Source organism: Andrographis paniculata, unplaced genomic scaffold, assembly GCF_009805555.1.
Source record: "Andrographis paniculata isolate CXL003 unplaced genomic scaffold, ASM980555v1 Contig37END, whole genome shotgun sequence".
NCBI lineage: Eukaryota > Viridiplantae > Streptophyta > Magnoliopsida > Lamiales > Acanthaceae > Andrographis > Andrographis paniculata.
The window spans coordinates 3,962,592-4,034,680 of NW_026137570.1; the positions used below are offsets into that span (position 1 = coordinate 3,962,592).

The 72,089-nt window shown below is 35.9% G+C and overlaps 1 protein-coding gene across 1 annotated transcript; it reads right to left on the minus strand.

The window, feature by feature from the left end:
• Positions 1-29,666: 29,666 nt before the first annotated feature.
• On the minus strand, positions 29,667-34,162 carry LOC127250591 (calcium-dependent lipid-binding protein-like). Its single transcript, XM_051273953.1, has 12 exons — positions 34,058-34,162; positions 33,729-33,830; positions 33,141-33,191; positions 32,794-32,914; positions 32,063-32,184; positions 31,809-31,907; positions 31,587-31,667; positions 31,398-31,483; positions 31,063-31,288; positions 30,757-30,921; positions 30,175-30,296; positions 29,667-30,096 (listed from the first exon to the last, which is right to left on the minus strand). The coding sequence occupies exons 1-12, from the start codon at positions 34,160-34,162 to the stop codon at positions 29,820-29,822; spliced, it is 1,557 nt and encodes a 518-aa protein (XP_051129910.1). The 3' UTR covers positions 29,667-29,819.
• Positions 34,163-72,089: the final 37,927 nt, after the last annotated feature.

A 72,089-nucleotide genomic window follows, 5' to 3' on the forward strand; every position in this document is an offset into this window, starting at 1 on the left:
CCATAAAAGCGCAATATTATATAACAAAATCAGATTTATGAATATGTACAAACACGCTCCTAAACAAGAGGTTTTTCCGGTTAAAAATTTACATATAATACAATAGATGTAAGTTCCATCACTCAACCCGTCTTTCTATATCTCGAGACGTCCCCAGTCTCGGAAGTGCCATGCATCCCTGAAACAAATATTTTTCATAAAAGCAGTCTAGATTTAAATCCATTTTAAGAACTAACGTGAAATATGTCATTTCATACGTTTTTAAAATAAAGTCTAATTTCCGTCAATCATAAAATACGTGTCATGTCATGCCAATAGTGAAATGATGCAACAAAGATATCAAACTCGACAACAATGCACATCCACATATATATATATATATACATCCGCCGAAGTGAGCAGCCGGAATAACCTCGGCTCCATAATCATAGGTTCACTACATCTGTCTAAGTGAGCAGCCGGAATACCCTCGGCCCCGTAATAACAAGCTCACTAGACCATCATCAATACATAGCCGGAAAATCCTCGGCTCAAGGAAGGACCTGATAAATCCATAATAATATAACGGTCATCCGGTCACTCCCCTTTACCCACCATACGACTCTCACAATCAATACATGGATAGCCGAACGTTGTCGCCATTAACCACAAGACGCCCCATAGTCTGTGATAGCGAAGATAGGACCCCCACTGACTGGCCCTATCCGGTGTAATGTAGTAGAATCCATGCAACCTGGAATCACCCAAAGGAAATCCGGAAACTCTACTCCTCCTCGCGCGCCCTAACGGGATCACGTTTGAAGTTTGGCATATGATCCTAAACTACCGGTAGACCTCACCAGGTGCAAATCTAATGAGTGGAACAACACCGAACACGAATGATTAGACCAAATACGTCTCAACTACAATGGGTCTAATCCCTAAATGACCTTGCGACTAAGTCACCCAGTTGTCCGACTACTATCGTCCACTATCGCCAAAGTGTTACGGTACATCGGGGTCGAATATCCTAACCCCAGATGATGCCCTCGCCTAGCACTACCGCACACGGCGACTAAACGATAGATCCATAAAACATATCCGATAAACCATGCAATATGTGTGCAACATGTCAAATAAGTGAATTTATTGAAAAGGGCTGGTGAGATAGCTCACCTATCCTCCTTTTCATAAATTCACCCACGCGATCAAATACGTATATCAAGTATCATAAACAGTGGAGTCTCCCACATACATACGCACACATATATATATAAATATATACATGCACTGACAAAATGATTCACATGATATCACATTAACATATTAATCAGAATCGCATGCAACATGCATACCTAATTTCTTAAAATTAGATTTAATTTCTTACTGCTTACCTCTTATCGACACTCCCTAGCTTTCGCAACCTCACCCAAATCTCTTCCAACGTACACCTGCCCCATTATTTACTCAAATCAGCTGAGCTATATGCTTATTCAAAGCTAATTTCTATAATTAGCTCTTTGGGTTTCAAACTTTTATATTTAGTAGACTATGATATTCTAGCTATAAAACTCTTATACCTCATAATATTTATATCGCCTGATTATTAAATAAAAAATACTTAAAGATATAAATAAACAGGCAGGTGCAGTACACTGCCTTTTTCAATTCGGCTCGGATCGATACGAAATTTTCATAATATAATGCTACGACTTTGAATAGGCTATTAACTAAAGAAATTCATTGATTAAATAGCCAAATAGCCAATTATAAATTTTTGAAGAATTACTAATTTAGTATCCCCAATATCGAAATTCATATTAAATTCATAATTAAATTCTACATATAAAAAGAATACAATACCGAAATCAGAATCGAAATCGAACGGCAAAATCTTTTTCTTTTTTCTTTTCTTTTTCTTTCCTTTCCTTCCTGGACGTCTGTTTCCTTTCCTTCGAAAATAGGTTTGCTCGTTTGTTTTCTTACATATATATAATTATATTATTATTATTATTATTATTAGCAACGTTATTATTATTATCATCCTTATCTATATATTGTTATTTTTATCATCATGTATTTATCTTTATATTTTATTATATATTATATATTATATTTTATATTTAACCTTATCGATATTTATCTGTTTAACTGTCTTTATAATTATAACCAATATACAAAATAGGAGTAAAATTTATCCCATAATATTAATTTCTTGATCCCAAAATATTATAAAAATATTTATTTGCTATAATAATATTATTTTATACACTCCAAAATCGGGGCATTACAATTCACTCCCCCTTAAAAGATTTCGTCCGTGAAATTTAAACTCAAACGCATAACAACACTACTTAATTAAACAAATGTGGGTATGCTTTGAACATCTTTTGTTCTATTTCCCACGTGGCCTCTTCCATTCCATGCCGGAACCACATTACCTTCACCATAGAATATCTCGGTTCCTCATAGTTCAAACGTTTGTGTCCATGATCCAAAGAGGCATTTCCTCATACGAAAGATCCTCATTTAGCTCTTACTTATCCGGAGATAAAATATGAGAAGGATCTGCGACATACCTACGAAGCTCGGATACATGGAACACATTATGAATTCATTCCATGGAATTAGGAAGTGTTAACCGATAAGCCTAATCCCCAACTCGATCGAGGATTTCATAGGGTCCAACATAACGCGGACTCAATTTTCCTTTAATTCCAAATGTTCTAATACCTTTCATTGGAGATACTTTTACCAGGACGAAATCTTCACTTTGAAATTGACCTTCACGTCGGGCTTTATTGGCATAACTCTTTTGGCGATCTTGAGCTATCTTCATCTTCTCCCTGATAACTCAAATCTTATTTTTTGATTCTTCGATCATTTCTGGACCTAATATCAATCGATCACTCATGTCATCCCAACTTAAAGGAGTCCTGCATCTTCGTCCATAAAGAGCTTCAAAAGGAGCCATTCCAATACTTGTTTGATAACTATTATTATATGAAAATTCCACTAAATCCAAGTGGTCCTCCCAGCTTCCTTGAAATTCTATTGCACAAGCTCTTAGCATATCTTCCAGAATACGGATAGTTCTCTCTGATTGACCATCAGTCATTGGATGGAATGCAGTACTCATATGCAACTCAGTACCAAAGGCTTCTTGCAATTTTTTCCAAAATCGAGATTGAAAACGTGGATCACGATCCGATATGATTACCTCAGGAATACCGTGTCGTTTAACCACATGAAGAACATATAATTTGGCCAACTTTTGCATACTCTAAGTCATACGTACTGGGATGAACACTGCTGACTTGGTCAATCTATCTATAATCACCCAAATTGCATATGTTCCCGACTTCGCCCTTGAAAGTCCTGTCACAAAATCCATTGCAATAGAATTCCATTTCCTGAGCGGAACTTCTAAAGGTTGTAGCAACCCCATTGGTCTATGATGTTCTTCTTTCACCTTTTGACAATTTAAACATTGTGCAATGAATTTGGCTACATCCTTCTTCATGCCCTTCCACCAAAAATGTTGGCGTAAGTCTTGATACATTTTAATCCCTCATGGATGCACTGAATATGGTGTATTATGAGCCTCACTCATAATTTTCTTCTTCAAATCGCTTCGGTCCTTTGGGATACACCACCTCCCATGGAATCGAAGACTCTCATCTGAAGCAATATTTAAGTTTTGAGTCTGACCGCACTGAACTTTTATAGCCAGCTCGACCATCTTATTATCTTCCATTTGAGCCGCTCTAATATGATCATAAATTTCAGACTCAACTTGCATCATTTGCAAATATCCCCGTGTCATGCCCCGTCCAAGTACTTCAATTTCCATCCGTGCTAAATCTTGACACAGTTCATCGGCAACTAACATAGAACCCAATTTATGCCTTGGTTTTCGACTCAAGGCATCAGCTACAACATTTGCTTTGCCTTCATGATATACAATCTCGAGATCATAATCCTTCACCAATTCTAACCATCTTCTTTGTCTTAAATTTAATTCTTTTTGGGTGAAGATATATTTCAGACTCTGATGATCAGTAAACATTCTACAATGGGCACCATAAAGATAATGCCTCCAAATCTTCAAAGCAAACACAACTGCTGCCATCTCCAAGTCATGTGTAGGATAATTCTCTTCATGAGGATTTAGTTGTCGTGACGCATAAGCAATAACTCTTTGATTCTGTATTAAGACGCATCCCAATCCCCTTTTCGAAACATCACTATAAACTTCAAAATCCTCACTCTCTACTGGTAAAGCCAAGACTGGTGCTGAAATTAATCGATGTTTCAATTCTAAGAAAGAGGACTCACACTCATTATCCCAATTAATCATTGTGTCCTTCTTTATCAAATTAGTTAATGGCTTGGCAACCTTTGAAAAATCAAAAATGAATATTCGGTAATACCCTACCAAACCCAAAAAGCTTCTTACTTCTGATTGATTGGTAGGTCTCGGCCAATCCGAGATTGCCGCAACTGTAGAAGGATCTACTGAGATACCCTTACCAGAAACTACATGCCTCAAGAAAGCAACCTTTTTCAACCAAAACTCACATTTGGATAACTTGGCATATAGCTTCCTCGCACGCAGTGTATTTAGTGTCACACACAAATGTTTTGCATGTGTCTTTTTATCTGAAGAATATACCAAGATATCATTGATAAATATCACCACAAACTGATCGAGGTATGGTTGAAAAATTCGATTCATCAATTCCATAAACGCAGCCGGGGCGTTGGTCAAGCCAAAGGACATAACCGTAAATTTATAATGACCATATCTACTATGAAACGTTTTCTTAGGAATATCATGCTCTGCAACCCTTAGTTGATAATATCCAGACCTCAAGTCAATCTTGGAGAATATACTTGCACCTCTCAGTTGATCAAATAGATCATCAATCCTAGGAAGAGGATATTTGTTCTTTACCGCGACTTTATTCAGCCCACGGTAGTCAATACACAACCTCAAGCTTCCATCTTTCTTTTTCACAAATAAAACTGGAGCTTACATCGAAGGTAAATACTTGGATAAATATATTCATTGTCTAACGATTTATGAAATGACAAGTTAACCATGGGGAGCTTAAGGATACCATATGATGTGGGGTTCTTATCACTTCACCATACTTAAAACATATCAATGAAACTTTATCAAAACGGATACCTGAATGACTTGTTCCATAACATCGACAAACAACCCCCGATTGTTGAAACCTCTCTTGACTCGGTGCTTTAATCGAAATCACTTTATACGATGGCCCAAACCTAAATATTTGCCACAATTTATTTTTACCCTTTGGTTCGTCCTCCACCTTAGCTTTTTCTTTATCTCGAAACTGATAATGATACCCCATTTCCTTCTCACTGTCCTTCTGCATGACTTCTTGCTTTTGATAGAATCGAGCAACACACTCGTAAGCCTTATACAACGAACTGATATCCAACACAGCAAAAGCTTCTTGAATCCTCTGCTGCAACCCATCTACAAAATGATCAACTCTATCTCGCTTACAGGAAAAGTAGTCAGGAACATACATCTCCAGCTCATTGAACTTTACAAAATAGTCCTAGACTGACATCGAACCCTGCTTCAAGTCCAGCAGCTCTTGCTTCTTTACTTTTCGAACATGTGATGGTATAAACCTAGCTTTTAATTTTGCTTGGAACTCATCCCAAGTCATATCCACTTGGTCCACTCCCGCAGCTTTCTCACCTAACCACCACCGATTTGCTCGACCTTCCAAGAAATAAGCCCCGATATTGGCTCGTTGATTTGGTGGAACCTGAACAACACGAAATATTTTTACTTTTCGAACATGTGATGGTATAAACCTAGCTTTTAATTTTGCTTTGAACTCATCCCAAGTCATATCCACTTGGTCCACTCCCGCAGCTTTCTCACCTAACCACCACCGATTTGCTCGACCTTGCAAGAAATAAGCCCCGATATTGGCTCGTTGATTTGGTGGAACCTGAACAACACGAAATATTTTTTCTATCTTCTCAACCCAGAACTCAAGAAATCTAGGCTCTACGGAACCAGAATATGTTGGTGGGTTATGCCGCATCACAACATTAATAAAACTCCTCTGTTGAGGCATCATCGCAGTTTATGGCTGCCGTAAGAAATCTTGACTAGGTGTCTTTATTGGTACATACTTTAGCACAAGATACTGTGAATCAATAGACAAAAGATCTATCTCTGGGCAACAAATAGCTCTACATAAACCATCACCTCGAGGATTCGACATACTGCCCCCGACTTCCCTGATTCAATATCAACTCAGCAACACAACTAAACCAGGTATAACATTAAAATATAAACCACATTAACATGAATGCACCCACAAAACCCAAACCTCGCCAAACCAATTAAATATCATCATTATTTTCAAAACATTTTTAATTCAAAGAGCCAAAATCTACCAAACCTATCCTCTGATACCAGCTTGTAACACCCCCAGTTGGCTCATACTGGAAATGCTATCGCCACACTGCATCATGAGGTCGTCACCTCCTACTTCGGGCCCCACAATACAATGTTAAGGCTAAAATTAACCATAAAAGCGCATTATTATATAACAAAATCTGATTTATGAATATTTACAAAACACACTCCTAAACAAGAGGTTTTTCTGGTTAAAAATTTACATATAATACAATAGATGAAAGTTCACTCACTCAGCCCGTCTTTCTATATCCCGAGACGTCTCCTGTCTCGGATGTGCCATGCATACCTGAAACAAATATTTTTAGAAGTCTAGAATTAAATCCATTTTAAGAACTAACGTGAAATATGTCATTTCATACCTTTTTAAAATAAAGTTTAATTCCCGCCAGTCATAAAATACGTGTCATGTCATGCCAATAGTGAAATGATGCAACAAAGATATCAAACTCGACAACAATGCACATCCACATATATATACATCCTCCGAAGTGAGCAGCCGGAATAAGCTCGGCTCCATAATCATAGGCTCACTACATCTGTCTAAGTGAGCAGCCGGAATACCTTCGGCTCCGTAATAACAAGCTCACTAAACCATCATTAATAAATAGCCGAAAAATCCTCGGCTAAGGGAAGGACCTGATAAACCCATAATAATATAACGGTCATCCGGTCACTCCCATATACCCACCATACAACTCCCACAATCAATACATGGATAGCCGAACGTTGTCACCATTAACCACAAGACGCTCCATAGTTTGTGATAGCAAAGATAGGACCCCCACTGACTAGCCCTATCCCGTGTAATGTAGTAGAATCCGTGCAACTTGGAATCACCCAAGGGAAACCTGGAAACTCTACTCCCCCTCGCGCGCCCTAACGGGATCACGTTTGGAGTTTGGCATATGATCCTAAACTACCGGTAGACCTCACCAGTGATCAGTCCAATGAATGGAACAACACCGAACATGAATGATTAGACCAAATACGTCTCAACTACAATGGGTCTAATCCCTGAATGACCGTGCGACTAAGTCACCCAGTTGTCCGACTACTATCGTCCACTATCGCCAAAGTGTTATGGTACATCGGGGTCGAATATCCTAACCCCAGATGATGCCCTCGCCTAGCACTACAGCACCCGGCGACTAGAGGATAGATCCATAAATCATATCCGATAAACCGTGCAATATATGTGCAGCATGTCAAATAAGTGAATTTAACGAAAAGGGCTGGTGAGACAGCTCACCTATCCTCATTTTCATAAATTCACCCACGCGATCAAATATGTATATCAAATATCATAAACCGTGAAGTCTCTCACATGCATACGCACACATACATATATATATAAATATATACATGCACTGACAAAATGATTCACATAATATCACATTAGCATATTAATCAGAATAGCATGCAACATGCATACCTAATTTCTTAAAATTAGATTTAATTTCTTACTGTTTACCTCTTTTCAACACTCCTTATCTTTTGCAATCTCACCTGAATCTCCTCCAGCGTACACTTGTCCCATTATTTACTCAAATCAGTTGAACTATATGCTTATTCATAGGAGCTACATTCTTATTCAAAAGCTAATTTCTATAATTAGCTCGTTGGGTTTCAAACTTTTGTATTTAGTAGACTACGATATTCTAGCTATAAAACTCTTATACCTCACAATATTTATATCACCCGATTATTAAATAAAAATACTTAAAGATATGAATAAACAGGCAGGTGCAGTACACTGCCGTTTTCAATTTAACTCGAACCGATACGAAATTCTCAGAATATGATGCTAGGACTACAAATAGGCTATTAGCTAAAGAAATTCGTCGATTAAATAGTCAAATAGCTAGTTATGAATTTTTGAAGAATTTCTAATTTAATATCTTCAATATGTAAATTCATATTAAAATCCATAATTAAATTCTACGTATAACAAGGAATACAATACCGAAGTCGGAATCAAAATCAGACAACTAAATCTTTTTCTTTCTTCTTTTCTTCTTTCTCTCCTTCTTCATGTGGGGCGTTTGCTTCTTCCTTCTTCATTCTAAGGTGGGTGTGGTTTGTTTATATATATATATATAATTATATTATTATATATATTATATTATATTATTATTATTATTATTATTATTGTATCTTCATCATCATCTTCAATATTATTATTATATTATTATATATATATTATATTTTATATTTATACTTATTGATATTTATTCGTTAACAGTCTCTATAATTATAATCAATATACAAATAGGAATAAAATTTATTCTAAAATATTAATGTATTGATCCTAAAATATTATAAAAATATTTATTTGTTATAATAATAGTATTATTTTATACACTCCAAAATCGGGGCATTACAGACTTGACCCGATCCGATTATAAAATCAAACAATAGGAAATTGGATCCTAGCATAAACCGATCGAGAACATCAGTTCTCTTCTCCCATTCTCTTTCGCGATTCAAAACTAGGTCGCTTCTTTTTTATCACGATTCAATCGGTAAGTGCTTTCATTCTCGAACTTTATCCTTCTCCCTCGGTGGTCGATTGGTAAGTTGGTTCCTACTTTTGGGACTTGGGGCTTTAAATGCTTTTTGGGTTGCCTATATATGTGTGTGTTAAGGTTATGGTTTTTTGGGGGAGAACTAGGAAGTGAAGCGAGTGGGAGCCGAGAGAGATAGTCGCTTGGCGTGATCCTTTGTGTTCCTCCTTACCTTTGTGCGATCTCCTTTCTTCTTTGTTCTTTGTGGGATTACGGGTTTTTTGGTGTCAAAACCCTTACTGCTCCCCTTTTGTGGTGTTGCCTCGTTGGAAGGCTTGGAGTTGACCCAGAGTGGGTTATGACCAGAATCTACCGAACTATTTCAGATATTTCGTTATATTATAGCACTGTTTTCTTAATTTATATTTATTGTTATTCTGATTATTGGTACTAACACACTAATATTTTTAGTGAGTATTATTTAATTGCAAGAACAATCCGAATCATCGATCCTAAGGGGTAACAAATTCCTAACAAACTATAACTATTATAAATATCAAATAAATCTAATATTTGATTTATTTTTTTTTATATATTTTAGATTAAAAAAAAAAAAAACGAATGCAGCAAATGATGGGTATTTGGAGAGCCGGCCCGATTTGGGCGAAGTTACTGTGCAATAATCTTGCCCAAGATGGGCTTATAGAAACACACCCTTAATAATAATATTAATTTTTTTTATATATTAAAGAATCAAGAATGTTTATTTAGTATTTTTAATTTGGAGTACTTATACTTAGGTTAGGGTTTTATAATGAGTTGTTAAATTTTTATAAATTAATAGAATATATATTATATATATATTATAATATTAACTACAAAACATATCAAAATCTTTATGGGTCAAGATACTTGAATAGTTTATTTTACTGTGTAATGTGATATGTATTTTTATAATAATAAAATTTTTAATTAAAAAATAATTAAGTAAAAGTATATTGTATTTGCTTATGGTTTATAGAATATACAATTTTTTAAAAGTACTGCCACTATATATATAATATATAATATTAAATATATACACAATAAAATAAAAATAACAAAAATATACAAAATATCATATTATGAAGAATACTTTTGTAAATTTTTATGTTTCACAATAAAATATTATATTAATAGTATATTTATTAGAAGCTGTACAAGATAAATAATTCTGATTTTGATTTGAAATGTTAAACACGATGTCCAAAATAAACACATTATTTTAAATAAATTTTTAACTATAATCAAACTAATAAATGTAATTTAAAAAATTAATATCAAAGTAATTTACATGGTAAAATAAAAAAATATTAATTTAACTTAAAATTTAAAATATACTATTTCATAAAGATATTAATATTAATATGTTATATATAAGTAGTAGTGTATAGCCGTGCATAGATAAATTATTTTTTTGTAATATTTTATATTTACATTACTATTTGTAAATGTGCAATACTAAATTTATTTTTTATATTATTTATTTTATAGTGTCATATTTATAAGTATTATTAGTATAAAATACATATATTAACACAATATATAATATATAAATTCTATTCACCTTGGAAAAAGTTAATAATGTAATACAAAGTGTTATTTTTATATTACCAATACGATTATTTATACCTAATATAAAAATATATTCATCTAAACGCATAATTAAAATGAATACATTGTAAATATTATTGTTGTTACTAAAAAAATACAAAAATTATATAGTTATTTTTGTTTATATTTTACATTAGATAAGTTAATATATATTTTGAAGAATAATTAACATAATTATTGGTTACTTCATCCGTCCCTTAAGTAACTATTTGTTTGCTTTTTGCATAAAATATATTAGTATTATATTGATATTTAGTAAAAATGACTAAAATAGCTTTATTGGTATTCTATAATATAAACGTAATGACATTTGTGTAATATATTGTAAATTGTAATGTATGTAATTGAACAATAAAATATATAATAATAATTGATAAATATATAAATAATACTCCATCCATCCTACATAAAATGTCTATTTTTTACATTTTGGTCCTCATATATTTTGTTATTTTCTTTTATAAAATATAATTATATATTTTAATCACATTTTAAATTTCACATTTAATAATTTTTTTAATTAATTTAATTATCTTAATATATAATTATTTTTAACTAATATATTTTTTTAGTTATTTACTAATTATATTTTATTTAAATTCATATTAATTATGATATATTAATTTAACCCAGACAGATAAAGCAATTGGTTACAATATAAAACTAATTTAAATAATAAAGTAAATAATATTACATTATTATTATTTCTCCATAGTTCACCCGCCTATTTCTTTTCTTTTTTTTGTTTTATTTTATTATTTAATAAGTGGAATCACTATAAGAAATTATCAATTTTGTAACGAGATTTTTTTGTTCATAAATTCACTTTTTCTGTTACTAACGATATTAAAGACGAAATTAGAGATGAAATTACGTTAGCTACGTAAACTTTAGGAACGAAATTTCGTTACAAATATATTATTTTTTTTTATAGTGGATTCACAGGAAATCTTTTTTAAAAAGTTAAGAAATTTTTTTATATGCATAGCAACTACATCTACTTATGCGTAGTGGCCATGTTGACAAAAATGTGTATGCATTTATATCATATATTACAGCGCATCATTCTATATATATGGATGGGTTTGTATAATATTACTTTTATGAAAAAAGGAATTCACAGCCCTTCCCCTCTCTCTCTCCGCATTCATTGTCATAATTACTTACATATATATATATTTATATGCATATATATACAAACACACACACCCGTACACTACACAGCCCCTATACATATATCATACTTATATATATAATATAGTTATATATTGATTATATAACACGTTATCAGCACGAATGATCTTGCTTATTTTATTTTTAGCAAGTTTTTATTTTTATACTATTTATATTATCTATTTTCTAAGCTATGGAAAATCTTGCAAAATTTTCTTTTAAACCTTTGTCCTTCACCGGCAATAATTTTCTGACTTGGTCACTGGATGTAGAAATGCATTTGGTTTCTATGGGCCTTGTTCATACAATTTTCAGTGAAAATGCGGCTACAAGCCAAGATCGGACTAAGGCTATTATTTTCATCCGTCACCATATGGATATTCCTTTACAGTCCGAATATTTGACGGTGAAAGATTCACTTGATTTGTGGAATGAATTGAGGGAGATATTTGGGCACTTGAAATATATTACTCTCCCCAAAGCCCGACATGATTGGCTCAACCTGCGATTGCAAGATTTTAAAACTGTTACAGAGTAAAACTCTGGTATCCATCAAATTACATCTCAGTTAAAACTCCGCAGAGAAAATGTTACTGAGAATGATAAATTGGAAAAGACTCTATCTACCTTCCATGCTTCTAATGTTGTGCTGTAATAGCAGTATCGTGAAAAAAATTTTCAAAAGTACTCACAGCTCATTGCATATCTTTTATTAGCTGAGCAAAATAATAAGTTACTGATAAAAAATCATCAATCCCGCCCCACTGGTTTCAGTCCATTCCCTAAAGCGAACGTGACATTTTCTGAACGAGACCGAGGACGTGGTAGAGGCCATGGACGTGGTCGCGGTCGTGAGAGTCAACGTGATCGATATATTCCTTACAATCGCCGCAGTTTTGACGTTAACAGGATGCAGAGTAAACCCTAATATGGGGATATAGCCGAAAAGGCTGAACAGGGAAAGAGAAAAATCGGCATTTGTAATCGGTGTGGCATTGAAGGCCATTGGGCCAATACCTGCAGAACAGCCAAGCACCTAGCCGATCTTTATCAAGCCCCACTGCAGAAAAAGGGGAAAGAGGTCGAGACTAATCACGTTGATAACGATGACGACCTTGATGATGATCTTCTGGATTATGATACAACGCATCTTGATATAGCGGATTTTGTCATAGATCCAGCAAATCCCCAGTGATAGACATACTATGTCATTTTATATTATGCTATTTCATATTTTGTAATATTTAAATTATCGCATATTATATTTTTGTAATGCATTTTGTAATATTTATATTTGCCTTTATTAATACTGCGTTTATTTATATTTGAAGGTTAAATGGATGTCAATCAAAATGATGTAAATATGTGTTTCATTGATAGTGCAATGATATATACTATATTGAAACACGAAAAATATTTCTCCCATTTGAAAAGGGAAAGAACGAATGTCAATACAATAAGTGGCTATGCAAAATTAATTGAAGGCTCTGGAGAAGCCATTATATTTCTCCCCGCGGGGACGAAAATTGTGATACAATATGCACTATTGGCCATTAAAGCTCGAAGAAATTTACTGAGCTTTCATGACATTCGGAAAAATGGTTATCACATTGAGATTATGAGTGATACTGATGGTGAATTTTTATTGATCACCAATATCATTGATAAAAAGAAATGCATCATTGAGAGATTACCCTCACTCTCTACTGGCTTATATTATGCCAGATTAGGTGTTGTTGAAACACACCTCACGGTAGATCAAAAGACTACTGATTTTCAAATATGGCATGATCGCCTTGGGCATCCTGGCAGTATAATGATAAAGCGAATAATTGAGAATTCGCATGACCATTCATTAAAAGGTCAAAAAGTGTTAAACTCAAATGAGTTAACCTGTGTTTCCTGCACTCAGGGAAAATTGATAACTAGACCATCGCCAGCTAAAGTAGGTATTGAATCACCTACATTTTTGGAAATAATACACGGGGATATATGTGGACCAATAGACCCATCGTGTGGGCCATTTAAATATTTTATGGTGTTTATTGATGCATCTACGAGATGATCTAATGTATGTTTATTATCTACTCGCAATATGACATTTGCGAGATTGCTTGCCTAAATTATTAAATTACGGGCACAATTCCCCGATAATTCAATTAAGACTATACGTCTGGATAATGCTGGTGAATATACATCGAATGCATTTGATGATTATTGCATGTCGATTGGAATTAATGTAGAGCACCTAGTTGCTCATGTTCATACACAAAATAGCATGGCAGAATCATTTATTAAAAGATTGCAATTGATTTCTAGACCATTACTGATGAGGTCTATGTTGTCCGTTTCAGCTTGGAGGCATGCAATCTTACATGCAGGAACACTCATAAGAATGAGACCGACAAGCTATCATAGCTATTCCCCTATGCAATTAGTATTTGGTCACGAACCAAATATATCTCATCTGTGTATTTTTGGGTGTGCTGTCTATGTTCCTATTCCACCCCCCAAACATACAAATATGGGTCCTCAACATAGATTGGGCATTTATGTCGAATATGAATCACCGTCAATTATAAAATATCTTGAACCTATGACGGGTGATTTATTCACTGCAAGATTTGCAGATTGTCATTTTGATGAATCATATTTTCCGACATTAGGGAGAGACATAAATGAACCGAAAAGGGATATTAATTGGAAAATCCCATTGAATTTTAATGATCCTCGTACAAAGCAGTGTGAACTAGAAGTTCAACGCATTATACATTTGCAAGATATTGCAAATCAGTTATCAGATGCATTCAATGACTCGAGCAAAGTCACTCGATCATATATCCAAGCTGTTAATGCTCCGACTAAAATAATTGTCCCCGATGGGCAAATTACAAGTGCTAATGAATCAGCGACATGCTCAAAGCGTGGTAGACCACTTGGTTCCAAAGATAAACATCCTCGAAAGAAAAGAGGAATTAATGATGATAATCATGAAAATATCAGGAATGACATTGATAAACCTCAATCTAATAAGGAAGTCAATCCTGAAATAATTGCTCTAGAAGAGCACGATCTTGAAGAACATGATGAGATTATTGAAAACTCAATTAACTATGTTACTTCAAGAAAATATTAGAACTGTAAAGAGGCAGTTATTGATAATGCCTTCGCATATAGTTTAGCACTTGATATAATGGAAGATAATGAGGATCCAGAGCCAAAATTGGTTCATGAATGTCGGCAAAGAAACGACTAGCCAAAATGGGAAAATGCGATTCAATCAGAGCTTGACTCATTAAACAAAATGGAGGTCTTCGGACCAATTGTTCAAACACCAGATGGTATAAAACCAGTTGGATACAAATGGGTGTTTGTACGAAAAAGAAATGCACATAATAAAATTGTGAGATATAAAGCCTGTCTTGTGGCTAAAGGATTCTCACAAAGACTTGGAGTAGATTTTGATGAAACATACTATTCAATTGTTGATGGAATAACTTTTATATACCTTGTAAGCCTAGCAGTGCAAGAAAAGCTCGATATGCGTCTTCTAGACGTAGTTACTGCATATCTTTATGGCTTATTGGATACTGATATTTATATGAAAGTTCCTGAGGGATTCAATATGCCTGAAGCATACAAAATAAACCCAAAGGAATCATATTCCATAATGAAAAAGTCATTGTATGGACTTAAACAATCAGGGCGAATGTGGTATAACCGTCTTAGTGATTGTTTAATAAAAGAAGGTTATACTAATGATCCAATATGCCCATACGTCTTTATAAAGAAAAATGGATCAAATTTTGTCATTATTGCAATATATGTTGATGATCTCAATTTAATTGGAACTCCTGAAGAGATCCAAATTGCAGTTGAATATTTAAAGAAAAACTTTGAGATCAAAGATTTTGGAAAGACAAAATATCGTCTGGGATTACAAGTGGATCAAGTTAATAATGAAATATTTATCCATCAATCTACATATACCCAAAAGGTATTAAAGCAATTCTATATGGATAAATCTCACTCCCTGAGTACACCAATGGTGGTCAGATCCTTTGATCCCAGTAAAGACCATTTAGGCCAAGTGAAGAAAATGAAGAAATACTTGGCCCCGAGGTACCACATCTCAGCGTTATTGGCGCATTAATGTACCTTGCAAATTGTACTAGGCCAGACATATCTTTTCCAGTAAATCTACTTGCTAGGTTTAGCGCATCCCCCACAAAGCGCCATTGGAATGGTATCAAGCACATTTTTCGTTATCTTCAGGGGACTCATGACCTCGATTTATTTTATTCGAGTGAATCTCGAAATGAATTAATGGGTTATGCTGACGCTGGTGTCTGATCCACGCAAAGCAAAATCTCAAACTGGCTATTTATTTACTTGTGGTGGAACCGCAATCTCTTGGAGATCTGCTAAACAGACGATAACAACTACTTCTTCAAACCATGCTGAAGTTTTAGCAATTCACGAAGCCAGTCGTGAATGTGGTTGAGGTCTATGACTTACCATATTCAGAAAAATTTTGGCTTGGTTTCTGATGATATGTTATCTCTCACAATATTATTTGAGGATAATGCAGCTTGTATAGCTCAGTTAAAAGGAGGATATATTAAAGGCGATCGGACAAAGCATGTATCTTCGAAGTTCTTTTTCACTCACGATCGTCAGAAAAGTGGTGAAATTAATGTGCAAAAAATTTTATCGTCTGAAAATTTTGCAGATTTGTTTACGAAGACGCTACCGACTGCAACATTCAACAAACTAGTGCAAGAAATTGGAATGCGTCGAATGAAAGACATCAAGTAAAGTCCAAAACAAGGGGAGCGTATTAATATATGAATGTTGTACTCTTTTTCCTTCACTATGATTTATCCCACAGAATTTTTTCATATTAAGGTTTTAACGAGACATATTCTTTATATAAAAGCATCAAATGGGGAGTATTATGCACTACATAGCAACTACATCTACAATGCGTAGTGGCCATGTTGACAAAGTGTGGATGCATTTATATCATATATTACACCGCTTGATTCTATATATATGTGGATGGCTTTGTATAATATTACTTCAATGAAAAAAGGAATTCACAATCTCTCTCTCTCTCTCTCTGCATTCATTATAATAATTACTTACATATATATATATATTTATATACATATATATACAAACACGCACCCATACACTACACAGCCCTATACGGATATCATACTCATATATAATATAGTTATATATTTATTATATAACACTATATTTCTCCACAGTTCACCTGCCCCCTTTTTCCTTTTTTTATTTTATTATTATTCAATTAAATGGGACTCATAAGAAGAATATTTTAAAAAAAATTAGAAAAAATTATGTGTTGACACATCGTGCAAAATCAACGGTAAATATATATATATACTCGGCCCAACATGGGGCCCTTTTGATGATTACCTTGGCCCAAGGCTGGATTGATTATCCTCAATATATATATTTATTTAAATATAATATTTTTTTTATATAAAATATTATATTACTTTCGTCTCCTTATAAATTATATTTTATATTTTACGTTATTATACGAAACAAAATGCACTTGAAGTTCATAAAATTGTGCATTGAAAAAAATTGGAAATCAATTGTAGTCACAAAATCATATATTGCAATAACAAATGCACCAGTTAAAATAATTGTCTCTGAAAGGAAAATATGAAGTGCTAATGAATGTACTGTTGATATAAAATGTGACAGACCATTGAATTTCAAGAATAAAAATCTACGGAAGAAGAACATTATGAATATTAATGAAAACATAAAAAATAATCAAATACCTAAAAATATTAGTACAATCCATGAAGAAGTTAATACAAAAAATCTTAATGAAATTGAGAAAACAAAGTCATTGAAACTTTAGTTAATTATACTACATTGAAATATTTTGGAACCGAAAGAAAATAAATATTGATAGCACTGAACATAATGAAAGATAATGAGAATTGTGAAACAAAATAAATTGATTAATGCTGACAAAGGGATTATTGGCCATAGTGGAAAGATACAATTCAATCTGAATTGGACTTATTGAATAAATAAAAAGTATTCAGTCGTATAGTCCAAACACCTGAAAATGTGAATTACTTTCGCTACAAATAGATGTTTGCAAAATAAAAAATAATAATAGTGATATCAATTTATAAAGCAAGACTTGTAACCTAATTTTTTTTTCCAAAGATTGAGTATTGATTTTGAAATGCGATTAATGGATGTAATTACTGCATATTTTTATGTCTCCTTAAATAATGATATCTACATGAAAATCTCAAGAGAGTTTAACATGTTTGATTCATTTAAATCAAAACTAGAAGAATAATATTACATCAAATTATAAAAATGATTGTATGAACTCAAGCAATCAGATTGAATATGATACAATTGTCTTATTAAAAGATTAACAAAAAGAAGTTTACATAAATGATTCTATTTGATCATATGTCTTCATAAAAAAAATGGCCAAAAGTTATAATCATCTTTGTATATGTCAATGATCTCAATTTGATTGAAACTCTTGAAAATTTCCAAAAACGTTGTTTAACATCTGAAAAATAAGTTTTAGATCATAGATTTTTGGGCAAACCAAACTTTGTCTTAGTTTGAAAATTGAGTATTTGGAAGGTGGGTTATTTATCCACTAATCAAATTATACCAAAAAAGTATTAAAATAATTTATAATGGATAAATCACATCTTCTAAGTACCAAATAATCGTCAAAGCACTCAATCCGATAACGGATCCATTTAGACCAAAAAAAGAAAATAAAGAAATATTCAATACATAAGTTTCATATCTGAGTGTTATAGGTACTTTGATGTATCTTACCAACAACATCAGACTTGACATATTATTTATTGTAAATTTATTGACAAGATCTACCTCATCGCTTACTCGACAATATTGAAATGAAATTAAAGATATTTTTCGCTATCTTCAAAGAACCGTTTATGTCAGATTATTTTATTCGAAATATTATCAACACGAATTAATTGCTTTTGTCAATGCAAGACATTTATCAAATCCAGATAAAGCCCAATCTCAAATTGGTTGCATAATTACTTGTGGCGAAATTGAGATCTATTGAAGATCAATGAAATAAATGTTGACGGTCACTTCTTCAAATTATGTTGAAATATTAAAAATACATGAATGTAGTCAAGAATGTGTTGGTTAAGATTAATGACAACACTGTATGAAAATAATATGGCTTGTATAGCCCAATTAAAAAAAAGTTAGATTGAAGAAGATAGTACAAAATATATTTCACCAAAATTCTTCTTTACTCATTATCTTCAAAAGAATGGTGAAATCGGTATGTGAAAAATTCGATTATATAATAATTTAGTGAATTTATTAACCAAACCCATTACCGATTGCAATATTTGAAAATTTGATATAGAAAGAAAATCCGAGGATAAGTAATATATAGGATTTTCCTTCAAAAGAGAGAGAAAATCAATACGAATTATGTACTTTCTTTTTCACTAGATTTTTTTTCCATATATTATTTTTAATAAAATTTTAACGAGACATATTTTTTATATAAAAATATCTAAAGAGAAATATTATACACGTAGTAGCTTCATAGATAAAATGTGGATACCATGATTTTTTTTGTTTTTTTTGCCATATATCATCATCGTACTCGGTATGTACGGATTTGGTAAAGAATTGATAACCGCGAAGTTACCTATAAATGGGACTTGAATGAAGGAAACACTCCACTCTCTCATCTATTTATTAACATTGCATTTCTTAACTATATACATATATATATATATATCAAGAAACACATATATATGAGAAGTCGTACGGATGACTACCTATTTTTACTAAATTACCCTTAATACTAAAACAGTGTATCTTTACATCAGTAGTACGTATGGGTAATATTGTGGGCAAGTATGACTAAATTTGTCAATAAACCCCACGTTGTCAGTTATACTGAAAAATATTGGATGTTTTTTAGCGTTGTGTATTTCCAATTCCATTTGCTATTTTGTAGTGATTTACTTGTACAAAATATATTGATATGGATATCATTTTGTAGATCGCAACGTTTTCTTTAATACAATAACTTAGTTACAATATTTTAATGCTATGATATATAAAGAAATGAATTTGAAACTAATGCAGTGAATTTGTTGGGCACGCAAAACAAAAAAAAATTGGTCCGACTAGACGGCTGCTCTTATAGAGAATATAAAAAATATATATTTATATAATCTATTATATTTCTTTCTCTCCTTTTTCTATCCCAACCGACTACTTACTGGACGGTTCTCCTCCTCTTTCTATCCCAATCGACTAATTACTGGACGGTTCTCCTTCTCTTTGTCATCCAACCAATTCAGTATATATATCATTTTGTAGAAAATAATTTATTATATAATAGAAAAAAAATTATCCAAAGAAAAATATATTTTTTTTTACGGACGTCGGCTAATCCGGAGGTCGGCTGGTACAGAGGTCGGCTGATACGGAAGTCGGCTGATACGGAGGTCGGCTGATCCAGAGGTCGGCTGATACAGAGGTCGGCTGATACCGAGGTCGGCTCAAAGGGAGGTCGGTTGATACCGAGGTCGGCTGAAAGGGAGGTCGGCTGATCCAGAGGTCGGCTAATACGGAAGTCGGCTGATCCGGAGGTCGGCTGATCCAGAGGTAGGCTGATACCGAAGTCGGCTGAAAGGGAGGTCGGCTGATACGGAGGTCGGCTACGGAAGTCTGCTAATACGGAGGTCGGCTGATCCAGAGGTCGGCTGATACCGAGGTCAGCTGATACGGAGGTCGGCTGATACGGAGGTCGGCTGATACAGAGGTCGGCTGATACGGAGGTCGGCTGAAAGGGAGGTCGGCTGATACGGAGGTCGGCTGATACAGAGGTCGGCTGAAAGGGAGGTCGGCTGATCCAGAGGTCGGCTGATACGGAGGTCGGCTGAAAGGGAGGTCGGATGATACCGAGGTCGGCTGATCCGGAGGTCGGCTGAAAGGAAGGTCGGCTAATACGGAGGTCGGCTAAAAGGGAGGTCGGCTGATCCGGAGGTCGGCTGATACAGAGGTCGGCTGATACAGAGGTCAACACTTTACTTTTTCAGTCTGTAGTTTTATTTTTCTTAGTTTACTTATGTACCCTACAGTGTCTAGAGATTCCTAATCTCAGGCATTCATTTTATCAAATTCGAAGATATTTCCTATTTTCGGATTATACTTTATTTTGTTGAAAAAATACATCAACAATATTCTTTATTTATTTAAATTTATATATTCATATTTATATAATTAAATTTTAAAAATTTAATTAAAAATAAACACATCAATATATATATATCATGTTATAGATAATTATTTTTTTAATAAATCAGCGGCCGACTCTCTCTATGGCCAACTGACTAACAACAGCCCGACAGTCCAGCGGTCGGGTCTCTCTAAGGCCAACCGACTAACCAGAGACCAACAGTCCAGCGGTCGGTGTTCTCTATGGCCAACCGACTAACCAGCAGCCGACAGTCCAGAGGTTGGGTCTCTCTAAGGCCAACCGACTAAACCACCCGTCCAATATGTAGTCGGTTGGGATAGAAAGATGAGAGAAAGAAATATAATAAATTATATAAATATATATTTTTATATCTGTGCAGCCAATTGAAATGTGATTCACAATGGACGATAAACTATGCAAACGTATAAATACGACTTGATATATATATATATAGCAAAACTATATAAAATTCATATAAAATTTCACAACATTACGCCAAATTTTCATATTTCCAATACTGCGTCCGACTCTTCAAGATTTTATAAACTCTGCACCTAACTCTTTGACTATCATTATTTAAGAATGTTTGGTCTGCTGAACACTCAAATTAGGAATTGTTACGTACAAAAAATAATAATAATAATAATGATAATGGTAGCAGAGTCTTAAAGGAGGTCGGACAAGATAAGATCGGGCGAAGAAGGATGAGACAATCAAGCGACCACCATCCGGTCCCTTCAAACGGCCGAACAACCAATTGTTCAGACGATTCATTGGTCGCCCTATCAAGCGACCAACTGACCGCCCTTTGAAGCGACTGAACTACTGTTTTGACCAAGTGACCGGCCAATCGATCAGGCGATTAACAGGTCGCTTAATTAAGCGACCAACCAACAGACCTTTTCTTCGCCCGACCTTATCTTGTCCGACCTCCGCATCTGCCATCTCATCTTTTTTCGTCCGACCTTATCTTATCCGACCTCCGCTAAGACCCTGCTACCATTATTATTATTATTATTATTATTATTATTATTATTATTATTATTATTATTATTATTATTTTTTATACGTAACAATATTTATATTATTTTTTTCTCATTTTCTCTCATTCTCTTCCTCTTTCGTAAAACTAAATCGGTCAATTTTTTTTTCCTAAAATATATTTATATTATCTTTTCTTTCAAGAAATTAAAAATGTAAAATATGCACCGCTAATGAACTCAGACAACATATTTATATAAAAAAAAATTATAAAAAATATTCTACCATAACAAAAGCTTGTGCGGCTTAGCCGCGCTCACACGAGTACTAGTATATATATACATCATATAACATAGCTTTTAATTTTTTTTACACACATACATGCATCCCACAAGAATTGAACTCTCGTATATTTTCTTTTTACCCACACACATATATATAGCATATATATATATTGACTTTGTTCATCAAAAAATCTATATATTTTTTATTGATATATTTTTCAAAATATATAATATATTTTATTATGTCTTAAAAACTTAATATTCAACAAAATTCTCCATCCCTTAAACTAAATATTAAACCCTTAAACTAAAATAGTTGTTGGTGTATCTAGTGAAGGAGAAAATAAATGAAACTCTTGTCTCACATAGGATAAGAAGACTAAATTCTTCCACTTAATAAGTGTTGTGGTCCCATTAAAATAGTAAATGGGATTGGAATAGGTTCATGGATTGGGTTCACAAACACACACATATATATATGGTCAAGATTAGGCCGTAGGGGCTTGTGGACTAGGCCCAATAGCGAAAAATTTAGTTAATTTTAATTTTACAATTATCTGATAATTTGATTTGACTAATTTAAAGTAAATTTAAATTAATCAGATAAAGTAAAAAATTGTTAAAATGTGCTTATGATTGAATCAAATTTAGTGGGATTAATTTCCTCACATTTGAACTACACCTAAAAACCCCCATAGTTTTCTAATTTTAAAAATCCAATCGAATAATTAATTTTTAAAAGAGTTATGCACAAAAGCTTTCTCTGAGAAAAAAAGATTATGCAAATTTATCTTTTCCGAAAAACCATTCTAGAGATCTCTTTGTTTCTTAATTTCGGTTCGTGGAATATGTTGTTCCGTGTTAATTCGTTATATCCTAAGAGACAATCGGTAGCAGGTCGAATTCGCTTCAAGAAGATCACGTGCTATACGAGAATCGAGTTTGATTTTGTACATAATATTTGTTTTCGGCATTATCAAATTTGAAGTTTTAGATTTCATCATATCTCGGATATTCACCCATATAATCTAAAAATCTTGAAGGGAACTCGGAATCTGAAATGGTTGACAAATTCCTTAGATTCTCGATCAAATTGCAAATGTCCAAAACGTACGTAAAGACAAAGCAATGATATCGATGAACGATTCTGAAAGAAATCTGAACAATTGAGTGACGACATTCAAATCGGCGCAGATGAGGAGGAGAATGAGGAGATTAATTCCAATGAATCACACATTCCAGTTTTCTCTATTCCATGATCTCAGCCACCCCGCACAACCGGTGATGCTCCTAAAATTGTTGCTGCCAGGCATGAAGCGCATGAGACAACTAGGAGGGTTGCTGCCGAGAAGGCTGCAAAGGCAGCATACGAACAGGCCTTCAAGGCCGCGATGGAGAGGACGCAACCTGTTTACGTGACCTTCAACCAGCTTGTTGCCGGGGTGAAAAAATGGGATCCTATTGATACCCATGTGAGACAGGCTATTGTTGTCTTGCCTCATCCACAGCGTATGGCTGCAAGAATTGTGTCGGGTCTCGTTGCATCTTCCGGATAGCAACTAAACAACTTGGAGGGTATACAACCTGTTTCTGTTGCGGACCATGTAATGCATCATGTTGCTGCAACTTTCAGAAAGCCTGTTGCTGCGGAAGCTAAAAAGCCAGAAAAATTCAACAGGCACAATTTTAAAATATAATAAATAGAGGATGTTGTTTTATCTGACCATTTTGAATCTACCAAACTAGCTGATGGAGGATGCACCTGCTGTGCCTAAAGGATCATTGGAAGAACAAAATGCACAAATTGTGAAAGCCTGAAAATACTTAGAAAAATGTGCAAAAATTATGTACTAAATGGCTTGATGGACTCCCTATACGGTGTGTACCGGCATACACTAACAATTAAACAGCTGTGAAAGATGTTGGAGAAGAAGTGCATAACTGCGGATGTTGGTGCCAAGATATTTATATGAAACAATTCATGGATTTCAAAATTGTGGATGGAAAAAAGTGTCACGGAGTAGCTTAATGCGTTTCAGCTAATTTTGCATGAAATCCAAGCCGAGGGGATGGAGCTGAGTGAAGCCTTCTAAATGGCAACGATAATTGAAAAATTGCCGCCTATCTTAGGTGATTTCAAGATTTACTTGAAACATTAATGGAAGAGAATGGACATGTCGACACTGATCAATTGTCTCTAAACTGAAGAGGAACATAGATCGAACTTGATAAGTAAATGACATCAGATGCTCAGAAGCGAGGTCAATGTAATCGAACACAAAGACCAAGGTTCTCGTTTCAAGACTGCTCCGAGGAACAATGAGTAGCCTGAAACAAAATGGAATCCCATGGACAAGGGCAAAGAGAAGATGAAGCCATCTGGTGGTGTTGAAAAAAATTAAAAAGTACCTTCAATGACAACTATTTCAATTATGGAAAGCTCGGACATTGTTCGATAGATTGCAAGGTGCCAAAAAGAATGAAAGAGACAAATCAAGCACATGTCATTACTGAAGAGGAAGAGCCACTCAACTTGAAATATATTGTCTCTGAGGAAAACCTATTAGGATCGAACAAGAAACAATGGTAGCTCGACACGGGAGCAACACGACACACTGCATGAACAGGAACCAGTTCTCCTTGTTCAAACGTGTCGAATGAGAAATGATATACATAGGGAATGTTGCTCCTGCTGAAGTCAAATGGGGAGGAAAAATGCTTCTGAAGATGAGGTCAGGAAGAGTTGTGACGCTGACCAATGTTCTATACGTGCCGGTGATAACAAAAAACCTGTTCTCGGGGACGCTTTTGACGACACCCGGCTTTAATATTAATATGAATGATGATGATTTTGTTTTGCATAAATCATGAGTGTATGTGGGTAACAGATATGTAGATGATGGTTTATTAAAATGTTGTATTATGACAATGATTGAAAATAATAATAATAATAATAATAATAAGGTAAAATTGCTCATAACTCCCCAGTGGTTTCGAAATCCAACGTAAAATCTCCTTGTACTTTAAAAATTGCATAGCACCTCCTTATACCTTAAAAAACGTTGCATGAAACCCCACCACCATGAAACATTCCTTGTGTGATGAGAAAATGATTTTCTATCTACATGTTTTGCATGACAGAAGGGGTTTCATGCAATATTTTTTAAAGTATAACGGAACGTCATGCTTTTTAAAGTAGAATGGAGATTTATGTTGAGTTTCGAAACCAAAGAGGAGTTTTATGCAACATTATTTTAAGTATAAGGGAGCGCCATTTAATTTTTAAAGTAAATGGGAGATTTATGCTGAATTTCGAAACTACGAGGGCGTTATGGCAATTTCGGCTAATAATAATAAGTCGGTTACTTATATTGTTGAGTCATCTACTTTATGGCATAGTCGATTGAGTCATGTAATTATGATTCAATACGTCAATTAATTAATCTGAACCACATTCCATAATTCAAATTCAATAGACGTAAATATGAAATTTGTGCTGAAGCAAAAAAAACTCGATATTCTTTCCAAACGATTCACCATGAAACTGAACAACTTGAATTAATTCACAGTGACATATGCAATTTAAAATTTGTACAACCATATGGTGGTAATAAATATTTTATTAAATTTATTGATAATTGTACAAAGTATTGTTATGTGTATTTACTTAAAAACAAAGACGAGACATTAAGTAAATTCATTTTGTTAAAAAATTAAGTGGAAAATCAACTTAACAAACAAATTAAACGAACTACAAGTGATAGAGGTGGAGAATATGAAACTTCAATAAGTAAATTTTGTGCACAAAATGTAATAATTTACGAAGTAACTCTACCTTACTCACCTTAATCAAACGGCGTTGTTGAATGCAAAATGATGAATGTGATCTTTTTAAGTTGTGGACTACCCCAAAACAGTGGGGGGAAGCCATTTTAAGCAGTAATTATTTGCTTAAATTAATTTCTCGGAAAGAGATGGAAAGACCCCTTATGAGCTCTGGAAAGGTTGAAAACCATTTTACGAATACCTTCAAGTATGGGGGTGTCTTGCTAAGGTAGTGGTGCCACCTCCCAAACGTGTAAGAATCGGTCCCAAGACAGTGGACGGTATTTTCATAGGATATGCTCATAACAATACAACTTATCGATTTTTGGTACTCGATTCAAAATTTTAGGATATCCCAAAGAAAATGATAATGGAATCAAAGAATGCATCATTATGAAAATGTGTTCCCTGCAAAGGTAGGCGCTGAATCTAGTTCGACCAACCGAGAATATGAATATGTGGATCAAAATCGAATGGAAATAAATGATTCTGAATTTGAATAAGGTTAGGAACCTGAGCTTAGAAGAAGCAAGCGAGCACAAGTTGAAAAGTTGGAAATGACTATTTGACTTATCTCTTTGAAAATGAGCCTCAAACTTATGCTGAGGCGACGAGGTCTTCTGGAGCGCCGCTTTGAAAAAAAGCCGTAAAAAGTAAAATAAATTCTATTCTTCAAAATCACACTTGGGAACTTGTGGATCTCCCATCTGGATCAAAACCTCTTGGATCAAAATCTTTAAGATGAAATTAAAATCGGATGGCTCAATAGACAAATACAAGGTCATACTAGTAATCAGATGTTATAGGCAGCGAGAAGCCGTAGAATACTTTGATACATATTCTCCTTTCATGAGAATAACATCCACTAGGATGATCCTTGCGATAGCCACTCTGCGGAATCTTGAGGTACATCAAATGGATATGAAAACGACCTCTTAAATGGAAATCTTGATAAAGAAATCTGTATGGAACTACCCGAAGGCTTTACAATTCCAAGAAAAGAAATGAAGGTATGTAGTCTTGTGAAATTATTCTACGGACTTAAACAATCTCCAAAGAAGTGACATGAGAAATTTAACCATACTATGATGGACAGTGGTTTCAGAATTAATGAATGCGATAAGTGTATTTACGTAAAGACTATTGAGTCAAGATACATAATTATATATCTTTACGAAGACGGTATACTTATCGTTGGTAGAAATGAAAAAATTGTTAAGTCTACCAAAGACATGTTAAATTCTAAATTTGACATGAAAGATATGAATCTCGTTGATGTGATTTTAGGAATTAAGATCAAAAGAACCGAAAATTGTCTAAATTTGAGTTAAACTCATTATGTAGACAAAATCCTCAAAAAATGGGAACCTCATTGGATACATGTATCCATTTATCCAATAATCGTGGAAAGGGCGTATCCAAATCGAATAAGCTCGGATAATTAAAAGTTTGATGTACCTAATGAGTTGTACCAGATCCGACATAGTTTATACTAAAAGCAAGTTGAGTACTTATATGAGTAATTTTAGTCGCAAGCATTGAAAAGCCATCGTTCGCGTACTTAGGTGCTTACGATACACTCGAGATTACATGTTGCACTATAACAGACATCTAGCTGTAGTAGAGGACTACTCAGACGCAAATTGAATGTTTAATACTCTTAATTTGAGATTAATTAGTGGATATGTGTTTACACTAGATGGTGCAACAATCTCATGGAAATCCTCAAAATAAACAATTATTGCCAAATCCATAATGGAATTTGAATTCATTGTTTTGGATAAAACTGGATAAAACTAGAGAAGATGCGGAATGGATTCACCACTTTTTTTTAAGATATTCCAGAATAAGACAAATCTATCTTTTCCATAACCTTATACCGTGATAGTAAATCTACTATTGGCAGAGTAGAAAGTACAATGTATAATGGAAAGAGTCGACACATTCATTGTTGACACAATTCCATAAGACAACTGATCACAGCTAAGGCTATTGCAATAGACTATGTTGCGTCAAAGGATAAGCTAGCAGATCCGCTAACCAAATAGTTAAACTGTGATGCAGTTTATGAATTGACAAGAGGAATGGGGGGGTTAAGCCTGCTGAAAAATAAGTGTTATAAAGGAAAATCCAACCTAGAAATACTGAGATCCTAAGAACTAGGTTCAATGGGACAACTCACCTATAAGACTTATGTGTGTCATTGTGGGGACAAATAACCTCGACCTATTTCTGTCAACAAACAGTAACAAAGTAAGGAGGGATAACAAATGATTGCTTTAATGATCACCAAGTGAGTTGTATCACTTAGAAACTTGGAGATATCACCTATGTGATAGAGAAGTGAGAGTTTTTCAAATGAGAACTGTTTAGGCTCAATTTTTTAGAAACTCTAACATAATTAGGATGGATTCCATGGCCAAAACGAGCCAAACAATGAGAACCAAACTAGACATATAGATTCTGTATCGGTACGTAGCTCATCCACTATAATATTGAACAGTTTAAAGACAACGTGTCCATTGGAAAGTTGGTGGTGAAAACTTCGTACAACTAGTAGGAAAGTTTAAAGGAAAATCTACTTATCATATGCATAATTCATCTTTCTTTTATCTAATCATCGTATTTCCTCTTTCATGTGGGGGATTGCTAATATATGTAGTGAAAGAGGAAATAAAGGATATTATGAAACTCTTATCGTACGTAGGAGGAGACAAACTCTCCCACTTAATAAATGTTGTGGTCCCATTAAATAATAAATCGGATTAGAAGAGATTCATGGAATTGGTCTCATGAATTGAGCTCATATATATAGTTAAAATTGGGCCTTGGGGCTCGTGACTAGGCCCAATTACGAAAAATCCAATTAATTTTAATTTTACATTTATCCGATAGTTTAATTTGACCAATTCAAAATAAATTTAAATTAATCAGATAAAGTAAAAAATTATTGAAACGTGTTAATGATTGAATTGAATTTAGTGGGATTAATTTCCTCACATTTGAACTACACCTCAACAACCCCATAGTTTTCTAATTTTAAAAATCTAATCGAAAAAAATAGTTTTCAAAAGAATTCTGCACAAAAACTTTCTCCCCGAAAAAAAAAAAAAAAAGATTTTGCAAATTTCTCTCTTTTCAAAAACTATTCTATAGATCTCTCTATCTCCTAATTTCGGTTCGTTGCTATTCCGTGTTAAGCCAATCTATCTTGGGAGGCTATCGGTGGTGGATCGAATTCGCTTCAAAGAGATCGCATCCTTCACGAGGCTCGGATTCAATTTCGTATCTAATATTTGTTTTCGGTATGATCAGATTTGAGGTTTTAGATTTCGTCACGTCTCATATTCGGCCCATATAATCTAACAACACTAAACAAATATATTCATCATAAGAACAACAACAATAGTAAACATAATAAGGAAATGATAGAATTACGTATCCACCCTTCACGCGGCACCAAAACATTGCATTATTCCAACAACTATAACCAACAAACAATTTTCAAGTTTATCATCAAGAAATAACTCTACTTCTTCAACATCAACCTAAAAATCACACATTTATATATATATATATATATATGTATGAACTTCAAAACAAAAAACAGACACTAACCTCATGAATCAATGAATTAGTTAGTTTGGCTTTTCACTGTCACTTTCAGAGACATAGTTATGCACCGGCGGGGTGGTAGATCCAGAGCCTGCAGAGCCAGCGCCGCCGCTCCTCCTCGTCCCGATCGTCCGCCCCACGAACTTCCCCGCTCGGCTAAGCCCCGTGTGCATCGCGCCAATTCCGCTCCCCACCAGCCCCGCACCAGCATTAACGCCACTGCTAACCAGGCCAGCACCAGTGCTCACACCACTGCTCACTAGGCCTGCGCCAGAATTTACGCCGCTGCCGACAATGTCGGCGCCAGCTGTGACGCCAGTGCCGACCATTTCAGCTCCGGCAGTGACGCCGGTGCCCACGACGGAGGCAGCCCCATCGAGGGCATCCACTGTGCTCCCCACCACCCCAGCTTCTTTCATTTTCTTTTTCTCTTCCATCATTCTCTTCTCTTCTTCCAGGGCTGCAAACTGTTCTTCTTTGTTGAATTCATGGTAACACACCTGATCCATCCAAACAATCAATCCACTATACTACTATACTGTAATATAGTACAGTCACTTTTTACTTATATTTTGAAGTTCTAAATAAAAAGTTTGAATAAATAAAATTATCTTCTATCAATAGAGCTAGAGAATAGAGACTTATTATATCTATCATATTCTTAATTCCCTATTTAATATTCTAATTTTTTATTATTTCAAAATATTTAAAAAAATATCTAGTAGGACTGCCAACATATGTTAAATAATCATGAATTGTGAACACACTCATGATTAGATTAACCATATACATATCTAATTGTGAATATGCTTGTGTAAGTGTAAACATTATAAATTCAAATCCAAATTCAAAAGTGATTATTGAAGTTTGGGAGTTTGGTTTCTTTTTTAAATATACAACATTAGTAATTTTCCATAAAAATAAGTAACACAGCATAAATAAGTAAAAGTTTAATTGTACCTGGACAGTGAGAGTCCCTCTGTCCTTCTTGTCTTTGATTTTGGTCATATTCTGGGAGGGAAGAAGCCTTAGCTCAAGAGTTTCTGTTTTCTCAGGTTTCAGATCGATGAGAGGCACCTTCGTTATTCCTAATAGCTTGTCCTCTCCAATGTCTTCATCAAGCACCTGCATCAATTCAATTCAACTGGTAAGTAATGAAGAATCAACAGTAGGAAGAACTTAGAAGAAGAAGAACAACAACAACAAGAACAAGAAAGGGGATGTATGGATGGATGGATGGATAATATAATAACAGGAAGGAAGCACCTCCAACATGAGTGACTGCGTCTCCTTATCTTCTGCAATAAGTTGGAATGTTTCGTTCCACACAGGATTCAGGTTGTTGTCTACCACTTTGGTTTTAAATCTGAAGAGGGGTCGGATGTGCAGAGCTACATACGGATCCGATTTCCCGATCAGCTCCATGTTCTTCAGCTCACTCGCCCTCACCACTGTTACCGTAAGCTTTCCAACTGGCTTCAGCTCCAGTTCGCTGCAGCAGTAATCAAAATAATAAATCATTTCCATCAACTCAAATCCATTCCATGTAGTTTTGTTTTGCCTATAAATGGCGGTTAACTGTGTGTCAGTAGGAATCTCACCTTGTGTCGACAGGTAAACCGCCGATGGGAACGACGATCCTGTGCGGCCATTGCAGCGTATCTGTTACAATGGAAGTAACGGTGTCCTTACGTCCATAAAATTAGCAGTTAGTACAAATAACGTAGGGGGTGATCAATCTATTCTACATAGAATAGAATATAGAACAGGAAGGATCCATCGAAACTTACATCAATCATATCAGAAATCCCAGGAAGAGCTGTTAGACTCCCACCAACAGCTTTCAGAGTATAATCAATACGTGGCTTTGGCTGAATACAGACAGATCAAGAATTCACATTACAATCATAACACATACGAAAAATACTGTTTGTTGGAAGACTACATAATACGTCGTTTAATCTGAAATGAATCTACGCCGATCAAGTTACAGAGGTATGCTAAGAATGTACCTCAGCTAGGAGAGCCACAACAACAGCAGAGATGCAAGGAATTTCATCGGCAAGTTGGAAAATAGCTCGGACTACCGTAAAAACTTGAAGATCTTTCAACTGTAACAGACAAAGAAAGGTAAAAGTTTTTCCATTTTGGACTATAGTGATAGAGTATTGATGCCGTATTGGGACTGAACAAGAATGCATATGTAACTACCCCATCTACAGCAGTTGAGTGATGGTAGTAGATGTGAAATGTTGTGTTTGCTGACCTGAATGGGTATGGAAGCAACAACTGCTGCCCCAACAGCTAGAATGATGCTCGGATCACCTCCCCACCGAAGATCAATATCCATCGTGATTTGGCCTTCCTTAAGACTCTGAACTCGAATCCCTGCAAAATATTTGCTGTTATAAGTAGGATATATGCAACAAAAGATCCTGATTGACCGCACTATACATAAAAGCTCAACTATATCCCGTACGGATCAATTGCAAGAAAGCGATGTAAGGAAATTTGCTAGAGTTCCATTTGCCAAAGAAATTGGAAACAAAGCTATACAATTTTGTATATATGCACGCCAATAGTAATCAAATAGCCGAGAGTCGGTATAATGCAACTGGTCCAATCTGAGGCAGAGAAAATAGATGTTGAAGAGGGCCAAGTTTTCCATTAACTTCGACATGAGAATAGGAAATTTTTACACACATACTAACAGAATTGCACTGAAATGTATTGTTTTCTTTTGAATATTGTCAATAAAATAGTGACCGAATGCCAAATAAGTGACCATAGATATTAAACAAAATAAGCTAAGAAACAGAGAAGCTATGGTGTTCTGGACGAATCCTCAACACATCGAACTATTTAAATAAAAAACAAAATTCAGTTCTCAGTATAGTTCTGCCAAAGTACGGAGGATGACGAATGACGACATTTGGCTAGAGCCTTAATGAAAGATTATATATATACATAATAACATCTTGTCACCACTGTAGGTACCTTCAATTTTAGGAGCCACGGATCCAAGAGAGAGTTCACTGAATTTCAATGAAGTAATTCCGGGGGGGCGATAGTCTTCCAACAACGGTTCAACAGTATCTTTGATGATTGCCTCCGCAGCCTGAGGAATAATTGACATAAGGAATCTAATAACCTAAATTTACTGTAATGGACAGGTAAACAATACTAAAAACTCAAATACTGAATGTGTATAGAAGAAAATGATCTTTTAGTAGATGCAAAATGATCTTTCAGTAAACGCAAAATGATCTTCTATGCAAATGGACATTTTTAACGAACACAGGGGCCGGTTTGCCATTACAGTTTAGAACAGAAGTCAAGCTTACATCTGCAATATATGGCCACAATTTGCTCAGCTGTTTGTTCAGCCATTTCACCTGAAAGTATAAAGAACAGCATAATGTAGAAAACTCCAAACAGATCACTATTGAAAAGGTATAATCATACATTCAGAGCCTATGCATTCACCATAAACAAGCATTCATTTTGAAGATCAAGACTGAGATATCTTTAACTAGATCTAAATCATCTCCAATGGAAGAGATTATCATTGCTCACTCTCCCGCGCTCATAAAAGGAAATTCATTCCTCATAATTCATCCATACTTTGTTTAATATCAAATTTAAGATACAGAGGAACAGGAAAGTAATCGTCACAAGTTGTTTCGAAGGAAAATATAACAAATGACAACAAGGGATAAATCATTACTGTTCTTGATATGAAATTCCTTCAACACAGCCGTATGCATAAATCAGAGTAGATATTAACCATTCCTCTCAGATTTCATATTATTGAGGAACAACCTCACCTAAAAAACTATGTATCATTTCACATTTATTCATCCCTTCAAATAAAACCACAGCATCAAAATGAACTCAGAAAGAATCCATTAAAGGAGAATCAATGCAATTACCTGCTCAAACACAGGAAATGATATCCATTCGGGGAAGTTGTCGCCGCAGATATTCTTTAAATCATCTCTGGTGAGTGCGTTTAGCAATTTAATGTCAACTGCCTGTTCAGAGACAAAAACACAAACACCATGTAATCAAACTTGCTCAATACTAAAATCTATACACTTCAGCAACAAACACATTAAACCAACCAACTGAAGATGGATTGAAACTAATCATCTCTCAGTTAGAAATTCCTAAACAAACATTGATTACATAATTATTATGATTGAATTACATAAACCCTAGGAAATTAACGAACGCACAAAAATATACTATAAATAAATACCTTCTGGCTTCGCTTATTGTGCCGATAGCTCATCATGTGCTTCCAACCTGCCATTAACGCCATCCCGAACAGTATCCCCAAAACTATTCCGGATATCAATCCCATTTCTGTCTGTGATTGCGCTCAAACCCCGATTTCTTAATCCGATCAATCAAAAATTCACGTCGTCACGAATCGGAACATCAGCATAAACGGCAACCGGCAATATATCACTCCGATCCAACGTTAAGCCATTATTCCGGCATAGTGAATTGAAACAACAACGGCGGCCGTGGCGGATGCAATCAAAATAAAAATCAAAAGAGAAGAGATCGCAATGAGAATGATCAGGGGAAGATCAGGAAGAGACAGTTGCAAAGGTGGGTGAGGTTTGTTAACGTCCAACTTCCTTCCATGTGTCGTTTTCTCCTTCATTTTCCATGCACGCTCAATTTCTTCAGCTTAATTTACACTCATGCACGATTTATATATCTATATACATACATATATATATATATTATTTTTAATTATTTATATACTCTTAATTTTAGTGATTAGAGTAGATAATGCTTTAGCTAATTAATTTGAATTTTATTTACGACTTTTATTTGATAATGCCTATCAATTTAGGGTGTGTTTGTTTCAAATATTTCAAACCAATTTTATTATTCATTCATTTTTTTTTTCTTAAAAAAAATATGAAGGGCACTTGTATTTAAATACCTGAGCTAAAACATTCGGTCCCTCCTAATTTTGACAAAGCACTGCGCTTCCTACTTTTTGTTCAACTTACAGTTAATTCCTTAGTACAATTTTACCTCTGAAATTACAATATAATGTAACAAATATTATGTGTACTCCCATTATTTTTATATAAACTTAAGTTATCAAATTACATACCTCAAAAGTATCCCGCTGTACAAAGAAAAGAAAAATAATTAGAGTAATGTGCCTGTAATTTGTATTTATATACTGAAATTAGTTACAGAAATTTAAATAAAAAAACAAAATAAAATCCTAATAAAACCCACTATCCTATTGTTGATGCAATTTTTCAATAATAAAAAGTAAAATCCAAAAATAGGAAATTATCTTCGAATTTGATATAATTAGTGCCTGAGATTAGGAATCTCTAAACACTATACGGTACATAAATAAGCTGGAAAATAAATGCTACAGACTGAAAATTAAAGGATATCCCCGAATCACTGACTTTATTGTCGTTTGAAGATGATTGAAGATCCCCTGCCAGTTGCTGACCCCAATCCTTAAATATTCTTCAGAAACGGTACCTGGAACCGTCGCCCGAACGGTTACACTGCCTACTCTCAATTGTCTACTAATTCCTCTTTTGTGGACACGTGTTTTCAACCGTCTTATCAGCCGCGTAACTCAACCGACCAAGCTACTATTCTCTCACTCGATCTCCGCAGCAGCCGACCTCCACAGCAGCCGATCTTCACAGCAGCCGACTTGCTCATCCACCTGCGTAACAACCAACCTGCCTGTCCGATCGCGGACCAACTGACTTGCCTGTCTGACCGCGGATCTTCCGACCTTCGAATTGATAACGGACTGCGGACCAACCGACCTGCCTGTCCGACCGCGGACCTTCCGACTTGCTTATCCGACCGTAGACCAAACGACCTTCCTGTCCGACCGCAAACCTTCCGACTTGCTTATCCGACCACGGACCAACCGACCTGCCTGTCCGACCGCGGACCTTCCGACTTGCTTATCCGACCGCGGACCAACCGACCTGCCTGTCAGACCGCGGACCTTCCAACTTACTTATCCGACCGCGGACCAACCGACCTGCCTGTCCGACCGCGGACCTTCCCACTTGCTTATCCGACCGCGGACCAACCGACCTGCCTGTCCGACCGCGGACCTTCCCACTTGCTTATCCGACCGCGGACCAATCGACCTGCCTATATCCTTAGAAGGAAGTCCGGTTCAACCGATTATCCTAAAACACCCCTTAATTAATCGAGGAGACCCAATTACAGGCCCAAATCTTCTTCTAGCTTGGGCCTTTTAACCTAATTATAAAATTCATACGTAACAACTTGCCCGCCGCCATCGAACTTTCAAACGCCATTCCGCAATCGCCGTTTGGAGGTTCGCAATCACAAAACTCTTCATCTTCGCTGCTGGCTTTTGCTTGCCGCTGAATCTCTGTAACTCCAAATTATGGCAAATCAATACATACCTGCACTTCCTTTTGACGGGTCCGTTCCAGAAATAGCATTTGTTGCTACGAAAATGCTCACTCCTACTATTCGCCCATATTGCACCACTCCTGAATATTCCAACCGGATGAGAAAGGTATTGGAAGCAGGAAACCCCCTCGCTGTCAATAATCCTAACTACAAAGCTATCCGTCTCCATGACAGTATCAAAACGCACCTGATGGACCCCAAAGACCCTTACCGCACCTGGTACAAAAGGGTAGCGAAACATTTTCAAGATCAATGGAAGCGCCAACAAATCGACCAGGCAATACTTCTATCGACTCTCCCATGTCATTTGCATGAGAAAGTTCTTTTGGCAATGTCGGCGTTCTGGCACTCAGAGATGGGCATCTTCCTCCTTCCTACGGCCCCCATCGGCCCAACACTCGTGGATGTGGCCATGATAGCCCATCTTCCCATTGTAGGTGAGGACCTTGTGATAGGAGCCCTAGATGGGCAAGAGCCCAATGCAGACCACTTGGACTGGTCTCTGGCTGGCGTAAAAGAATGGGGCTGGACCAAATTTTTAATCGACTAGCAAGAAGCAGCCGGGACCCCTGTGACCGACCGCGAGCATGTCGCCTTCCTTCTCTTTTGGCTCTGTAGGTATGTCATAATTTCTCCTTCAAAATGTGTCCTTCCGTCTCATCTTGATTTGGCCATCCACATAGCCTCATGTCGTTTCTTTTCTCTTGGTACTCTCTTCCTTGCCAATCTTTTTGAAGGGTTATCCAGGGTTAGCACCCGCCTTACAGATAGTGATGGCAAAAAATTGGATACCGCCGCATCGGGCCCTTTTTGGTTCCTGGAATTATGATTCCGTCTCTATTTCCCCGAAGCGTTCCAACTCGGCCATCCCCCTATTGCTCCAACACTTGACAAATCTTTGGGAATAGCCCTTAACCGACTTTGTTTAGGTCGCAATAACCTCAAAGCATCCGACCCTATCATAACTGCCATTCTAGCCGATGACCGTAGTGACTCCCGATTTTACATGTACAGAAAGTATGTCGGTTACGCTTCTGACCTGTTTTGGCCTTTCCCTGTATTTTCACCCTTGTCCAAACCGGACCTGCTTCCTCATCCAACTTATTCCTTCACCTGGGATGCTCCTCTTAAACCCAGGTCTTTATTTATTAGTAAGAAAATTGATAAGAAAGGCCGCAAAGCGTTTTATACCTTCAGCTATCAGCCTCACTTTTTGGCACGCCAGTTCGGATGCCACCAAGGTTTACCTGGCCCCATCGCCTGTCCACATCTAATAATTCAAAGCCCGGATGGGAGAGTCATCCCTGAATTGATTTCTCCTTACGTCTCCCAACTTACCAACTACATAACTTCCAACTCTTACATTCCCTTCCGATCTTCTCCAGACTCTGTTGAGTCCTTCCGCGAATGGTGGTCGGTCACTTGGGCCCTAATCGCCCCTGACAAAGATCCCCTGCTGGGCGTTCTCCTACCCCAGCCTGCCTTGGTACTAGGGGCGGCTCCATTGACCAACACCCGAAGAAACGTGATAGCCCCAAGCACCGGATCGGGTGCCCCAAAAAGAAAAAGAAGAGCTTCTTAAATCCAAACTGTCCCGTTCCCTGCAGAAAATCAGCAGACTTCGAAAGACCGTTCATCAGGTTGGGTGCCAGTAAAGACCCGACCCCGTTTAGGTATGTTCCAATAGTCCTAACTTAATCTGATTTTTCCTTAAAATTTCTTATAAATCACCATTCTTATAATCAGGCCCGACTCCGGCAAGAGCGACCGTCCAGTCTACTTCAAGCCCAGTCGAATCACCAAAGTCGTCAGCCGACCAACTTCAAGTACCTGAAGCCCCGACCAAACGACAAACCTCAATGCAAACGCCTTCACCACCCAAACTGGCAACCACAGGGGCTTCATCCGATAGTGAGGCGACTGCCTCGCAGATGGGTAGATTGCCTTATGTTGCCTCAGACCCATCTCTCCCTAACGCGGAACCAACGGCCACGCCTGCATCCGCCTCTGCTGCGATCGCTTCTGGCGCGGCCGCTTCTGCTGCAATCTCTCTCAATGTGACCGCTCCAATTAATAGAGATGTCTCTGGTGCGGCCGTCCAAGTTGCTTCCGACGAACCGGCTGCAGCCGCCCTAGGCGCAGCGACTTGAGGGCAGCAGACCCTGCTCCAGAAGCAGCCAGATGGGAAGAAGAACCTGCAGCCGCCCAACCAAGAGGTCTTTTACAAGAATTACAAGAAGTCTCATCTTCTGACTCAGAGACCTCTGTCAACTTGGTAAAAGCTTTAAACTCCCTTTTCCAATTAAGAGCCAATATTCACATAATATTAGATACATTATATTTCCATCTGCAGGGACCCAGATCAATACCGCAGCGTCCATTTGAAGCAGCCGACGAATCGGCCATTGCGATACCAGTTGCCCCTTTTTCCAGACTCATAACAGTCTTGGCACCTTCTGCGACCACGCTCCGCCCAGAAGTAAGTAAAGTTTTCACAAATAACTCTTGATATTGTGCTTCATGTGATCTGAACAAATAAAAATCCATTATTTCAGGGATGTCTTGATCTAGCCCCTCTGTCAGCTGTTCCAATTCCGGCAGACGTCCGAACCATAATTGCTCAGGCTTTCAACCAACCTTTCCCTGATCTGGGGCCAGACTTGTTAGACGGTCTTCTTTAGGCAATTGGAGGCCTTCTATTTCAAATTCCTTCAGAATCGGCAGCCGCCCCCATTCTTCATCGGCTGATGGAGAGACTATCCGAACTCTGAAACGACATCTTATTCGCCCAACTCCTGTCAGCTGAAACGCCCCTACCTAATACGGATCAAATAAGTCTGGAGGTTTCCTTGACTAAAACCAAAGAATCACTTCAACAAGCTACTGGAAGGCTGGACGGACTCCTTAGTGCCAAGACCCAAATAGATGGATCAATTCAGGAAAAGAAGGCATAATTGGTGGCACTTCGACAAGAATGAATTGTCCTGGAGAACCACATGGCCGACGAACAACACCTAATTGAGCGGTATAAGAAAAATGAGGCCAACTTGGACCAAGAATTAAAAATTCACGCCCGATCTCAACTTATAAGACAATACCAGTCGGCTGCTAACACTAGACGACTTTCCAGGATAGAAGATAAATGGTCCCAGATTAAAACCGCTTTGGGGTCCCTTCTGTAAAATTTTGGAAACCTTGACTTAGTAAATAAATTTTTTCTCCTGTTGACAAGGATTACCTTCCAAACTCCGAATCTCCAGAGAAAAATCAAACTCATTTCCTTAATAAATATTGTCATTCCCCTGTAAAAATAAACTAATCGCCCAACCACAATTTGAACCTTGAACACACTTGAAATATTTATTAAAATGTCTCAAAAACGTCCTCATGTTCCTGTAAGCAACTGGCAAGGTGTTATTCAACCCTTCTTCGTGGGTAATCATCCTGTTGGAGGCCATGCCGAGGACTTGTTATGCATACTCAAACAATTGGATTTCAAATTCAAATTCTCCCACTGAGGTAGAAAAACCATTCATCGTGTTATTCACCTGATGGAAAACGTGTTGGGAGGATATGAGACCCTTCGGGATATACAAAATCGCCTTCCTGACATCGATCAACATATGGATTTGATTGAACACCATGTGACAGCCATACTCCCAGACCTTGGTTGGGATCATATATTTTCCAATCAGCGCGCAGTCTTTTCGAGATTACACACTCTTGTTGGTCGTGAGCGTCAAGCCGTAGCAGACATGAAGTCTCGTACCGACTATGATCTAGAAAAGATGCAAGATCAATGGGAAAAGTACCGACCCGACTTAGAGGACCTTGTCGATGAAGAACCAGAATTGATCTCTAATCACTGGGATGAAGATTCTGATTCAGAAGAAGGGAGTTCTCTGCATGACTCAATATCTGATTAATGAATGAACCCTTTTTGGGTCCGAACCCCTATGGTCGGGTTCCGCAATAAAATTTCTTGTTTCATGCGTTCTTGTAATCTAAAAAAGTGGAAAAATACCTCTTCAGATATCTAGCATTAATACAATCATGTACCATTTTACCTTCTTGATTTATAATAATAAAAGCACAATTTCCAATCTCCTTTTGAACGATAAATGGCCCTTCCCAATTTGGAGATCACTTCCCTAATTGATCTATCTTCTTGTATGTAGGAAGAATGATTTTCCAAACCAGGTCTCCTTCTTGGAACGTCTTATAAAAGACTTTCCTTCCGTAAGTCTTAGTCCTGATTTCACTCTGCTTCACAATCTGATCGACTGTATGGAGTCAACTGACATCCAAACTTTCCAATTGTTGCAACATAACTTGTTGATATTCCTCAGTGAACTCGTCAGTAGTAAAACTTGTACGTCTAGATGCCACTTGAATTTCGGCCGGCAACACAGCATCTTGCCCAAAGGTGAGTTGATATGGTGAAAACCCTGTGGCAGAATTTCTGTTATTCCTATGTGCCCATAAAGCTCGAGATAACAACAAATGCCACTTTCTTGGGTTCCCTTCAACCGTCTTCTTTATAATTCCAATAATAATCTTATTGGCTGCCTCTGCCTACTCATTAGCTTGGGGATAATAAGGTGAAGAATGGTTCAAACGAATACCAAACTCTGCCAAGAAGTTTAAAAACTTCTCCCCAGTAAAGACTAAACCTTGATTGGTCATTATTGAATAAGGAATACCATACCTATAGATGATCTGATTCAGCACAAAATCTATCACTTCCTTTTGATCCACAATTTTCAAAGCAACCGCCTCGACCCATTTGGTGAAATAATCTGTTGCAACCAAAATAAAACAATGATGTTTGGATGATGGAGGATGAATATTACCAATGATATCCATAGCCCAAGATTTAAGGGGCCACTATTTTACCATAGCTTGTAATTCAGTAATTGGGAAGTGATTCAACTGCCCATGCTTCTGACACTCTTGGCAACCTTTGGCGAATTGTATACAATCTTCGACAATCTTTGGCCAAAAGAAACCTAAACGATGAATAGCCCATCTCATATTCAAACCTGCCCTATGAGCTCTACAAATCCCACCTTGTACTTCTGTCATGACTTCCAAACCCTGCTTGGACCCCAAACATTTCAAAAGTAATCCTTCGAATGTCCTTTTGTATAATACTCCTTCTATCAACTGGAATCGCAAGGCTTTCAACCGTATTCCAATCGGTACATTCGCTCCTGGATTTTGTAGATACATGATAATTTATGTCCTTCAAAGGAGAATGACATAAATCAAAAGTAGCCAATTTAATGGCCCACTTCGTAAGTCTGCCCTGCATAGTGGGTCTTTGCAAAATTAATTTGATGAGATCCATCTTTGAGAAAACCTCAATTCTCCTGGGCAACATATAATGTTCAAGTTTGGTGCATGCAAACACCAATGAATAACACATTTTTTCTGGCATAGTATAATTTAATTCTGGTCCTGTGAGGGTCTTACTCAAATAGTAAATTGCCCTTTCCTTTCCATCCTAGCCGTCTTGTGCTAATAAACAACTGACCACTTCATACGTATTTGCCAAATAAAGTTTGAGGGGCCGACCTTCTTTGGGGGGCATCAACACAGGTGGTTGAGCCAATACTTGCTGTATAGCTTCCAAAGTTGTCTGTTGATCTGGTCCCCACTCGAAAGCATTCCCTCAAGCCTTTAATAATTTAGTAATTGGTCTGACCTTGCCAGCAGCATTGGAAATGAACCGTCTGAGATAATTTACCTTTCCCAAAAAGCTTTGTATTTCCTTAACCGTTTTGGGCGGTCGGCTGGCAAGAATTGGTTTGGCTTTATTAGCATCGATCTCTATTCCCCTCTCATGTACCAAAAATCCCAAGAAACTCCCGGCTGATATACAAAAAGCACATTTAGTTGGATTCATCTTCAACTTGTACCTCTTCATCCGTCCGAAGGCATCTTTAAGATCTCTCAAATGTTCCTCAAAAACGAAAGATTTGACGATAACATCATCAAAATATATACTTCCATGGATTTGCCAATAAGATCATGAAAAATTGAATTCATGGCCCTTTGATAAGTTGCCCCTGCATTCTTCAAACCGAATGGTATAACCGTCCACTCGTAAATACCTAAAGCTCCTGGACATCTGAATGCTGTCTTATGAATGTCTTCTTCTGCCAAAAAGATTTGGTTATATCCTGCATAACCATCCATCAAACTGAGGATTTTTTGTCCTGCTGCTGAATCAATTAGCATATCGGCCATAGGCATCACATATTCGTCTTTAGGAGTGGCCATATTAAGATCCCTGAAATCAATGCATATCTAGATCTTACCGTTCTTTTTAACCACTGGTACAATATTTGCCAACCAATCTGCATAACGGCAAGGCCGGATGAATCCTACTTTAAGAAGTTTCTGAATTTCCTCTTTGATTTGAGGCATCAAATTAGGACTTATACGCCTTGGAGGTTGCTTGTAGGGTTTAAAACCTTTTCTAATAGGCAATCGATGCTCTATCAGACTTCGCTCCAGCCCAGGCATTTCTGAATAATCCCAAACTAAACAATCAATATTGTTTTTTATAACCTCGAGTATTTTTACCTGCTGCTCCTCAGACAAATAACCACTTATCCTTATTATTTTTGGAAGCAGGTTAGTTCCTAAATTAAATTCCAACAAATGATCTTGTGCTGAAAAAGCTAGTTCTGACTTCTCTAATAAATCAGACCAACGAAATTATTCATCTTCTTGGAGATGAACATCATGAGTCTTTTTTATTTTTCCTACTTTTTCCAAAAGCTGATGTAAATAAAATTGATTAATAAGTAAACTAAAATTTTTTAAATTTGCACCTTCCATAAAAGATATATTATAAAGTAGGTTTGGCTTCCTTATGAGCCATACAGTAAAATTGTTCTTTTTAGAAGAACATTGAATTCTGGCTGATGAACTTAAAACCCTTCTTTGGGTATTCACTAGGCATGAACAACTGAGACATTGGGGGTAAATGACTGGAATAAAAAAATGATTCTTCAACTTGTTCTGATGCACCGAAAGGGTTGTCATTTGCTTCCATTTTGAAGACCTGATTGCCTTCCCAGAACATTAATCGTTGATGCAGTGTTGATGGTACACATTGAGATGCATGAATCCAGTCTCGCCCAAGTAGGATTGAATATGTAGTGTCCGCGTCCACCACAAAGAAAACAGAAGAAATCTTTTTAGGACCGACTTCAATTGTAGCGACCATCATACCTTCTGGGTTGGTCGGCTGCCTTGTGAAGCTAGTCATCTCAAAATCTACTAGAGACAAATCGTGAATTCCTTTCCCTAACTTCTTGAGAGTCTTTAATGTCATCACATTGAAGACAGCTCCATTGTCTATAAAAACTTTTGTGATTGGTTTCCCACAAATATGAGCATTAACGTACAGAGGCTTTAAATGAGACGTCGTGCCTTCTGGAATAGGAGGGAAGACTATCGGAGGAACCTCTGACTGAAAATCTGGATCTGAAATCTTTGCCCATTCTGGCTCTTCTATAATATCATCCACCAGACTTGCCCACAGGGGTTCTTCTTCAATCCAATTAATTCTTGTCATTCGTCAGGGGACTCATGGCCCTAGCCGAGATTTGACAGACCTTGAATCTGTTTCTGAGGAAAGAATTTCTTCTCTGATCTCACTTTCAGGTTGAGCTGTCAGAGATTCTAAACGAAATTCCTCAAAAGATGGATTGATGTTAATCCGTTCACAATACTGACATCTGAAACCTTCAATTCTCTCATCTGATGCTCCTTTACCCCTCTTATGTATGGACCGACCTCTTTCAGAGTACTCAAAGACGTCTTGCACATACCTCGGCTGCCTTGATGAGGAGACTTTTGTGGGCCGACCTCCTTCAAGGAAATTTGCAGCGCCTCGCACATCATTCGGCTGCCTTGATGAGGAGACCATTATGGACCGACCTCATTCCAGATAATCAGTAGCACCTGGTACATCATTCGGCTGCCCTAATGAGACGACCCTTATGGATCGACCTCCCTCCGGATAATCAACTGCGCCTCGCATATCATTCGGCTGCTTTGATGAGACGACCCTTATGGACCGACCTCCCTCTGGATAATCAGCAGCGCCTCGCATATCATTCGGCTGCTTAGATGAAGCGACCCTTATGGACCGACCTCCCTCTGGGTACTCAGCAGCTCTTCGCATATCATTCAGCTGCTTTGATGAGGTGACCCTTATGGACCGACCTCCCTCTCGATAATCAGCAGCGCCTCGCATATCATTCGGCTGCTTTGATGAAGCGACCTTTATGGACCGACCTCCCTCTGGATAATCAGCAGCGCCTTGCATATCATTCGGCTGCTTTGATGAAGAGACCTTATCCTTGTACCTCGCAGCATACCTGCGCTTGGCATTACGAATTTGAGTACGATTCATACCCGGAAAACGAGGATCCACATCAACTAGTAAAGGCTTTTTATTTCGAGCCCACTTGCTTCCGACTAAACCAGTCTTTCTAGTCGGGTGGTCCCGGACCAATACTTTTTCCTTTAATTCCACATTAAAAGAACCATCTTGATTATCCCATTTTTTTGCCACTGTTTTTTCATAAACCTTGAGTTTTTCTTCTGGTCGGTCACTGCTTGATGGGTTTTCTTTTCCCGATCTGGGACTTGCTTGTATATTAACCATTGTTGTGGTTACTTTTGGAAAAGGTTGTTGCTCTACACCCAAAGTGATATATTTGAGCCGACCTGCCTTAATGGCCTTTTGGATCTCATTTCGAAAATGAGTGCATTGACTTGTATTGTGTGTGAAGGAGTTATGCCACTTACAATATTGTCTTCATTTGATTTATTCCTTAGTAGCCAACCTTTGCCCTTTTGGAATTCGGATCTGGCCATCAGTTAGCAAAATATAAAAAATTTCATCAGCCTTTGAATTGTTAAATGTGGGTTGCTCTCTTCCTTCAGTTCCTGGCATTGGCTTTAATTTGGAGCACACAGAAGGCTTTCCTGAAATGATTTCGGCTGCCATTTCTTCTGTCTGATCAAAATCAAAGTCGTATGCTTCTGTTTCCACACTCGCCATATGTTGAACTTTATTACGCCTGAAATTCTGATCCTTTTCTCTGAAAAGAGCCTCTAAACGTCCAGCCTTGGCAGCAAGACTTGCCAAATCTTCTACATCATGAGCAGTGAGTGCCTCTCTTAGGCGGCCATGCATATTTCTGACCACTAAATTGGTCATTTCTTTTTCATTGATTATAGTAGGACAACGTCCTTTCATCAATCGCACCCTTTCAATAAACTGTGAGGCTTACTCTTCTGGATATTGTTTCAATTCCAACAAATCGGTAAGAGAAATAGTTGGTAAAAGATTAAAGAATCTAGCATGGAACGCCGGTTCCAAACCTTCCCAAGTTTGTATTTGCCCAGGTGGCAGATTTACAAACCATGAAAAAGCTGTTCTGGTAAGAGACAATCCAAATAGTTGCAGTTTATAAAAAGGATTATTTGCAACTTCTCCTAACTTTGCTGTGAAACGACCCACATGCTCTATGGTGGAGGATTCGTCTTTCCCTGAAAAAGCATGAAAATCAGGTGATCGATAATTCCTTGGAAGCAGATATTCGTTAATGATCCTTTCAGGAAAAGGTCTTTGATAACCAGGACGGTTGGCCATCTGAGGATTCAAACCGAAATGAACTCTCAATACTTGCGCAATCTTTTCAGGATCCAAACGAGGGTGTTGATGATCAGGGATAAGGATGGGATCCTGAACATATGCTCCTTGCCTCTCTTCCCTTACAGTGTTCGGATGCATATTTTCAACTCTTGATCCCAAAGGAACATTATTAGGGAAAGTTAGAGGAGTCTTTCCCCTATCTGTTTGGTTAAACGTTGTGGCGCTTGGCAATGTACTGTCAACGTATGATGGCCCTGCGGAATTTGCTTGTATTCTTGATGGTGATATTCCTGGTGGCGTCTGAGTGGGTTGAAGAGTAACCCTTGATAAAGCTTGATCTAACATGTTCTGCATGAGATTCTGTTGCTCGCGCAACATATTCTGCATAGTCAAAGTTTGCTGATTGTTCAATTGTTGAACATAAGACACCTAGTCAGCGGGTGCTTGGGGGATTTCCCCTGCATTTGGCATGGGAGGTGTTGGAATAATTTCTCCCACCGGCGCTGAAGATGATTGAGGTTGTGAACCTACCATATTGATCCTTCTGATGATTCGGCCAGACCTCAGTTGTATGAAATTCTCTGTTGACGTAGGATCAGCAATCTTGCCTTTCTCCCACTGTGGTCGCCACTTTGTTGATGCAATTTTTGAACAATAAAAAGTAAAATCCAAAAATAGGAAATTATCTTCGAATTTGATATAATTAGTGCCTGAGATTAGAAATCTCTAAACACTGTACGGTACATAAATAAGCGGGAAAATAAATGCTACAGACTGAAAATTAAAGGATGATCCCCGAATCACTGACTTTGCTGTCGTTTGAAGATGATTGAAGATCCCCTGCCAGTTGCTGACCACAATCCTTAAAATATTCTTTAGAAACAGTACCTCGAACCGTCGCCTGAACGGTTACACCGCCTACTCTCAACCGTCTATTAATTCCTCTTTTGTGGACACGTGTTTTCAACCGTCTTATCAGCCGCGTAACCCAACCGACCAAGCTACTGTTCTCTCACTCGATCCCCGCAGCAACCGACCTCCACAGCAGCCGACTTGCTCATCCACCTGCGTAACAACCGACCTACCTGTCCGATTGCGGACCAACCGGCTTGCCTGTTCGACCGCGGACCTTCCGACCTTCGAATTGATAACGGACTGCGGACCAACCGACCTGCCTGTCCGACCGCGGACCTTCCGACTTGCTTATCCAATCGCGGACCAACCGACCTGCCTGTCCGACCGCGGACCAACCGACCTGCCTGTCCGACCGCGAACCTTCCGACTTGCTTATCTGACCACGGACCAACCGATCTGTCTGTCCGACCGCGGACCTTCCGACTTGCTTATCCGACCGCAGACCAACCGACCTGCCTGTCCGACCGCAGACCTTCTGACTTGCTTATCCGACCGCGGACCAATCGACCTGCCTGTCCGACCGTGGACCTTCCGACTTGCTTATCCGACCGCGGACCAACCGACCTGCCTGTCCGACCGTGGACTTTTCGACTTGCTTATCTAACCGCGGACCAACCGACCTGCCTGTCCGACCGCGGACCTTCCAACTTGCTTATCCGACCGCGGACCAACCGACCTGCCTGTCCGACCGCGGACCTTCCAACTTGCTTATCCGACCGCGGACCAACCGACCTGCCTATTTCCTTAAAAGGAGGTCCGGTTCAACCGATTATCCTAAAACACCCCTTAATTAATCTAGCAGACCCAACTACAGGCCCACATCTCCTTCTAGCTTGGACCTTTTAACCTAATTATAAAATTCATACGTAACACCTATGTTACAGTTTATATTCTTTGTACAATCAATTTTTTGAATTTTTGATGTGCTTAAATCTATTTCATTTGTGCCCAATTGGGTTTGTACAAGCCTTTGTGTCAGGTCATTTTATATTTTGATGTGTCGTACTATCGGGTCGAATATAAATTATTTTGACGTGTTTGAAATTGTAAAGGATCTTGTTATCTATAAAAGTATCTTCATTTGTATTTTTGTATTTTTGTAGATTTATTTTTGTCGTAAAATAATTGAGATGTGAGGGGAGTAGAAAGGTAGGGGAAAAACAAAGAGTAAGAAAAATAAACAAACAATCAAGGTTAGTGAAATATATGTACGTAGTTTTATTCTTCTTTGTATGTACCATCATTATTATGTAGAATTCATTATTTTTGCTCACCGAAGTACGTCTATCCTTTCTGCATATACATGCATTCTAACTGAAAATATTCTATAAGTAATATTATATAATTGGGTATATAATGTGTGTTTCGATTAATAGTTTGTGAAACTGCATCTTGATTATGGTGAAATAGAAGACGAACGTACCGTTGTTGCCGATCCTTCAAATTGGAAGTTGTACGATGCTTTAATTAATATTGTTGACAACATGCAATTTTCTTACAAATTTCAATATCCAACATGTGCTAGCTTGTGTTTTATATATGTATAGTTTCAAAAATATCAAACACTCTAATAGATCGATTGAAGGGCTATTGTTATGGAACCATGTATTGGTATACAGAATGTGAGAAAATGTACTGAAAGAAAATATGTACTTACATAAGTACTTAATATACTTCAGTTTGCAAAATTTCATAGTCGGGTGTCAACAAGCCTCTAAATGGAAGTTACATACCCGCAATGATGATATTTGTTCCTTCATTCACTAAGTTACATACTTCTGAATTGATTGACTATAGTCGTATTGAGAAATAGACTTTATAAGTATTATACATATTTAACGTATATTGAGAAGATGTGTACTCACCAAAATATTCTGAAAGCAGTGATGGATACGTTTCGTGTACACATCAATGACTATGGTTCACATGTACACATTAATGAAGAATTATTCCATACATTATGGGAAGGACCAATATGTTTCATGACTAATATTTATATTTTATAACTTCTAACACACTTATTATTGTTAGGGTATTTTTTCTACTATAAAAGAATATTTGCATGGACAATTACAAGGCAGAGAACATCATACGTCATCAATTATGCATCAACTTCAAAATATCTATTACTACGATTCACCACATAATATGTTATACATGTCTATCATAAGTGACATTCTCACTCAATCTTCAATACATGGATAAGTGATCTCATATGTCGTTTTAGAAATATCTGCTGATGCACGCTAACTTTTAATAAAGTGGGTGTGATGTAATTAACCCATAGCTATTTGATCCAACACCAATCAATGACAAATTCTAGATAGATACTTAAATACCTATGTTTACTGTAATTATACCTATATACAAATATGAATACTTTCATACACAAAGGCGCACCTTCTTACTTGGATATGTATATCTCTGGTATTAATAAAAATATACTCTCTGAACATCACAACATACTTATATTTTCATTGTAATAACTTTTCGCAAGAATTAAAAACCCGTATAAATAAATACAATTTATGTTAATGGTATTTTATATAAAAGGGTGTAGGTAAACAATAGGTCATGTTATATTATAACGACTATTTAGGGGATATAAAAAATCTCAAGTATTAATTTAATAAGAAAATATCATGTGCAATGTACTATCGTTGTTAATGTCTATTAATCCTAGTCATATTTTATATACCTATAATAACTTGTAATGTAGTTTTGTTATGAATTCACATACATTTGTTTTCTACTTTAGAATAATTGGTTTGGAATGATATATACCCCCAACATAATAATTGTGTACGCTCAGTAATATACAAGAGAATATAATCTAATCTCTAAATCATTTGATAGTGGTCTCGTACACAGATTTACATTTACAATTTTCCAAAAATAAAAAGAAATTCTAGCCACAAAACGACAAATTAGAAATACCTACGATAGAGCCTCCTTGCAACTTTGTTAGTTATGTCCTAAATGATCACAACGACCATATTTTTTAAAACTGTTTCACCTGTTGTGATTCAAATCATCTTTGTTTGGGCCGGCATGGTAAGACAAAATGCAATGACCACGCTGAGCATACCTAACTATTTCATGACTTAGCTATATTGTTATTTACAATCCTTCAACGAGTCCCTTGAAATCGAGAATTCTTCCAACACTTGGGCTGGGATTGTGCAACAAAGTTTTAGGCAAGTGACATGGCCTCCAAAACAGGCTTTATATGCTGCTCAATGTTCTTCCATAAGGGGACATATCCGGCTTTGTTGAAAACGGACGTCTATAATTTTTTGTTGTGCATCGGATATCTCCGCATTACCTATACGAAATATAATTATCTTGTTATAAATAATATAATATATGACACATATTCTACGGATACCTGAGTGCGAAATTTTTCCACTAGTGTCAAAGACAAGTGGGCTCCGAAAAATACAAGAATGTACTTTAGAAATCCCGAATATTTATCCAAAAAAAAAGGAATTATTTTCATTTCTCACCATCACGGTGATAAACAAACCTTAATCTCTAGAAAAATTAGTTTCAATTTTTATTATTTTTGGAAGACACCGCTGTATAGCAACACGATTTTAACATAATCTAATATACAAGTACATAAAATAAATATCAAAGTTCATAGATGAGTAGTCATAGTATATACCAACAAAACCAGAGTATTTTTAAACAAATATAGCCTGCGATATCAAACAACAAAGGTATAAAATTATTAAATATAGGTATACCACACCGAAAAAAAATATTCCGACAAATGCATAATTGATAAAATAGATTTTAGGAAGAAGGAGAAGGACAATATTGGAATTGAAAGTGAGGTAGGGAATTAATGTTAAAGTTTTTCAAAGAGTATGTAGTACAGTGTGTGTAAAATGTGTGTTGGGACTGAATTTAAAGATCAAAATACGGGTGGAAATTTATATCTAATTGTCCGAAATATCAAATCAAATACCTATTTTAAATTTTTTATATTATACTAAAAATTAATTTTATATTCAAAACATCACATCACACCTATTTATATCACATCATATAAATATTCAAATTTAAAATTTTTAATATTCAAATGCTAACTTCAAATCAAAATCACCAAACAAACACAACCTTAGTTTATACCATTTTTAATAAAAATATAATTTATAGACTAAACATGTATTTCTTACAGGCTTTTTATGCCTTGGACCTTTTCCGTTGTTCTAAGGACGGAGATATCATAGCCTAGACTTTGGCTAAAAAGGACAAATCTATTTAAAAAAAATTATAGTATAAACTTGGCCTATTAGCTCGAAAAAAAAAAAGAAAAAAAGACAAATTGTAAAACCTAAACTTAATTTACTTTTAATTGAAGTATGACTTATAAACTTGCCTGCAACCTTACATAATAACCTACGTAATAATATTCATTCTCTCCCAATTAAAAGTATTTGTTTATTATATTCGTTTCTTATACTAAAAAATACTCATTTCATATTAAAGTAAAAATAATTATATATTAATATTAAAAAAAAAATTTATTTTTATATAAATTAAAAGATAGTTGTATTTGCAATGGTAAAAATATTTTTAGTTAGAACAAACGATGACGAGCATATCAAAGGAGCTCTCAAAAGCGAAGTTGAAGGAAGTTCAAAGCCGACGCATACTTATGTCAAACCTTACACTGCAAGGATTAACGTCCTCAAAATGCTAACGGGCTATCAACCACCAAAGTTTCAACAATTTGATAGCAAAGGCAACCCAAAGCAACGTATAGCGCATTTTGTCGAGACATGCAATGATGTTGAAACATATGGAGACCTCTTAGTCAAATAATTCGTGAGGTCACTAAAGGGTAACACCTTTGACTGGTACATCGACTTAGAGGTTGGTTCTATCGACAGTTGAGAGTAACTAGAGTATGAATTCTTGAATTGGTTCTACAGTATGAATAGAACTGTCAGAATGACCAAACTAACAAATAACCGTCAATGGAAAGATGAGCTGGTAATTGACTATATCAACCGCTGGAGAAGTCTAAGCTTCAAGTGGAAAGACCATCTATCCAAGGCATTAGACATAGAAATATGCATTCAAGGAATGCAGTGGGGCTTGAAATACATCTTACAAGAGATCCGGCCCCATACTTTTGAAAAACTCGCAACTCGTACTCATGATATAGAATTGAACATGACGTCCAGTGGAATGTATGGACCGCCTACTGAAGATTTCTCAGAAGACGAGAAATACAACACTTCAAACAGTGGGGGCAATCATAACTTCAACTCTCATAGCAAAGAAGAAATAATTGTGAGAGCGATGGACAAATCTTCAACCAAAATTCAAAATAAAGACAAGAGGACAATAACGAAAAAACAAATGACTCAAAAGGAACCGCCACTAAAGCCAACACAAAAAACAAAGCAGTCAAAGACATATCCTTTCTTGGATTTTAATGTCTCATGCATTTTTTATGGTTTACTCGAAGCCAACCTCATTGAACTTTCAAAGTCCAAAAGACCAGAGAAAACTACAAGAGTTGATGATCCAAAATACTTCAAGTATCATCGCCTAGTGGGCCATCTTATCAATGATTGCTTCATCTTCAAAGAAAAAAAATCATGAAGTTTGTCCACGAAGGAAAATCACCCTAGAACATGACAATGCTACAACGAGCGTCACTTCAATCACATTTGGATTTCTCACAACAGACATAGAGATCCCCGACTCAAGAGAGAATTTCCATTGACTCACAATTGATGAGACTCAAGAATCAAAGGAAACAAAGAAAGATAAACCCGCCGAAGAATGCAAAATAAACCCTTACAGTAAAGATCATCATTCCAAAAAGAATTAGCCACCAAAGACAGCGCATCCTGAAACAGTGAAGAATTAAAAGCAGGGCTATCTCGAACTTTCTCAGAGCTCTGAGCAAAAGTAGATTTTAGGCCCTATAAATACACAATTAAAATATATTTTCAAAATAATATCATCAACGGTGGCTGGATTGGGTAAGAGGTTGATGGCGATCTGGCGGCGGTGTTGATTCGGAAAAAAAAGATGGAAGGTGGACCGACGGTGATTCACAGTAGTGTCCAAAGATTTGAAAACGAGAGAAATTGAGGGAGGAAGAAAGAGAGAGAGGGGGGCGGGTTTGGTTTCGGTGGGTGGGTGCGGCGCAGTGGAACGTGAAGGTGAAAGATTAGATGACCATTAAATTATGAAAGATGAGGTGCAGTATGGTTGAAAAGAAAAGATATAAAAGATATATAATGAGAATTTAAAATTTAATTTTAATAGTAAAATTGAATTGGATAATTCGGAAGAAAAAAATATAAACTAAAATTTATAATTTAATTTTAAAATTTAAAATTTAATAATAATATAATGGGATAATATTTTTAATATATAGGTCTTCGATTACTTAGAGGCCCTGAGCAATTGCTCACCTTCCTCCTGCTAAAAGCCATCCAAGATTAAAAGCACTTGACAAAAAGACTGCAAATGCAACAAATACTGGAATGTTGTCTGAACCTTCATAAAAGAAAGAAGGAAAAGAAGTCAAAGTACAATTGTAATCAACTTTTGTTCTGAATTTTTTTTTTTCAAGAAGATGGTTCATACATTGCCATAGAAGTCTACAAATTGATGACTGAATATGAACTTAAAGTTGGTTTACTTTTTTTTTAAAAAAATCCAAATCAAATCATCACTCTTAAAAATAAGAATAAATTTTCTATTATCTCCTAAAAACGAGGATAAACTTTTTTCAATATCTTGGAAACGAGGATAAATTTTTCCAAATCTCCTTGGAACGAGGATAAACTTTCTATAATCTCCTAAAAATGAGGCAAAACTTTCTACAAGACTGATTAACACGAGAATAAACAGATTAACAAAAACAAACAAATTCAATTTGTTTTGAACTACATTATGACTTGATTCATTCACTGGATACATAGACAACTTGGAATATAACTCCGAGTTCAGTCAATTATGTAAAAAAAAGCCACTAAAAATAAATTGGACAAAGAAAAAAAATAGCCCTAAGAAAGGGAAAAAAATCGAGCTTAAAAAAAAAAGAAAAATCGTTTAGACAAAAAAATAAAAAACTTGTCCGAAAAAAAAAAAAAAAAACCGTTCAAAAAAAGTTGGCTAAAAAAAATAATAGCCATGAAAAAAAAAATAGTCAAAAAATAAATTGACTTGTATTTTGAGACTTATTCAAGCCTTAAACGTTTTACGTCGACTTAAACAAGTCTCGATGAGGTATTTTGTAGACATTAAAAATTAAATGCTTAAATTAAATTAAATATCATATATATTGGAAGAAAATAAAATTATGACAAAATAAAATATGATAACTAATTATGCACATATGTTAATATTTGTATAATAAATATCAATCATTAATGTAAAATTTGCTTAAAATAAAAGATATCATATAAATATTATGTTCATATATAGTGCTATAATAAATTTGACAATAAAATAAATTAATCTCGTCAATAAAGAAAGTATTTAAACTAATATCTTATGAAAAAAAATGATATAAAGATCTTGACGAGAAAGAAAGACGCAAATCAAATCCATAAAAAATAGAAAACGACATCTGATGAAAAATGAAGGATTATAAAATTTTTCCGTTGGTCAATCGGGACACGCCACGTGAGATCATTCGAAAAGAAAGCCGAGACCACCCATTCCCTATAAATAGGAGTTTTGGCCAACTCATTTGACACACCGAAATTACATCGAAGATTCTAGTAAATGGGTAAATCTCTAAACTCTTTCTGCAATGTTCTTTATGTTCTTTGTATCATTTGAAGCATTCTTTGTTGAAAAGTCATTGATTTGGATAAATAATCCAATATTAGTTGACGAATCGATGAATTTAACGTTTTTTGTCGTATGTCCAAGCCGGACGACGAAGGATCAAAGCTCCAAAGTCGTTGAAAAATCCGTCAAAGACAAGAAAAAACCTCCAAAGTTCATCCTAAAGCTTCAAGGTATTTTTCGTATTCTTCGCCAAATCATCAAATTTCGATCCAAAAGTCAAAGGGATATGCCACCCAAAAGCGTTATGGAGCATCATATCTACCTCGGCAGCAATCAAATCTCCATATTCATCCAAAGTCCAAGTTGAAGATAAAAAATCGTCCGCATGGAGATCAAAGCCCTCTAAAGTCCGGTAAAGCCAAATTGAAGTACCAAATCTATCTCCACAAAGATCAATACCCCAAATCCATCAAAATGAGTCTTCAAATCCAAAGTCGACAATCAAATTTGTGTGCACGGAGACCAAAGCTCTCCAAAGTCCGGAAAAGTCAAATCGAAAAATGAATTCCTTCATATCAAAGAAGCCATCCAAATCTAAATTGGAAAGTAAATCGACCCAAAAAGAGAATTAAATGACACACTTAGAGAATATGTTCCGCTTTAAATCCAAATTAAATATAATTTGTACAATTATTATATTTATTAAAAATAACATAATTTTTTTTATCTAAAATGAGTTTTAAAATTTTATAAAAATAAATATATAATATGATTAAAACTACGACTATATAATGATATACTTTTTTTTATTAGAAGAAGAAAGCTTTTTCTGCATCAATTCAAATTTTTGATAAATTATTAAATAGGTATATATATATGTTTATTTATCAAGTTGCCTCAATGTTATTTTTAAATTTTTTATTTTAAAATTTCAAATCGAATTGAATCGAATAGGACAAAACGAATCGAATATTTAAATGATATTGTTAAATTTATATTTTAAAAAAAATCTAACATTCGAATCAAATCAAATAATTATGAAAACTATTTAAATAGAATAGGAATAATATTATAATATTCGAACAAAATAATCAAATATTGAATAGTTCACAAATATCAAGTCAAATACTACAATATTCATTTTGATTAAATTCGTATAGAACCTATGGTACCTATTTCCAAACCTACTAACAAGATTGGGTTTGTGCATGTTAGATTTTTCTTCTTTATGTTGGATCCTGAAATTCGGAGGTTCCAAGAATGTTCGTCAATTTGTCGGTATGGGTTCCGGAAGTACTCCAAAGAGTTTGTCCGTCGTCGGATTGGAGGCGGCTTCTACGATGGAGCCTGCACAGCTTCGATCGTCCACAAGGCTTCGAGCCTAAACGACCGATTTCAATGGATTTAAACTAACATCTACTGGAAAGCAGATAAAAGTATATAATTCGAATTAAATGCATTCCACGAAAATAAAACATGAAAGAAAAGTAAGAAAATAGACGAATTGTTCTGTTGTGCGTGTGTGTGTTGTGTTTCTTTTTCCTACTTGTAATTCTAAGCTAGAATAACCACTTCTCCCACTAAAGGGGCGGTTACAATTATTTCTCCAGCACTCTCGACCACTTAGTAACCTCCCACTACTACCTCCAACTTCCTGGTAACCTCCCACTACTACCTCCACCTTTCTGGTAACCTCCCACTACTACCTCCAACTTCCAAATCACCTCCTTCCACTACTTCCTAACCGCCTCGTAACCCCCTTCCATCAGCTCCCTGGTAACCTCCTTTCATAAGCTCCTAACCACCTGGTAACCTTCTTCCATCAGCTCCCAGCCGCTTCCATTGCCTCTAGACCGGGTTCCACTTGCTCTGAACTTCTTCCATTGCCTCTGGACCAGATATATTTTTTACTCCGACTTGTTTCCAGTACTCCTAGCCGGTCCATGGGGATGTATCCCCAACAGCCTCGAGTTAAATGGAATCTTCGGTTTTCCTCTTGTTGGTTTGTTCCATGGAGCTTTTTGAATAAAGCATGAGAGTGCATAGGTCCTCCACTAATGTTAAGTACGAACTTATTAACCCAGGGCCAACGGATGTAGTTATCCCATGATCTGTGGAAGCTGTTGCTTTCTATCTTGTGGAGGCAACCTTCATCTGCTTTCGGCCCTGTGGAAGCACCACAATCCAATGGAAACTGTTTCCTTCGGTTCTGTGGAAACAACAATCTTTGGCTCCGAGGCTTAAAGCTCCATTGCTGTTGAGCGGCTCCGTGGCCAATGAGCTCTGGCACCACTTTTGTCTTTGAGCCTCATTCTCGTTCAGGTGCTTTTGGACTCATGTCCAACAATGCCCTCCTCAAAAGGGATGGGCGATTGCTTCCATTGAGCCCATGTCCTTTTGCCTTGAGCCATTCACTTGAATCAATTGTGATCACTTCTGTCGACAAGGGATCCTCCTCGGCCTTCACTTCTTGGACTTTATCTTCATCCCAAAACATCAACATTTGATGGAGTGTCGAAGGCACACTCGCATGCATGAATCCAATTCCGTCCCAATAAAGCCGAATAGAATGGCCTACCATCAATCACCATGAAATTTGATGATATTTCCTTTGTCCCCACCTGCACATTCAAAGTGATCATACCTGCCGGTTTGTAAGAATTTCCCACGAAATCGGTAAGCCGCACAAATGTAGAAATCAAATCATCACTAGTCTTTCCGAACTTCTGTAGGGTCTCAATTGGCAACACATTCACAGAAGCTCCACTGTCCACCAGAACTTGGTCAAGAGGATAGCCATTCATCGAGACCCGAATATGCAAAGGCTTGACATGTTGGTTTTGGCCAGGCCCGAGCCTCTTATATTCTATCATCGTTGCCACATCATTCCATTCGAAGATAGGCTCTTCGTCAATGACAACTTCCTCTAACTCTTGAACTTCTTCCGGAGGCTCCTCTACTTGTTTCTTTTTAGGAAAGGACTCCATAGCTTGGTTCCTTAGCGGCTCCACAGTCTGCTTTCTTTCTGGAAGTGGTTCCACAACCTGTTTCCTTTCTGAAAGCGGCTCCACAACCTACTTCCTTTCTGAAAGCGGCTCTACAACCTGCTTCCATTCTGAAAACGGCTCCAGAACTTGCTTCCTTAGTGGTTCCACGGCCTGCTTTATTTTTTGAAACGGCTCTACAACCTGCTTGTTCTCTGAAAGTGACTCCACAACGTGCTTTCTTTTTGAAAGCGGCTCCACAGCCTGCTTTTTCTCTAAAAGCGGCTTTACAACTTGCTTCCTTGGCAGCTCCATGACTTGCTTTCTTTTTGGAAGCGGCTCCACAGCCTGCTTTTTCTCTTAAACCAGCTCCACAGCCTGCTTCCTTGGCAGCTCCATGGCCTGCTTCCTTGGCGTCTCCATGGCCTACTTTCTTTCTGGAAGCGGCTTTACAGCCTGCTTCGTTGGCGCCTCTATGGCCTGCTTCCTTTCTTGGAGCGGCTCTACAACTTGCTTCTTTTTTTAAGGCTGCTCCATGGCCTGCTTCCTTAGCGGCTCCATAGTCTGCTTCTGTTTTAGAGGCGGTTCCATTGCTTGCTTCCTTGGCGGCCCATGGCCTGCTTTCTTTCTGGAAGCGGCCCTACAATTTGCTTCTGTTTTTTGAGGCGGCTCATACGACCTTCCCTCCTCCATACGAGCCTCCAACTTTCTTCTTTGAGCTCGCCTCTTTTGGGTCCTAGTGAGTCCACTTATTGCCCTCATAGTGGAAAGCTTCGGCTCATTCACAATCCATTTTTCGTTCTCTTTTTTTATGATAGGGGGCTTTCGTGTCACCTTGGGAATGATGGTGATCTGGTCAGCCGTGGTAACAGTCCAAATCCGTTTCCCATTTGTGACTCTTACTTCTGCTATGATGGCCTCCGGCTTGGGTCCTTTGTATACTTTCCTCTTCTCCAATCTTGAGGCTTTCGGACTTGGGATGGTGATATCGGCATTAGGCTCTTTCTTGGCCGTCTTTGGTCGTGCCTCCTTCATGTTCAAACTTGAGCCTTTACCAAATGTCATTCTTGTAAAGACGGCTTCTTTAGTGGGTGCCTTCGGTCCTAGATAATCTTGAACCGAAGGTTTTGACGGCTGAGTACTAAGCCTGTCTTTCATCAGCCCTTTAGCCGACATGGTATTAGCAAAAGGAATAAACCCTTTGGTCGGTTTCAATTCCGGACACAAATAAGTCTTTTCATTTGCTAATTTCGTGGCCAAAGGTTCTGCCTTCGTAAAGTCCTTTTCTTCTGAAGTCGCTAGGGCTTTTACCTCTGTAGACTTCTTTTTGTATGGAACCTCCATAGCCTCTTGAGTCTCTTCCTCTACAACGTCCTTTTTGTATGGAGTCTCCGCCCTTACATTCTCCTTTTTCATTTGGAGCCTCCATGGTCCCTGGAGTCTCTACCTCTGCAAATTTTGGAGCTTCCATGGCTTCTGGAACCTATGCCTCCGCAGACTCCTTTTCAATGGGAGCCTCCACAACCTCTGGAGTCTCTGCCTCCATAAGCTCTGGAGCTTCCATGGCTTATGGAACTTCTACCCCCGCAGACTCCTTTTCATTAGGAGCCTCCATAGTTCCTGGAGTCTCTGCCTCGGCGAATTTTGGAGCTTTCATGGCTTCTGGAACCTCTGCTTCCGCAGACTCCTTTTCGACTGGAGCTTCCACAGCCTCTGGAGTCCCTGCTTCTGCAAACTCAAGAGCTTCCATGGCTTCTGGAACCTCTGCCTTCGCAGACTCCTTTTCGACTGGAACCTCCACAACATCTGGAGTCTCTGCCTCGGAAAATGTTGGAGCTTCCAAGGCTTCCGCAGATTCCTTTTCGAATGGAGCTTCCACAGCTTCTGGAGTCTCTGCCTCCGCAAACTCTGGAGCTTCCATCACTTTTGGAACCTCTGCCTCCAAAGATTCCTTTTCATATGAAGGCGAATTTTCCGTACTCAAAGTGGCACTAGGCTTCTTTTCAAACCTTCTTTTTGAAAATGCCCTCCTTATGCAATCTGCGATGATATCAACGTCCATTAGAGGCTTGGCCTCTTGTTGATTTTGTGTCAGCGGCTGCACTCCGGCTGCCTGCTGATGGAAGGTTGGCGGCTGCATCTCTGCGGCCTGCCCTCCTTGCCCTTGTGTTTCGATGATCCCCTTCTATTGGAGATTAGCCACGTCTAGACCATGACATCCCCATGGCAGTGTTGGCGCATTCCACATACGTTGTGCGCTTAATCGCCCTGGCGGGGTCATGCCAAATGTTGAAAATTTGCTTGCCCCTCGTGGAGGCTCAGCATTGCTCTTCAAAACTCCAACGGCCACGGGGTTCCAACCCTCCGCAGCCTGTTGGCTCCAGCGCTCCGTAGGCTGTCGCCAGCCTTCCGCAAACTGGTGGTTCCAGCCTTCCGCAGGCTGGTGGTTCCAGCCCTCCGCAGGCTGTTGCCAGCCTTCCACAAGTGTTGCTTCCAGCTTCCTACAGATTGTTGGTTCCAACCATCCACAGGCTGTTGGAACCAGCCTTCTGCAGACCGGTGGTTCCAACCCTGTTGGTTCCAGCCTGATCTTGCCTGCCCTGGCCCTAACGCCTGAAGCTTTGGATGTTCTGAAACAATTCCGTAGCTTTTTTCAAGCGGTACATATAAACCCCATGTCAACCTCGACATCACTTTTCGAAAAAATCCGACTTTGGTCCCACTGGGCATGCCAATTGTTGGATCCTGAAATTCGGAGGTTCCAAGAATGTTCGTCAATTTGTCGGTGTGGGTTACGGAAGTACTCCAAAGAGCCGGTCTATCGTCGGATTGGAGGCGGCTCCTACGATGGAGCCTGCACAGCTTTGATCGTCCACAAGGCTTCGAGCCTAAACGACCGATTTCAATGGATTTAAACTAACATCTACTGGAAAGCGGATAAAAGTATGTAATTCGAATTAAATGCATTCAACGAAAATAAAACATGAAAGAAAAGTAAGAAAATAGACGAATTGTTCTGTTATGCGTGTGTGTGTTGTGTTTCTTTTTCCTACTTGTAATTCTAAGCTAGAATAACCACTTCTCCCACTAAAGGGGCGGTTACAATTATTTCTCCAGCACTCTCGACCACTTAGTAACCTCCCACTACTACCTCCAACTTCCTGGTAACCTCCCACTACTACCTTCACCTTCCTGGTAACCTCCCACTACTACCTTCACCTTCCAAATCACCTCCTTCCACTACCTCCTAACCGTCTCGTAACCCCCTTCCATCAGCTCCCTGGTAACCTCCTTCCATAAGCTCCTAACCACCTGGTAACCTTCTTCCATCAGCTCCCAGACGCTTCCATTGCCTCTGGACCGGGTTCCACTTGCTCTGAACTTCTTCCATTGCCTCTGGACTAGATATATTGTTTACTCCGACTTGTTTCCATCGTACTCCTAGCCGGTCCATGGGGATGTATCCCCAACAGCCTCGAGTTAAATGGAATCTTCGGTTTTCCTCTTGCTGGTTTGTTCCATGGAGCTTTTTGAATAAAGCATGAGAGTGCATAGGTCCTCCACTAATGTTAAGTACGAAATTATTAATCCAGGGCCAATGGAGGTAGTTATCCCATAATCTATGGAAGTTGTTGCTTTCTATCTTGTGGAGGCAACCTTCCTCTTCTTTCGGCCCTGTGAAAGCACCACAATCCAATGGAAATTGTTTCCTTCGGTTCTGTAGAAACAACAGTCTTTGGCTCCGAGGCTTGAAGCTCCATTGCTGTTGAGCGGCTCCGTGGCCAATTAGCTCTAGCACCACTTTTGTCTTTGAGCCTCCTTCTCGTTCAGGTGCTTTTGGACCCATGTCCAACACTTTATTTTTTATTTTTTATTTTTTATTTTTATTTAGAAGTTTTTGCATTTGTGTCTAAGTCTTGTTAGAAATTAAAATTGTTTACCAATTGGATTTTTATTTTTATTTTTTGTTTTTTCATGCTAATAATAAGTTCTGGGAGATCGATAGCTTTGCCTCTAGGAGAACAAATTCTATATTTCTTGAATTCCCTAGTGTTCATAGTGTGATCTTGCAGCTGAAAGTAGGTTTTTAGCTTAATCTTACCAAATTTTGCATTAATTGGATTTGATTTAATGCATGAAAAAATTTCTTCAAATATTCTTGCTCTATTTTTCAACGTAACTGAGCTAGGTAAATTTAGATGAGCATGGTATTTCTTGCCCTTCCTGAACTTAAATTCAGAATTTTTTTTTCTGGAAACAATAGTAAACTTTCCATGCTTTAAATCAATTCTTGTTTGGAGACGTTTGAACAAGCGTATAATATTTGTTGAATTTTTAAAATCATATGCTATGTTTTTGAACAATATTAATTATACACGTTAAGGAATGGTATTTTTCACTTGTATCTTTGTAAAAATCTCTATTTTGAAATATTATAATAGATTTCCTAAACATTTCTTGATATGCCTATCATTCTTCTTGGTGATCAAATGATCGATTTTTTCCAAAATTTTCAACATAGTAATGCCTAATAGAAGTTTTAGGTAAAATGTTGAAGGCTGATATTCAGGAGAATATAAAGGGTTTTTGATCTAGATTGGTGTTTATTCCAAAATGTTAACATGGTCATGTGATGTTAAAGTATTATTATATGTCGATTGAATTATTGTAAGTATAAGTAGTGTTTACTAGAGTTAGAGTTGGCCGGTCTGTTTTTTGTGCCGGATAGACTCGACCCAATTTTAATTAGGCCTGAATATTCAGTCTTAGATACGGCCCAGTTGCAACTATGTCGGACCAGCCCATTTTATTTTCTATTATATATTTTTTTGTTAGAAAATTAATTTAAAGCTTACATATATAAAAATAATACACATTCAAAAAACTTTTTATTTTTAATAAATCGGGAGGCTCAACATATCTCAATTCTAACAAGTTCGAGCCTAGGATGGTTTCTCAAATCAAGTTGTGCTGGTCTGACCCAAAATTATTTCGGACCTAATTTTAAAGTTCAAATTCAATTTTTTCGGACTGTGCTTATTTTTGCTAATTGTAATTAGAGTGTCAATCTAATGAATCAGGGTCAACTCCTCAAGGTTGCTACCAACATAAGTTTTATGGAATTTTAAGATAAATCCCATACTCGATATTACCAAGCCAGTGTCATTCTTGCTCACGCTGGTCGTTGATATATACTCCATCCCTCATATAATAGTTGATGCATTTGATTAGTGTTACAATATTTAAGATAATATAGTTTCGTAAATTAATGATAGTAAATTAGAGCATCTGTTACAATCATTTTTTTTTTCATTACCTTTGTTATTGTCTTTCCAGTTTTTACTATAACAAAACTGATTATCTTTAATAAGAAATACAATTATCAAAATTTAATACCTTTATCACGAACTCATTATCTTCAACAAAAAAAAAAAAATGAAAACAAATTAAAAACTATACCAAAAAAATTTCAAATTTCAAATTTTTAAAGTTAAATTTAACATAAATTGCCTATAAATATATTTAAATTTCATTAATTAATTCTCTACTTTTTCATATTCAAGTAAACTAAATAGCTAGTGAAAATATTGATCTTTTCACCGGTTCTTCAATTAAATTCTTGGACACGATTTGGTAATAAAAATAATAATTCTTAAGTTTTATTATTAATATATTTATTTTATACACTTATATTATATTACAATTTTTTTATGTTATTTTTAATTAATATATATGTTGATTTATTTCGAATATTTTCAATTATTAAAATTCATATAGATTAATATTTAAAAGTTAAAATATAATATTATATAAAAATATTATTAGATAATAAAAAAATATAGAAATATATATAAATAAATAATATCATTACATAATAAAAATATATAGAAATAAATAAATTATTGTTGATTTATAAGATTGTAAATGTAATGTGTTAGAGCTGATTTACTATAACGGGTGATAAATGAAATAATTTGAATGTTGAGATAAATATAACGTGGATGAGAAAAATAAAAGAGATAATGAGACAAATGTAATGATTATAACGGATGCTCTTATGATACTATTTTATTATTATTTATGTGAGTGATATTTTTTTATAGCTTTAAATAAAAATTAATATATGATCAAAAGAAATTTAAATATATATTTAAATATTGAAAAATCTATATCTCAATAAAATATATAAATATGGATATCATTCTATAAATAATAATATTGTATGTAATAAAAATATATAATTTATTTATAATTTACATAAATTAATTTTATTAAACAATATGAAATTTTAAATATATATAAAAATATTTTGTTTATTGAAGAGAGATAAAAATAGAATAATTTTGAATAGATCTTATATGATATAAGATAATATACATTACGGAGTTATTAGATTTCAAGTTGCCCAAACGAGTCAGATCAGCCTAGAACGGTTTAATTTAGATTCCCTTTAGTTTAGACTCATTTAAAAAATTTCGTATAATGGGTCAATCTGAACCGAGCTATAAAAATATATTTAACACAGTTCAGCCTGTATAGCGGGCTGGTCTAGCCCATATATATTTATTTTACTTTTATTATTAATTCATTTAATGTTAATTAATGCATTTATAGTGCATATTGTCTATTTGTATATAATTAATATGTAATAATGATTTTTAATTATTTTTTATGTGTTAAACTAGTGTTTGGACATATTTCGAGACGGGTCTGGTCGGGGCCTAATCTAGTTCTAAGATGCTAAGCCCAAAGAGGGCCCATCTAATGATCCATGACCACAAATTCTTTTTAAATTGGTCCCGGTTCTAGGCCGGGTTAAAATGGACTGGTTCGGTTCGGACCGGGGTCAAAATGATCACTAAATAACTTGAAGTTGATTTATATTTATTAAATATATTTTAGATGAAGATAATTTATTAACAATAAAAATATATTGATTTTTATGAGATAAATTAAAATTAAAAAAATATGTCAACTACTATTATCGGACGGAGAAAGTATATTGGTCAGCTGGAGCTGTTATACATCTGATGTTGAGGGCCATGAAGTGAAATTTGAGGTGCTTGCAAAATTTATACTAATTTTATTGAGTTTGTGATATGGTTGTAATTTGAAAAGCCAGTGTATTTCAAATGTTAATGTTAGTGTTTTTATTTGATACTTGCACTTAACCATTATTATTTGTGTTAGATATATTTGGGACTAGATTTTTTTACTTAGTATGTATTTGTTTACTCATTTTGTTATTTTCTTTCCAATTAGACATTCATTAGGCGCAAGATATTCGAGGTATAAATGTATAATTAGGCTTGCTTATCCATTTGCCAAGGCTGGTCCTAGGTCCAGGCGGAAGGGGCATCCGCCTTGGACCTAATATAAATAGAGAACCTGTTGTATATTTATGTTATATATGCATAATTTTTAGGGGCACTTTGATTTAAAGCCATGTCAGATAAAATACATTTAAGTTCGGTCCCTACAAGTTATTTCAATACACTGCAGTCCCTACTTTTGTAAAACATTTACAGATAGCTCCCTACTATCCATTTTTCCCCTAAAATAATGAGTTTATGTAACGAATATATTACATATCACCGCTGAGTTTACATAAACCTACATCCTCTGCTTACATACTGTAAAATTGTCGTGATATACAAATTTAATTGAAAACTAATGTACCTTGGTTTATTATTTATATATTGTAATTTTTTATAAAAATAACACACATAAAAATAATCGAACAAAATAATTATACACGATCTCAATCACTTTTTTTCTTAAAAAATCTTTCTCCTCTCACTTTCAGGTTGTCGCCCCCGACCGTCATCCTTGAAATCATCATCGTTACTGTGTTGGAAATTTTTATATTTTTTTTTATCAAAGATCAACTGAGATGATAAAACAAAAATGTACAGTCTGCCCAAAATATCAAAGAGGATTTCCTTTCCCAAACGAAGTTCAAGAACTAAGTTAAAGTTTTTTTATTTGTATTTGGTAAAATCGATCTTTTAGTTTTGTGCTTTTGATTTTGTGGTATACTCTAATAACTTTGTCATGTGCCTCTATATGATTTGTACTTAGGTTCTAGTCGAGCTTACTTCGACATCGTAACCCACCATCATTTCAAATATAAATTTTGATGTGTTTTAAAGTGTAAGTAACCTTATTGTATATAGAATTAAGTTTATTTTCATGTTATTAGATTTAATTTTGTCATAATATGGTTGTGATATTAGGTGGGTGGAGTTCGATGTTTCTTTTTAAATGTCGTTGGTGTCAATTTCTTATATCGAATGACTTCTTGAAGTACTGAAGGTGTTTGTTGATATCTCTATCACATTGTTGGTTGTTCATGTATTTATTTTGTCAATTTATAAAAAATTATGTTTGTTTTTACTAGTGTGCATTAATGACTCCAAATGCTTTTGGTTACAACAAATGGTATATAATGTATGCTCTGGTTTTGAATTGACGTTCTTCTACTAAAAAGTTATGTACCTATATAGTTATGTCATAACCTTGAATCGGTGTTGTATATACTTTTGCAAACTTATGTCTTTGTTTTAAATATTGTCAGGTCCAAGGTGAGAAATATGATTGTAGGTCACTAGTATGCATATTATCTAAGAGTTACTTTTTATGCAATATGAAAACTTACCCGCTTAGCAGATGAACTACTGAATTTGACGATGTCAAAACATGTCGAACAAAGTTTATTGTGAGAATTTTATCAGAAGACCCTATAAAAGCTATCTAATACTCCCTCCGTCTCTGTTAATTTGTCCCCTTTAGCTTAAGCATGGAGTTTTATGTATTGTCTAATTAGTAGGTAATTAAGAAGTGTATTAGTAAAAACAATTATGATTTAATAAAAATAATTATAGATTAAGATTAAGATAACTAAATAGTTTAATTAAAATTAAGAATATATATAAATTATGAATTTTAAAATATGATTAAAGTGTATAATTATATTTCAAAAAATAGAAAGGACAAATTTTGTGGGACGAACGAAAATAGAAATAGTTGACAAATTAAGTGAGACGGAAGAAGTATCATTTATTAGATTTATATGTTAATTTTTGTACATGAATTGAAAACAATTGAGGTTTAAAGCATATGGTTGCCGAATTGAGGTAATAAGTCATTGATGTTATATTTTGTCAAAAATTTTTAAGGATAATCATAGTTTCTAATTAACAAATGACATATGCGGTTCTCCATAAGTATGGACTTTTGTATTAGAGGTACGTAGACACAAAATTAAAAAATATACTTTGGTGTGCAAAATTTTATGGTTGGACGTGAAGAAACCCCTAAATTTGAACAACATAACCCTAATGAAGACATATATTCCTCATTTAATTAACTTACATACTTCTGACATGATTTCATGTACTCTTATTTAGAGCTGGCAATGGGTCGATTCGTGTCGGGTTGAATACTTTAAACGGATTAAATTACTCAACCCTAACCTGACCCGTTTATTATCGTGTTGGGTTCGTGTTAACCCCTTTATTGTTGTGTCGGATTCGGGTTGACTCATGTTGACCCGTATACATAATTAAGTCGAATTTCTTGATTCAAATTAAATAATTTTTTGTTATGTTGTCGTGTTATGTTAGTTTTTATTAGTTTGAACGTAAACTAGGTTGAATTATTTAAAATTGAACTTAATTTAAATTAATTTATGAGAAAATTATTAAATTCTGATTATTTTACATATATAATAAATATATTAATCAATATTAATATATTATAATCGGGTTGTCGTGTCGGGTTCGAGTTGAGAGCCTCAATCCTAACCCGACCCGTTTACTATCGTGTCGGGTTCGTGTCAACCCGTATACATAATCGGGTTGAAATTTTTGACCCAAACGCAATTATTTCGTGTCGGGTTGTCGTGTCGGATCAGTTTTTGCCAGCTCTACTCTTATTAATGAATAGATTTTATAACTAACTACATATATATTCGACATATAGTGAAAATATATGTACTCAACATACTATTTTGAAAGCACCGATGGACACGTTCAATGTACACCTCAATGACTAATACTTATAGTATGGACAATTCTAATATGTCTCATATATAATATTTATTCATAATACCTTGTAACATATTTGTTCGTTGGCAATGTTTTTCATAATTTACAAAATATTGACATTGATAAAGCCAATAAAGAGTATATGGACTGAGACATCTCATCAGTTATCCAATAATTCATCGATATGTCTTACCATGATCCACAACATCATATGATACATCAAATTTATCTTATTTGATATTCTCATACACCCTTGAATACATAAACAAATAGTCCAAATGATTGTTAGGGTAGTATTGGTTGATGTGCACAAATATTCGACGAAATTGCAATGATCTATTCAACTCATAGCCGTCTAAGCTAGTCATAATCATACATTGATGTCAAGAGACCCCTAAGTGAAAGCTATGTACCTCCAATGATGATATTTATTCTTTTATTTTACTATGTTATATACTTCTGAATTGATTTAATGTACTTGTATTGATGAATAGGTTTCAAAAGTATTTTTATACATATTTGACGTATATTGAGAACATTTGTACTCATCAAATTTTTCTAAAAGCAATGAATATGTTTCATGCATACATCATTAACTAATATGTTCCTCATAGTGTGAGAGTGTCCAATATGTCACATGTGTAACATTTACTTTTTTATATTTTCTAAAATATTTTTTCTTTTTGGGAGTTTCTTCGTACTCTAAAAAATGTTTGCATGGACAATCATAATACAAAGAACATCATACATCATCAGTTATGAATAAGGATGGATAAATTTACCGAAAAAATTGGTATACCGACTTACCGTACCGAAAAAATACCGAATTTACCAAAAATTTCGGTATACCGATTTTTTCGGTATGGTATCGGTACAGTACCGCTATCAATTTTAGAAAGTTTTGGTATTTCGATATTTATACCGTACCGAAATTTTGTTGTTAAATAATTTTAAAATATATTTAATAGTTTAAAATTTTTAATTTTTTTATTTTATATTATCAACAAAAACTCAACCTAACCCTAAATTTAGAATTCCCAATTACAATTCTCAAATTCAATCATTTCGTTCGCACAAACCCTCTTCTTCTCCACCTTTGCTCGCCCAAGATTTTTCACCGCACTACAATCTTAGTCTTGCATCTTGTTTTGACGCTCGCAGGTCTCTCTTGCAAAAACGGTTTTCTTCTTCCTCAACGTTCTCCACCATTGAGGCAAATAAAACTGTAAGTTTAAATAATTCCTCAAAATACCATGGTTTGAGCGTAATTTTTTTTTTCAATCTCTCATTTTTGTTGATTTGTGTTTCTTATTTTTTGTTTCTTTTATTGCATTTATTTTATTTTTAATTTTATTTATATTTTTTCTGATTTTTTTTTTCAAAACCTGTTGCTATTTTATTTTGTGGGTTGCAGTAATTTAATTTGTTTTGGTTAATGCTAGCCTGTTGCACAACTACAAAATAAAATATCAATTCCTACGTCTCACAATATGCAGTATAGCAGTAGTAATTCTTCTCTATTTGATTGATTATAATTATATTAATATATATTAGGAGAATTTGATTATCACACTAAATAAGGAAGAATAAAATTTACTCAATAAACGCAAGTTAACTAGAATGCAAAATTAGCGGTTTACCAAATATGATTAAACTCTAGCATAGGCATAAATTTTTCATTCGGGATATGAAATTTGATCATCGACTAAAAGTCAAATTCATCGACTAGTTTGATAAATTGGTTATAGTTGATCTACATGCGTTCACAACCAACCTTTCATTACTTTTTCGATAGCTAAGATACGACCGTTAGCTATTTCTCTAATCGGAAAGAATCCTAGGTACGACCGTAGTTTTCTAACTCGACAGCAGTAAAAAAAACTAGAAAGGCCCAATTCAATTCAACAAGCTCCTACGAGGATTTGTTTAAAATTGATTTTAATTCTTCCCTAAAGTGTTCTTCTCTAGGTTGCTACGCCAATTGAAAAATTACACAATTACGTATGCCAATCCCCAATATAGCTATGAAATCCTAAATTGATACGTGCGCAATAATCAATTCAAGATTTCTAAACTCATAAATTAGAAGAATTAAAAATACCCAACATCGATGAACACCAATTTTAATCGAAACCAAGTCTCACAATTTCAATCCCGAACATCAATTCATACCTACACTAGAAATAAAACTACTCGCAATCCATAGCAATTAAAAACATAAAATAAATCGAAGAGTTCATCATGCCTTCAAGTTTAAAAATCGACAACAAACCAATTCTAGAAATGAAGAAAAAGGTGCCCGGAAGTTCTTCTGCGTTGCTCTCCAAAGTTCCCGTACGTAGTGTTCTTTCTTCGCTTCTCTTCTCTTTCAGAAATAGGTTGTAGGTGAGATCATCGTTTTGCGTTTCTTCTTCTCCTTCTTTATTGGCCCTAACTCTCCTTTTCAATTCATCACTTTGGATCCCCTTTGCATTTTAAACCAAACAATTCTAAAATTGCTAATTAACCCCAGAGGACCTTTTTGCAATTTTCATTCTTCCTGCTTCGTGATCACGCCTAAGGACTTCCTGCGTTTGCCTTTTCTCTCCAATATGCCCAAAATTTGTCGACTCCTCAACGCCTAGTAGAAAGTTCAAAAACACACCATTAAGAGCATATATACAAAATTTGCATCCAAAAACCATCTAAAATATAGCAAAATATTTATCTAATATCACATATATCAGTTAAAGAGGAGAATTAACGGGTATAAATTTATATATATATGGGCAAATATATAATAGTAAGTGAGTGAGTATGTGTGTGAGTGTGACTTATGTTGTGCAGTGCTCTTGGATACAATATATATACTATATATATATGTGTGTGAATAATAACAGATGGAGAGACAAATTAATTAAATAGTGGATATATATTATTCGACTTCAAATAGAATATTCGGGTGGCGTAATTGGAATCAAATTAATTAATTATATTTTAAGTAATTAACAACTGTGCACGGTGATGGTGGTACTAATTGCAGTATGTTGTGATTTATGAGTATTTTGCTAGTTCTAGTTTTTATTAGTTGCAATATTTGTTAACTTATTATTATTATTATTATTTTTTCAGAATGAAGTTTGAATCTTCAGGTTCATTGCCCACTCCAACAAGTGAGATACCTGATGAGTATTCCAGTCGTAAACGAGGAAGAGAAGATTTAACAAAGCCTCATGTAACTCCTAAACAAAGAAGTCAATATTGGTTGCATTGTGAAAAAGGAAGCAATCAATCGCGATGTGCAATTATTGCAAAGCCGAGATTCTTGTAACTTATGGAAGTACAAGTGTACTGAAAAATCATTTGGTAAAAAGGTGTAAATTAAGTCCGTTATACGAAGGAGATGAAAAGGAATAAAAACAATGTGTTTTAACGAATGAGTTTCTAGGAATTGGACAAGGAAGCTCATTGATTTCACATTCTTTTAATCAAAAAAAGTGTCCAGTAAACATTTTTCTGTTTCTTATTGCAAATAGTATTTTTTTTTTATTATGAAATATTTTATTGTAAATAGTAATCTCTTTTTTATTATTTCAAAATAGGTGTGCTTTGAAGCTCGTTGAGTATGTGATTAGCGATGAAGTGTCATTTTGAACGGTTGAAGGGAAAGGGTTTATGAAACTTGTGCATGAATTACAACCAAGATTCAGACTCCCTAATCGACGAAAGGTTGCAGGTATGGTTTACGATTTATTCTTAGAGGAGAAAGCTAAGATGAAACTTGCAATCAATGGTCAAAGAGTGAGAGCATAACTACTGACACTTGGACATCTATTCATAATATAAATTATATGGTAGTTACAATTCATTTTATAGATAGACAATGGAAATTGCACAAGAGAATAATTAGTTTTACAAAAATTACTTGTCATTTTGGGGAAGAAATTGGTAGAATGGTCGAAGTTTGCTTGAGAGAATGGGAGATAGAAAAAGTTTTTTCAGTTGTAGTTGACAATGCATCTTCTAATGACACCGCCATTGATTATTTGAAAAGGAGAATGAAAATGGAAAATATTTTGATGTTTAAAGGAAAATATTTACATTTGAGGTGGTCATGTCATATTCTTAACTTAATTGTTAAGGATGGTTTGAAAGAACTTGATGCATCAATTAAGTCCATCAGCAATGCAGTTGATTTTATTCATTCTTCACCTTCAAGAATTGAATAAATTTTGAGAGTTTGCAGTTCTAGCTAAGTTTGCTAGTACATGAACAGTGCCTATGGATGTGAAAAATATATGGAATGCTACTTATAAAATGCTTGATGTTGCATTGAAGTATTGGAGGGTGTTTGAGAGGATGGTTGAAGAATGGGTGCCTTTTATGAACTATTTTTCTGAAAAGAGTGAAAATGGTAAAAAAGGGTAGGGCCACCGAATGAGA

Bases quoted from the DNA above. Each gene is read 5' to 3' on its own strand.
- LOC127250591 (XM_051273953.1), bottom strand. From the start codon at position 34,162: ATGGGATTGATATCCGGAATAGTTTTGGGGATACTGTTCGGGATGGCG. The intron at 32,185-32,793 runs GTACCTACAGTG...AATATTTTGCAG, and splicing joins CGTGGCTCCTAAAATTGAAG to GGATTCGAGTTCAGAGTCTT. The intron at 31,908-32,062 runs GTCAGCAAACAC...TGTCTGTTACAG, and splicing joins TTGCTTCCATACCCATTCAG to TTGAAAGATCTTCAAGTTTT.